Raw genomic sequence first — 63,316 nt, forward strand, 5'->3', positions numbered from 1 at the left:
AAGTTGCTTAACTCATTTGGACTACCAATTTTTCATCCATAGAAAGGGAGTCACACAATAGCATCTTTGTCAACACTGTCAAAGGGATGCTCTCTTATGAATTGGCAGGTTGTACCCTGAAAAGAGCAGCTGGAGTGAGAGGAGCTGAAGCCAAACCCATACTCCACGCACCGCACAACACACCCTGCCGTGGCTGCTCACATCCAGAGCAAGGAGTGTCTTTTTCTAATCTGTTCAAAGGTCCTCTATGGGCTAACAGGGGCCTTGAGCTGCTGTAAGGATTAAATGAGATAGAACAAGAGTGCCACTTGCCCTTGTTCATAATAGGAGGAAGCTTTCAAAATATGCCCCAAATCCAATTATTTTTTCTCATCATTGTATTGCTCCCAAGAGCCAACTGCTCAATTTTCAGGAGTATTTCTAGCCTGTTATCAAACTGGTGCTCTTTTGAAAGTGGTCACAGCAATAGCACTGCTGGAGATCTACCCAAGGGATACAGAAGTGCTGATGCATAGGAGCACATGTACCCCAGTGTTCATAGCAGCACTGTCAATAATAGCCAAGTCATGGAAAGAGCCTAAATGTCCATCACCTGATGAGTGGATCAAGAAGATGTGGTATATCTATACAATGGAATACTACATGGCAATGAGAAAGAATGACATATGGCCATTTGTAGCAAAGTGAATGGACCTAGAGGGAGTCATGCTAAGCAAAATAAGTCAGGCAGAGAAGGACAGAAACCATATGTTTGCACTCATAGGTCTAACAGGAAAACAGGAGTAACCTAATGGAGGACCTGGGGGAGGGGAAGAGGGAATGAGAGTTGGGGAGAGAGAGGGACCCAAAACTTGAGAGACTATTGAATGCTGAAAATGAACTGAGGGTTGAAGGGGGAGGGGGGAAAAGAAGTGGTGGTGATGGTGGAGGGCACTTATGGGGAAGAGCACTGGGTGTTGTATGGAAACCAATTTGACAATAAACTATTAAAAAAAAAAAACATAAAGCCACCTGTATTGTTTGCTTGCTTCAAAATCTACTCCAATAGCTTCCCATTACACCAACTATAAAATCGGCCAACCTCAGTCCTTCTGACCCTATGTAATCTGGAAGGTACTAACGCCTACCTGGGAGACTTCAGCTCCTCCCCTTAATTAGTTTCTCCCACCTGGGCCTTCTCACAGTCTCTGGACAAGGCAAACTCTGTGCCTTTTGGGTTTGCACTTCTTCCTTCAGCCTGGAACATTCTTCCCCTGACATTCTTGTAGAGCTTACTTTCTTACTTCTCAATGGTCTCCACTTAAATATTGCCTCCCTGGAGAGACCCTCCCTGACCACAGCGCAGCTATTCTTCTTCATAGAACTTATCACCATCTGATACACATGTATTTGTTTCTTTGCAACAGCTTTTACTCACAGATAGTTCACACACCATACAATTCACCCATTTAAAGTGTACGATGCAGCTCTACAGAGTTGTGCAAGCCATTACCACGAATTTAGAATATTTTCCTCACCTCCAAAGAAAATTCTTTAGCTATCACCTCCAAAGCCTTTCCCAAATACCCCCCTATTTCCCACTAGCTCACAGCATCTACTAACCCACTTCGCTTCTTTATATTTGCCTATTGTAAACATTTCCCATGAATGGAATTATAGAATACATAGTCTTTTGTGACTGGTTTCCCTCCCTTAGCTTAATATATTCAAAATTCATCTGCTGGAGCACGTGTTGGGACTCCAGTCCTTTCTGTGGCCAAATAAGATTCCATCACAAGGATTATATCACACTCTGTTTATCCATTGACCGCCTGATGGAAAATTGGGTTGTTTCTAGCTTTGAGTCCTTATAAATAATGTGCTATCATCATTCACATACAAAATTTTTTGTGGCCATGTTCTCACTTCTTTCAGGTATGTCTCTAGCAGTGGGATTGCTGGGCCATCGGGTATGTAACTCTGTGTTTATCTTTCTGAGGAACTGCCAGACTGTTTTCCAAAGTGGCTGCACCATTTTACATTCCCATCAGCAGGGTGTGAGTGTTTTGATCTCTTTATACCCTCACCAACAATCAGCAATTTTTTAAAGTTTTCTATTTATTTATTTTGAGAGAGAGAGAGAAAGAGAGCATGTGTGTACATGAACAGGGGATGGGGCAGAAAGAGAGGAAGAGAGAGAGAATCCCAAGCAGGCTCCACACTGGAAACACAGAGCCCCAAGCAGGGCTTGAACTCACAAATCGTGAGGTCATGACCTGAGCCAAAACCAACAGGCAGATGCTTAACCAACTGAGCCACCCAGGTGCTTCAACAGTTGTTAATTTCTAAGGTTTTTGTTTGTGTGCTTACTTCTGTGTTTTTAATTATAGTCATCCCGGTAAGTATGAAGTGGTATCTCATTGTGGTTTTGATATGCATTCCCTGGTGGGGGAAGAATGTTGACCATCTTATGTGCTTATTGTCCACTTGTGCAGCATATTTTGAGAAATTCCTATTCAGATCCTTTGCCCATTCTTTATATATTCTTTACTTATTCTAGATACAAGTCTCTAATCAGATATATGATTTGCAATATTTACTCCCATCTTGTGAGTTTTTTAAAGCAAATAGATTTTATTTTAGAACAGGGTTACAAAAAATTTTAAGTTGTCTTTTCACCTTTTTTTGGTAGTGTAATTTGAAGCACAAAAGTTTTTATTTTGATAATTCAAATTAATCTGGTTTGCTGTTGTTGCTTGTGCTTTTGGTGTTATAATTGAGACCCCATTGCCAGATCCAAGGTCCCAAAGATTAAGACTATGTTTTCTCCTAAGAGTTTATAGCTTTGACTCTTGCACTTTCGTCTTTGATCCATTTTGAGTTAACATTTGCATATGATGTGAAGTTAGGGTCCAATCATGGATCTCCAGTTGTCCCATTTTATGTATTTCTGCTGAAAAATGTATTGGGATGTCTGGGTGGTTCAGTCGGTTAAGCGTCTGACTCTTAGTCTCAGCTCAGGTCATATCTTGCAGTTGGTAAGTTCAAGCCCCATGTCAAGCTCTGTGCTGATGGTGCAGAGCCTGTTTGGGATTCAGTCTCTCCTTCTCTCTGCCCCTCCTGTGCTTGTTTGCTCTCTCTCTCTCTCTCTCTCTCTCTCTCTCTCTCTCACACACACACACACACACACACACACATACACACTAAATAAATAAACATTAAAAAAATTATGTCTCTTTTTTCCTGCTTAGGCTCTCAGCTCCATGAGGACAAGATTCTTTTCTGTTTTGTTCACTGGTAAACCTAAAGGTGAACCCAGCACTTAAAACCTTGCCTGGCATATTGTGGGCACTCAAGATTTGTCAAACAAATGAATAATGAGTAACTCAATAAATGCTATTTATTATCATTATTTCACACTTTCACCCCTATGACCTTCAGCCCACAGGGCTCAAAATTCCTAATATAAAACAGTCTCTCACAGATCCTACTGTTACTCTTATTCCTGGGATTTGGTCCTTCTTGGTTATAACCCTGATCCTCCAGCCAACCCAAGGGTAATCTTGGCCCCTCTATCTACTGTCTACAAACTTCTTAGCACCTTCTCTTCCACTCGGCCTCCTCCCAACCTCCTCTTCTCTCTCCCTAATTATCCCAGCATCTCACTTTCAGGGACCACCATCTTGCTCAGTGCACAGGTCACTCACCTTAGTGACCCGTAGTGTTTGCCTACTTTTGCCTTTCACAAAGCGCTCTTGAGGTTGCCTTATAGACCTCCAAGAGACCCCTTTGAGGCAGATCAAGCACTATCCCTATCTTTAAAGTGAGAACCTGAGCCCTGAACAGATTACGTGGGTAGCCTGCCAGGCTCACACCTCGTTAATGGTGGCACTGTGACTGGAACCCATATCTTCTGTCTCCAAATGGGCACAAGATCCACAAGAACACCCTCAGAATTTTGTTTGCATAAGGGCAACTCTATAACACTGTCTGGAATGCCTTCCCAAATTTTCAGTCAGTTCCTAGGTAAAACTAAGCACTTTTTACAGCTTCAGTTAACTTTGTGTGTGTGTGTGTGTGTGTGTGTGTGTGTGTGTGTGTGTGTGTGTGTGGTCTACAAGTAACTCACTTTATTTTTTTAATAGTTTATTGTCAGATTGGTTTCCATATAACACCCAGTGCTCTTCCCCACCAGTTTCCTCCTCCATTACCACCATTTCCCTTTCCCCCTCCCCGCTCAACCTTGGTTCGTTTTCAGTATTCAATAGTCTCTCAGGTTTTGCGTCCCTCTCTCTCCCCAACTCTCTTTCCCCCTTCCCCTCCTCACGGTCCTCCATTAGGTTTGTCCTGTTCTCCTGTTCCACCTATGAGTGAAAACATATGGTATCTGTCCTTCTCTGCCTGACTTATTTTGCTTAGCATGACACGTGCAAGGTCCATCTACTTTGCTACAAATGGCCAGATTTCCTTCTTTCTCATTGCCATGTAATACTCCATTGTATATATATATACCACATCTTCTTGATCCATTCATCAGGTGATGAACATTTAAGCTCTTTCCATGATTTGGCTAATGTTGACAGAGCTGCTATGAACACTGGGGTACGTGTGCCCCTATGCATCACCACTTCTGTATCCGTTGGATAAATCCCTAGCAGTACTATTGCTGGGTCATAAGGGAGTTCTACTGATAGTTTTTTGAGGAACCTCCCCACTGTTTTCCAGAGTGGCTGCACCAGTTTACATTCCCACCAACAGTGTAGGAGGGTGCCCGTCTCTCTACATCCTCGCCAGCATCCATAGTCTCCTGATTGGTTCATTTTAGCCACTCTGACTGGTGTGAGGTGGTATCTCAGTGTGGTTTTGATTTGCATTTCCCTGATGATGAGTGATGCTGAGCATCGTTTCATGTGCCTGTAGGCCATCTGGATGTCCTCTTTGGAGAATTGTCTTTTTATGTCTTCTTCCCATTTCTTCACTGGATTATTCATTTTTCAGGTATGGAGTTTAGTGAGTTCCTTGTAGATTTTGGATACTAGCCCTATATCTGATATGTCATTTGCAACTATATTTTCCCATTCTGTTGGTTGCCTATTAGTTTTCTTGATTGTTTCCTTTGCAGTGCAGAAGCTTTTTATCTTGATCAGGTCCCAAGAGTTCAGTTTTGCTTTCATTTCCATTGCCTTTGAGGGTGTGTCAAGTAGGAAATTGCTGCGGTGGAGGTCTAGGAGGCTGTTTCCTGCTTTCTCCTCTAGGATTGTGATGGTTTCATGTCTCACATTCAGGCCCTTTATCCACTTTGAGTTTATTTTTGTGTATGGTAGAAGAAAGTGGTCTAATTTCATTCTTCTACATGTTGCTGTCCAGTTCTCCCAGCACCACCTGCTAAAGAGGCAGTCTTTTTTTCCATTGGATACCCTTTCCTGCTTTGTCAAAAATTAATTGGCCATACATTTGTGGGCCCAGTTCTGGGTTCTCTATTCTATTCCATTTGTCTATGTGTCTGTTTTTGTGCCAATGCCATACTGTCTTGATGATGACAGCTTTGTAGCAGAGGCTAAAGTCTGGGACTGTGATGCCTCCCATTTTGGTTTTCTTCTTCAATATGACTTTGGCTATTCAGGGTCTTTTGTGGTTCCATACAAATTTGAGGATAGCTTGTTCTAGCTTTGAGAAGAACGCTGGTACAATTTTGATGGGGATTGCATTGAATGTGTAGATTGCTTTGGGTAGTAATGACATTTTCACAATGTTTATTTTTCCGATCCATGAACATAGAATGTTTTTCCATTTCTTGGTGTCTGCTTCAATTCCTTTCATAAGTTTTCTATAGTTTTCATCATATAGGTCTTTTACATCCTTGGTTAGGTTTACTCCTAGGTATTTTATGGTTTTTTGTGCAATTGTGAATGGGATCAGTTTCTTGATTTCTCTTTCTGCTGCTTCATTATTGGTGTATAGGAATGCAACTGATTTCTGTACATTGATTTTGTACCCTGAAACTTTACTGAATTCATTGATCAGTTCTAGAAGGCTTTTGGTGGAGTTGATGGGGTTTTCCATGTAGAGTATCATGTCATCTGCGAAAAGTAAAAGTTTGACTTTTTCTTTGCCAATCCTGATGCCTTTTATTTCCTTTTGTTGTCTGATTGCTGATGCTAGCACTTCCAGCACTATGTTAAACAACAGTGCTGAGAGTGGACACCCCTGTCGTGTTCCTGATCTCAGAGGGAAAGCTCTCAGTTTTTCCCCATTGAGGATGATATTAGCTGTGGGCTTTTCACAAATTACTTTTATAATGTTTAAGTAAGTTCCTTCTATTCCAACTTTCTCAAGGGTTTTATTAAGAAAGGGTGCTGTATTTTGTCAAATGCTTTTTCTGCATCTATTGACAGGATCATATGGTTTTTTATCTTTTGATAAATGAATTCTATGTGCCAGATGCTGTGCTATTTTACATACATTATTCTTTTAAACCTGACCCTTCCCTGTAAGTCAGAGAAGTTGATGAACTTCCCCAAGTTCACCAAGCTAACAAATGGTAGAGCTGGAATTCAAGCCCAGATTTTCAACAGCCACACCCTGCAATCCCCTTTTATAAGGAAATCAACCACAAAGGAAAGCAAAACTAGTTAAAGGAAGGGCAGCCATAGAGTTCTCTTTCACCCTGATGGAAGACAGCTATACATTGGCCCTTATTCCTCTTTTTTCTGAAAGGGAGACCCTGAGAGCTCTAGGATTGGAATCCTGAGTCCCGGTTCTCTACACTTCCTGCTGGGCTCCTTCTCAAACTCCTCTTCCAGCTTCTTTCTAGCTCTTGAGCTGAGCTTTCCCCTCCCCTCATCTTGTCCTCCCTTATACCCTAAGACCAGGCCTCTCTTCCTTTTCATGCTTCTCTGAAGCAGAAGAAGCCTGCAGCCCTCCCTCTCCCAAGCAGAGCAAGAATAGCTCATGGCTGGACAAAAAGTCTGAGTTCTGAGCCACAATCATTATTTCCCTTTAACTTGTCATGTCTTTTCTTTCAAATGACCCCTATTCATCACTCTCTGCAGCCTGCCCCTCAGCCCTCACACATATGGTTCAGCATCTTTCTTCTAATGACCCATTCTTGGACATTTTCAGAGAGAGACTTGCTTTCCAGGCCGCCATTAGAGCCCCCTCGCAGCCGGGCCCCAGCCTTCAGATCACAGAGTTCATTACCGAGCCTACTGCAGCTCTCAACAATTGGACGCTTAATGGAGATGTATCTGTCTCCCGGGATGGCTCTAAAAGCAGCACACATCAGTAAATAGTTTCTTCTTCTGTTTTCTCCAAGGCAGAGCTTGAACTGGTGAAAAGGAGAAGGAATAATCTTCTTATTATGTCTTTAAAAAAAATCCTTGTTCTAATAAAAATCATCAGCCCTCAAATATGCAGGAAGGGAGGTGGAATTTCTTATAATCCTAATGAAGTTCCCGTCATCAGATGGCAGGAGTGGGGGGAATGGATCTGAAAGGCATAAAGGCCTTACGTTTGAAGTCAACAAAGTCTTACTTCATTACAGAACATTTACATCAGCGTTCCCTCTACTCTCTGTTCCATTGATTTGCATACTTAGTTGCACAAGTGTTTGAATTAGTCTGGACCTTTCTCTCAGGCCAAATTCCATTTAATTCTCCTTTAGATGACCTATATTGCCTTATTTATTTCTCTAAATTATCTTGCCTGATTTAATCCTTTCTCCCCACTCATCATTCCTGATTCAGCCCCCATTATAATCCTCTATGAGGGGAATTGGTGTGCATCAGTTGGTGTTGGTGGGCAGGGGACAGTTAATTGGAAAAGAGGCAGCAAAGGCAGAAGAGAATGGCCAGGGACACTGCTTCTGTCAGAGCCAGGAAGCAGCTTTGTTCTGTCAGACAAAGAGCTCTTTCCTAAGGGTGCCAGGGCTAATGGACTATTTTCTGTTTAAGTAATTTTTACTGATTCTAATGGACTATTTCTTACTGAATATTGTTTCCTGATACACTCTAAAAGAAACCACAAAGGAGAACTGCTCTCACAACCCACAACTTCCATTTGCTTTCTGAAGCATCTGTTCTCCCAGGCACCCCTTACAGGGCACAAAAAAACCTGCATTCCATATTTACCATATACATGGCACTGCTCTCAGCACCAGCATTTACTTATCTAACTTAATTCTGGAAACAATGGTATCATTATAGTCTATATAGTTAGATAGGCTGACCAGGTATTCAGTAAACCAAAGCAATTGGCTTTTGCCCCGGGCATACAGCTGGACTACATTTCCCAGCGTCCCCTGCAGTTAATTAGGTGCAGCCCTGTGACTGGGTTCTGCCCAATGGTATGTGAGCAAAACGGATGTGGTCACTTTCTGGCCTGGACCATAAAACTGCACAAACCTTAACATTCTCTCTCCTTTCACTATCTTTTTGGCCAAAATGCAAGGAGTCTAAGGACTGCATGGTGGAGGGGTTGAGGAAGCCATAAGATGGAGGGATCCTGAGTCCCTGAATCACATGTTAGAGAAGAGCTGTGCAGAAGAGCCCCATGAGCAGGAACAGCAATGTTGGACTGTGGTATGAGTAAGACATAAGCTTGTATTGTGTTAAATTACTAAACTTGTGGTTACAGCAGCTAACCAGCCAAACTAATACCTCCCCCATTTTCTACATTATGGAATTGAGATGCAATGAAACTATGTGACTTCCCCAAAGCCAAATACCTATTAAATGGCAGAGCTGAGATAGTGAAATTTTCTGACTAAAACCAGTGCTTTTGCCACTATACTACAGCTGCTACATAATTGCTTCTGCTACTACTGTAAGAACCTGAGTCTGAACCTAGCAGACGCCATGACAGGCTTTAAGTTTCCCCTCTAAACTAAGTCTAAAGGTCAGTCTCTCCAGAACTATTAGGCGGTTACACATTGCCCGAGGCAGGAGAGACCACCCTTGTAATACCCTTAAGGGCAGGCCTAGGAATAGAAGCTATAGGTAAAGGCTAGTTACACCCTACTGAGGGTCCTGGGTCTACTCTAATTGGTTAACACTCTAAATATTGTAATTGGATAAAAAACCTGTTGTCAATCATATTGTACAATAATGGTTGGATCACTATACCTGTGTCACAATTTCCTGTAACTCCCCCTTCCCAAACTCATAAAAGCCCCTACCCACCTTTGTTCGGGGCTCACAGTACGGATCCACTGCGTTGGAAAAGTCTGTGAGTCCGAGTTCGAACCAGTAATAAAGCCCTTTGCCTTTGCAGGCGTGCTTCGGTCTCCCTGGCGGTTTCTGGTTTTGGGGTGATATAGAAATCTTGGGCATTACACTACCTTCATAGAAGCAACAAATCTGCTGAGGCAAACAATCATTTTCTACAAATGCATTCACCATTCATTGATGCTGTCCTAATTAGGACCTTCATACAGATGGCTCTGGGGAAAAGCCCGAACACCTGGAGGTATTCAGGGCAGGGTCCTGGGCATAATATGGGAAGAGATGCTGCAAAGTCACATTTGAGAACCTCAAAGCAGCCTTAGCCAACAGGAGGCCAGCAGGAGGCCTCCCTAGCCTGACCACAAGGATAGAAAATGGCTACATTAAATTTACATTAGAAAAAGGAAGACCATGATGGCTCCTGGAAGGAACGACGCCTTAAATTTGGAAGGTCATTATGTGTAGCCAGCACATCAGCCCACTGTCATTCCTCTGTTTTAAATTCTTCGGTCTCTTCCCAGTGGCTAAAGCATGAAGTGCGTACATCTCCTTATCTGCATGCGAAGCCCACCATGATCTGCCAAAGCTTATCTATTCAGCCTCAACTCTCTTCCTTAAGGACAGCACCGGAAGAATGTGGGGAAAGTACCTTCTACTCCATAACTTAAATTATGTGCTCCCAGAGAACACCATAATGCCCAGGTCTTTGCAAATGTTCTTCCTCCATATGGACCCCCATCTCCAATCCCAGCTCCCTTAAAGCTCAGGTCAGGTATCCTCTCTTTCTCCAGTCTGGCTTAGTGTCCCTCCTCTGTTTCTCCCATGGTCCCCTTTGCACACCTACATTATAATGTTTGTCAGATTGCACTGTAGTTGTTCCTTCTTGCCCCCCACCTTTGACTATGTATTGTGCACCTTTGTTTTTCCAGCATCTAGCAAAACATTAATGGAACATTATAAGAGCTCAAAAACTGCTAGGTAAGTAAGTGAGTGGGTAGATTATTGGTCCTGAAGTTCTAATAATAATAATAATAATAATAATAATAATAATAATAATGTCATTTGGCACATAGTAAACAGAGTAATGGTCCCCCAAAGGTATCCTTATCCTAATCCCTGTGATCTGTGATTATGTTACATTACATGGCAAAATGGCATTGGGGTTGCTAATCAACAGACCTTAAGATAGAGAGATGATCTTGGATTGGCCAGATGGGCCCAACATAATCACAAGAGTCTTAAAAGACAGAAAAGGGAAGAACAATCGATGTCAAAGGGATGCAACGTGAGCATAGTTTAACCAGCCATAGCTGACTCTAAGGAGGAAAGAGGGCTACAAGTCAAGGAATGCAAGGCAGCCCCTCAAAGCTAGAAAACATAAAAACAGAAACAAAATAAACCAAATGAACCAATTAAGTACAAATTTGCTCTAGAATTTCCAGAAAGAATCACAGACCTGATGACATCTTGATTTTAACCCAGTGAGACCCTCTGAGTCAGACTTTTGATCTCCAGAACTGTTAAGATATTATATTTATGTCATTTCAAGCCACCATTTATGGTAATTTTTTCCATGAATTGGAGAAAACAAATAGAGCTAACTTTTTTTAATGTTTTATTTTTATTTTTGAGAAAGAGAGAGAGAGCATGTGCATGGAAGGGGCAGAGAGAGAGAGAAAGAAACAGAGGATTCAAAGTAGGCTCCTCACTGTCAAGGCAGAGCCTGATGTGGGGCTCTAACTCACGAACAATGAGATCATAATGGGAGACAAAGTTGGATGCCCAATCAACTGAGCCACCCAGGTGCCCCTGAATATAGGTGCTTTTCAAATGGCACACAAAAAATCTCCAACAGGAAAAACTGTTATGCAGTTATGCACATTAATTGAACATCTCTATGCAAAGAATGAAGTCCTAGAGGGATATAGAGCTGAACCAGAATAAATCCTGACCTTGGGATCTATCCTTCCAGGAAATATGAAGGTGGAGAGGCGTAGAAGAGGTCACAATCTGCCATTAAAAGACTAGAAGGTGTTGAAAGAGGGCGGTGTGTGTGTGTGTGTGTGTGTGTGTGTGTGTGTGTGTGTGTGTGTGTGGAGCTGAAAGTAGAAAGGAATCTGACCCTGTAGTTGAGCAGGTCTCCCCTTTGCCAAACAAGCATAAGGGACTGCACTCAAAGAGGCTGCTTGCCACACTCCAGAAGGGACCTTGGAAAGCAGCCATACAGTGTGGGCTCCAGATCAGGCTCTGAGAACCCAGAGCTCCTTACATATGGAGAAGAGTTGTCTTTGGTGACAAACCAATGTAAGAAAAGGGGACGAGAACTACAGAATGCCAGGCCCAGACATCACTGTTGTCCAGTTTAACAGATGAAATAACCAAGGCTCCAGGAAAGGATACTGCCTTCATTCTGAGGTCTTCTCTGACTGACCCTTGCCAGGCAGGTTTAATCCTCCCTTCACAGCTGTATTCCCTGAGCCCTGGCGTCAGGTCTCTGTGGTAATCATCATTATAAATGTCACGGTTAGAGTGCATGTTGCTGCCTGGTCCCGTTGCACTAGTTCCTGAAGGCAGGGACTAAAGCTTACCCAATTTTTTTCACTCCCCTTAACTGACAAAAACATGGCCATTGAAAAACAAGTGTTTGTTGAATGAATTAATGTAAGATCCTGGCAGGGGAAATCAGGTAATAGAGACTTTCCAAGTCAAGGTGCCAGATGAGCAAGTTTACTTTAATAAATATATCTTACTTTTATAATCTAATAGGAAGTTGTGTTTTAAGAAAAATGATTCAAATCTATATTTTCTGTGTATTTCAAAGCCTGTAATTTCTATTCTCTGGGAAACCCAAGTTGGGACCCTCACTCACTCACTTAGCAGTGGTGTGACTGCAGATGGTAAATTAACCTCTGGGGCCTTAGTTTCCTCACATAGGAAGTATGAATAATAACACCCTTTTGTCAGATTGTTTGGAGTATGATAGATAGTATTTGCACAGCTCCATTGCCCAGCGCATAGCAGATGCTCAGTAAATGGTGACTGTAATGAGCATCCTCCTAGAAGCATCAACCCTTATGCTACACAACAGTTCCAGCCGCCCTACGGGCTCCCTCCTGCTACACCTGGGAGAACAGTATTCCTCCATCTGCCCTCTTCCTTCTTGGAGCAGCAGCCCCCCCCCACTGGGCTGGCAAGCTGAGGGAGTGCTCTGCTCCACACAAAATCTGCTCCTAAAGGAGACTCAGTGACACCATTGCTCTAGAGTTCTCTCATAAAGCCTGTGCTAGAAACTTTGTCAGAGGTTGAATATCAGTTCAGTTGATGACTTCTCTAAATCCATGCAAAATGCTGGATTTCTGTGTTCTTCAGAAAATTAAAAATAGAACTACCCCACAACCCAGTAATAGCACTACTAGGAATTTATCCAAAGGATACAGCAGTGTTGATTTATAGGGCACATGTACCCCAATGTTTATAGCAGCACGATCAACAACAACCAAATTATGGAAAGAGACCAAATGTCCATTGACTGATGAATGGATAAAGAAGATGTGAGAGAGATATAGATATAGATATAAATATACACAATGGAATACTACTTGGCAATAAGAAAGAATGAACTCTTGCTATCTGCAGCAACGTGGATGGAACTGGAGGGTATTATGCTAAGTGAAATAAGCCAGTCAGAGAAGGACAGATATCATATGTTTTCACTCATATGTGGAACTTGAGAAACTTAACAGAAGACCATGGGGGGAAAAATAGTTACAAACAGAGAGGGAGGGAGGCAAACCATAAAAGACTCTTAAATTCAGAGAACAAACTGAGGATTGATTGGCGGGGCAGGAGAAAGGGGAAAATGGATGATGGGCATCGAGGAAGACACTTGTCGGGATGAGCACTGGGTGTTGTGTGTAAGTGATGACTCATGGGAATCTACCCCCAAATTCAAGAGCACATAGTATATACTGTATGTTAGCCAACTTGGCAATAAATTGTATTTTAAAAAATCAAACTAAACTATATATCAGGAATGGTCTTAATTTTATAAGTATATAAACATGTTTACACCTTTAGATTCAAAGAAAACAGATGAGAAGGAAATAAAGAGAAATTTATAATTGAAATTTATGCATACTATTATTTATTTATTTATTTATTTATTTAGGTCTTTGTGTACTCTGGAAAATTTTCCAGAATACATTTGTTTCTCTGTGTATTCCTTAGGGAGAAGACGGCAGGGAGGACATTTCTGTTGGCCCCTGTGTCCGTTGTAGGCCAAGCTCTCTCCCGGGGCTCGCCCTCATCTCCTCTTTGTCCTTTCATTTCATCCAGGCAAGTTCATTGTTGGCTCCCTTTGCTCCTAGTTTTCTATTCACCCGTAATCTTGCCCTTGAGATAGTCTCAGGCTTCTCCACCATGAGGACTCTTCTTCTTCACTCACCTCCGCAAATCCCAAACTTGTCAAGAAGTCTCCTAAGTGTGAGGTATGAACTGAGAACCTTCTCCACACAATTTGCCCACACCTCTTAGCCCATCCCTGATCCCTGTGCCCCTGCTTCCCTTTCTGCATCATTCAACTTGATTTGACCAAGTGTCAGATCAGCAGAAATGAACGTTGGGACTGAAGGACAGGAAAATGGATGAAAACCATAAAATTTAGAAGAGGCATGTCTGTTTTCATACCCATGGTATGCCTAGGTCATACATATAGCAGCTACAAAGTCTCAAAAAGAAACAAAGAAAGGGATTCAAGTGGATCTTTCTTTCTCTTTTCTCTCTTTTCTGACCCCTGCAGTAGGAGGCAAGAGAATGTGTATCTGAAAGAGAAGAAACAAGGTGTCCCTTCTGTGAGGGCACTCCCTCTCCAAAGAAAAACACCGTATTACAAGGTGCCCTCCAGATGGGAGAGAGGAAACACCCAGTCTCAAGGTAAGCTGAACCCTGTCCCCAGAGCCGTCCCTGCAAGGAGCTTATTTACCTTGGCTTTTCTATTCTCTGACTCATGGTTGTACTTAAACTCTCTCCTCTCTGGCTATGTGTCTTTTAATACACTGTTGTTGTTGTTGTTGTTGTTGTTGTTGTTGTTGTTCTTATTTAAATCTCAACTGTGGCTTTAGAAATGACCTGTACCCTCAGTCTGGAGACCCATTTATAATCACAAACATCAGGGGTGTGATGACAGAATCAAAGATATTACCTATTAAAATAACATTGTAGGAGAACGCCTGATTCACTGTAAAGTTTTCTTTTTTAAAAACTTGGGATATTTGTCTCTCTTTTTGTTGCTATTTCAGGGGAAATAACTGCCAAATGGAGTTTTTCCATATTTGACTTGAAGGGGGGCGGGGAGTGGGGGTAGAAGTTGATCCTCGCTATAAGATTGGTGCCAACAGTTGGCCTGGAATAAGTGTTCACAGCCAGATTTTCAAATTCCAGTAACCAGGAGCCTATAATGAAAAGACTCCTATAAATCTCTCTCTCTCTCTCTCTCTCTCTCTCTCTCTCTCTCTCTCTCTCTCTCACTGGGGCTTTTATCCAAGAAGAGCAAGAACCTTTGATCTTGTCTGGAGCCCAAAGGATCTAAGGATGGAGTGAAGACAGACAAGGGTCTGGCAAAGTTTCAACTGGGTGCACTTATTCAAAGCATGTCTGGGATGAAATCTCTCCACTACTGGATTTGCCAGACCACTCCAGCCTAGGGCCAGGCAAGTAGGATTTCAGAAGGGTTGCCTGTTTATTTTACCACCTTGTGTTCAGGGAGTGACCAGCCAACTGGTCTATTTGCCCAAAGAGAATCAACCCGACCACAGCCACCCTCCCCCAGGCACTTTGGCTACTCCCTTAAAGAACCTCCCCTCCTTGCTGTTGGGTGGAACTGGTCCTGACTGCTTTTATTTTTACAAACCCCTCTGTCCGTAAACAGGATATTTGGAAAAGCTCAAGAGAACAGGGGTCTGCCGAGTTGGCCCTTGATTCTCACTTGGAGGGCAGTGTTGGGCAACATCGGTGGAACTGCTTTTGCCTGGATGTTGCCCAGAATAGCTAAATCCTCTCTGCCACCCACAACCCTCTCACTCCTTCTCTTTTTCTCTCCCTCAGAGAACTTGGCTACAGGGAGTTCACATTGGTAGGGATGAGGTAGAAGAGATGCCTTTACTTTTTAAGGGTGTTTCTTATGAAGTTATTAAGAAATATTCCTGCTCCCAAAGGGCTCAAGGAAGAAAAGTGAGTCCAATAGGTGGGAACTTTATTCCCTTTACAGAGCTCTTTCTTTTCTTTTAACATTTTTACTTATTATTAAGAGACAGAGAGAGACAGAGCATGAGCATGGGAGGGGCAGAGAGAGGGAGAGACACAGAATCTGAAGCAGGCTCCTGACTCTGTCAGCACAGAGCCCAACACAGGGCTCAAACTCACAAACCGCAAGATCATGACCTGAGCCTAAATTGGACACCTAACTGACTGACCCACTCAGGCACCCCAACAGAGCTCCCTTTAAGACCTTAAGCAGGGTCTTTAGGGCAGGACCCTAAAGAAAAATCCTCCATAGAAAACAGCCTGCCCATGATTAAAAGTCCAGGAGGCAAAGTATTTATGAGTGAAAACCCTTACTTTGCCCTTCTGACTGAATGAAAAGATACACAAGATCAAGTTAACCCACTGATCAACTAGCTCCACTGGAGCTGAGTTAATTCTAGGTGCAAAGGTCTTAACATCTGAGGATGGGTAGAGGCAAGGAAAACTGCAGGCAGAGAGAGAAAGCCAAAGCCTTCTGGTAGGGAAGTGAATAAGAACAGCAACAAACAGAGATAGAGGCCTTTTCTCAGGGCCGTCTCACAGCCTCACTGCCTGGCCAGTTCCCAGGCTTAGCTATCAGTGGCTCTACTTGCCATTGCCAGAGTTCCCTGAGAGCTACCCAGCACCAGGCAGCCTCCTGCCCCAGCTACTGGAGACAAGTATAGTCCTCTGCCAACCCCACTCCTTCCACCAGCCTGCAGGATCTGCTGCCCTGCTGACCCCATCCTAAGACATGCAGGGACCACTGCTGGTACCCACACTGCCCCACCTCCAGCCACAACTCTCCTGCAGCATCCTTCATCACCCAAGCTGGCTTTGCAGTCACCACCCTTGTTGCCCTTGAATCAGTGCTTTTCTGCCCCCTTAATCTATGTCCCCTGTTCCCCAAGCCTTGCTGGGCAATTCAGGAGTGAAGTGTGCCACCCAGCCATAGCTGAGATCTTACAGCCAACCACAGCACTTGTGCGCACAGACATGAGAAGAAAAGACTCCTGGGAAACTGATTTTGTGGAAGGCATCTAAAAACACTTGGCAAATTTTCAATAACATGGATGAACCTGGAAGACGTTATTCTAAGGGAAATAAGCCAGACACGAAAAGACAAATGTGATCTCACTTATACGTGGAACCTAAAAATAGACTCATGGAAGCAGAGAGTAGAATGGTCAGGGAGGGGGAAATGGAAAGATGGTGGTCAATGGATATAAAGTGTTAGTTATGCAAGATGAATAAGTTCTGGGACAATATAGCATAGTGCCTATAACTAACAAGACTATGTTATATATTTAAAAATCTTCCCAGGTGGTATACTTAACCAAATAGTAGTAGTAGTAGTAGTAGTAGTAGTAGTAGTAGTAGTAGTAGTAGTAGTAATATGAACAATAATTAAAAGGGTAAGAGGAAACTTTGGAAAGTAATGAAGATGTCTATAGCTTGATAGCAATAATGATTTCATGGGGGCATACTTATCCCCAAACTCATTGAGTTGCACATCTTAAATATGTTTAGCTTTTTACATGTCAATCATACCTTAATGAAGTGGTTTAAAAAATTGGCAAAAAAATAAAACTGCAAAATTTTTGTTTTAAAAAACCCTTTGATTGATTGTTTAATGGAGAATCCAGAGCAATAAATTGAGGGAGACCACCAAGTAGGTTTCAGCAAAGTGAGGGAAGTATTCTCAATAATTTCTCAACAGACATTACTTAGAGGATTCAGGGAAAAAAAGCAGAACTATCAGGAAGTTTCAGAAATTCCTCAAAGGGTAAGCTATTCTGTATTTCTAAAATTAATTATACTTGTTGCTTGCTATTATGGATATCTGAAAGTTGTTTAATAAATAAGAGATATTAAGTTTAGTAATATTTACCAAAACTATAGGTTATACTAGCAGGTATTCAACCACTAGAAAATTTTTCCACTGGGCACAAGACTTTTTAAAAAACTTTGTGGGGCACCCGGGTGGCTCTGTCAGTAGAGCATCCAGCTTTGGCTCAGGTTACAATCTGTGGTTCATGAGTTTGAGCCCCACATCAGGCTCACTGCTGTCAGCCAGTCAAGGAAGAGCCCACTTTGCATCTTCTGTCCCACTCTCTCTGCCCGCCCCTACTTGCGCACTCTCCCAAAAATAAATAAATATTTTTTAAAAACTTTGCCCTTCAATTTGCTATGAAGAAACTTATCCTTAACTTTTTCATCATAAAATCCTACCTGTCTTAATGTTTTGGTCCTTTATTTAAAATTTTTTTAATGTTTATTTATTGTGAGGAAGAGAAAGCACAAGTGGGGGAGGGGCAGAGAGAGACACACATACAGAATCCTAAGCAGGCGCCAGGCTCCCAGCTGCCAGCACAGAGCGCAGTGCGGGGCTTGAACTCACAAACCACAAGATCATGACCTGAGCCAAAGTCACATGCCCAACTGACTGAGCCACCCAGGCGCCCCAATGTTTTGGTTCTTGATATGGATTTGGTCACTGAAAAAATTTTTATCAAGCTGTACACTTATGACTTATACATTTCTAAAAGTTCACTTTAAAATTTTTCGGCTGATTTAATTCTGTACTAAATTATCAGTGTCTTGTCTGCCTAATGCCTAAAGGAAGCCTAATTATTCCCAGAATCATACCCAAGTAGCTACATAAGACTAAAAGGAAAAGGTGACTCTCAAGGAAGGAACCAGTTTACACATCCTTCAAAGGTGAGCCCACAACACAACATACACACATCACATCCTACCTCCTCTCCCACCATGGTGACCACTCCCACCAACCATCAAGACCTTGCCAAAATTGTCATCCCTAGACATATCTTCCCAATTCATCAATTAGGCCAAAGGATTTGTCCAGCAGACAGCAGTAAGGACGTGTGGTTTTAAGTTTTTGCCTACAATTCCTTCTTTGTGTCCCAGTAAGTGATGCCCTTCTGTTTCAAGCCTCAATTCCTCCATAATTTTCAGGGAAAACAAAAGGAAAAGGGCATCAAGTCTATTAAGTGTTATAGGCTACTAAAAAACTCAAATGGACTTGAGCTTTTCTACCATTCTCTATGCACTATGCAGAGCTGGGATTAGTAGAGGCACATTCTCTCCTGCCATCAGCCTCTGGAATCTCTTTGGTATGGGAGATTGGGTAATCCAAATGAAACTGCTGTGGGGGATTATGGAGGAATTTTTAAGACTACCTGTCTATTTGCTGTGTCTTTCGAGACAGCTCAGGAAAGGGGAACAGCAGTGGCAATGCACCTTCAGAGAATTGGTGTCACCTGAACTGTCATGCTGCCAGCCTGATGATGACCCAGCCTCTCCTGTGGAACAGCCCCCAGGCTGTCTGGGGAGTCTCCAAGCAGATGGGCTGGGGGAGGATGTGTGGGGCAGATGGCAATAGTAGTTGTTAGGAATGAAAACTAAACAGTGTTGGCAGAAGTCAATGATAGACTTCCACCCGCCTAGTTCTGTCCCCACATAGCAGCCAGATGATGGTGCTTATTTCAAGGAGTTTCCAAGAATGGCATTTGATCTATATCATGAATTTCCAAAGGATGCTGGGGGACAGTTTCCTCATCCCTCTGCAGCCTTCACATCTTGACATGTGCATGGACCTCATCTCCCCACATTCTGTGTGTTGCAGGCCAAAGTCACAATAAGTACACATTTTCCACTTCTCCCTGACCGCCCCCCGTCCCCTCTTTGAGCAGCATTAGTAGAAGCCATTCCAGTGGCAAGAACTGGTATTCTGAATCCAGGATCACTGAGGACCCCTGGATGTTAGTTTGACCCCCAGTTTCGCACAGTATACTGTATTGTCCACACTGTGTGGTGCAGGTCTGAGGCACAGCACATCGATCCCTGAAGTGTCTTTCTTCATCTCCAGACATCGCTTGGTGGCTTTGTTCACAACAGCCCTTCCCTGGATAGAAGAGACAGAGTCAAGGTGTTGAAATGCCCTCATCTCCTCTCCTCTTACCCTTCCTGCTCACTGGCATGCTTAAAGCATCCCTCAGTCCTCTGCAAGTCCTCCAGAGGAGAAATGAAGCAAAAGGTAGCATAAGACCACCCAGTGCTTTCTCTACTAGCACCAAGGCAGACTAATCACAGATGTAGAAGTAAGCAAGGCTACACTGGGTCCCTGTTATTATCCACCTCTTCTGAGGTTGAAGCATCAGGGTCATGTAACTGGCAAGATATGACATATCTTCGAGAGCCAGGGCCCTTCTCTACTTGACCTTCCTTTCCACATTTTCACCCCTGAGCCCATAAAACCCATTAGGATTCTCCATCCTCAGTGAGGCTCCATGGCCAGACAAGCAGAAAGTACATTCAAAAATCTTAGCCTGTTTTCTCCACCACTGTGGGGAAAGTTCCTACCCAATCTGTCCTTGGGGCTTCACCAAGGGTTATTACTGGAAATGTTGTAGGCTTAAGAGTCAAAGAATCTGGAAAATCTCTACTCCACCACATAAACAGAAGGCCTCAAGCAAATTACCTAGCCTAAGTTGCAATTTCCTCATCTATAAAATGGGTTTATAGTTAATATTAGAGTTAAAACTGATATTAATTGAATTAAATTAATTGGTTAATATTTATTTTATTTTTATTACATTTATTTATTTTTGAGAGACAGAGAGAGAGAGAGCGTGAACAGGGAAGGGGAAGAGAGAGAAAGAGACACAGAATCTGAAGCAGGCTCCAGGCTCTGAGCTAATAGTCAGCAGCAGAGCTCAACCCCAATGAACCATGAGATCATGACCTGAGCTGAAGTCAGACACTCAACCGACTGAGACACCCGGGCACCCCAATTGGTTAATATTTATTGAGCATCCTGTACCTGACGTGAAAGATGTGCAGTAAATGTTAGTACATCTCTGCCTCTTCCCATTCCAATGGGGGAAGGGAAGGAAGAGTCATTCTTTTCTTGCCCCTATGTGCCACCTCCGGCCCCCTGGACTCTTCCTCCTTATGTCTATGGCTCAACAACTGATATCATGCCATCTGTCCTGATCTTGTACTCTTCTTCCAGCCCTCCCACTCTCCACACACCTCTTCACCTCTTTGTAGGAATCACTCACAGAATCTATTTCAGTGCCTTGATGAAGTTGTTTCTCCTTTATCCACCCTGCCCTCTGCTGTCATCCCCAGTTAACAGCCTCCATTTGAATGTCTAGTGGGATTTCCACCTTGGTCTCACTGTCTCACTTTAGAACCTACCACCAAGCAGGGCTGCAGCAATATGTCCAAACCCTGTTCCTTCTCATCTTTTGCCATCAAAAACTGGTCCTGATGACCCTGCTCCCCTAAACTTGCTTGCCTTGGTCACACATCCCCAGGTGCACCTCCCCTGTGTGGGCAGTCATTCAGGCTCCCCTGATTCTTGAACTCCTCCTGTCACGTCCACTGCTCCTTTCCATTGAGCCCTGCTTACAGCCCACAGGATGCTCCTGGAGAGGTCCCCAACCAAGCAGGCCTGGCCCACAGATGAGCCTACAAGCGGTCTGGCTTACAACTTGGCTTACTCCTAAGGTGACTCTTCCAGACCTCCTCAGCACTCTTTAATCCCGGTCCCCAACCCATGATGCTCATTTTCACTAAATGCCTTTTTTTTTTTTTCACTTTGTGGAGAAGACCGCATTTCCGGTCAGTCTATCCCTTTCCCCAATGCCAAGAGTGTCCCTCAGGACACTGCTGCTGGGTGGTCTTGAAGGAGCTCTCATGCCTCTGTCTCTATAGCCAGCAGACCCTGTGCTCTGAGCCCAGCCATCCTGGCTGCCAGAGAAATACTCTTCTTGTTTAACACTGCTCTTGATTTCTCCCTCTGGACTGATTCCTTTTCTACTGACTTTAAATATACCCAAATGTCCCAGGTTTAGAGGGCAGAAAATAACCCTTTACTCTGCCATCATTTTAAACCAAAATTCAGTGTTTTTCTCCCTTTCAGAATCAAATTTCCCAAGCAATAAGACAATAACAAATGGTGGATAAGATTTTGTGTTTGAATCTGGACATTTAATCTGCTGTGTGACCTTGGTTATATTATTTGATTTTTTTGTGGTTTAGTTACTTCATAAGTAAAGTAGAGCTAATGATAATAGTCCTCTTATAAGATTTATGTTAAGTTAGTGACTGGTACATTGTATATACTTGAGAAATCTTGGCTATTATAATTTATTGTGATTTTTAGATAAAATCACTGATGTTTTTCTGTTTTCTCTCCACTTACATGTGACATATCCTTTGGAAGTATTCTTTACATCTTCTTTGGTCTCTTCTCTGGTTTCCTTTACATTGCGTTCATCTGGGTCTTATATATTTTTGGTTTGGTTTTTGTTTGGGAGGTGTTGCCTGCCAGTTTTGAAAGAATTTTTGTTTTTGCTTATTTTCCACTTTCAGAGAAGGAATATGTACCCTTTCTTTTTCATTTGGAAAACATATTTTAAAAATTAGAAGCACTCATAATAGGATAATGTATATGTAGTGTGTATATACTGCCTTTTAAATTTAATATCATGACTTAATACCACGTGCATTTTCTAATTTCATTAATTTTTTAATATACTTTTTGAGGATATAATTTACATGGCTATATAATATTCAGTTCAACAGATGAAAAAAACCATTCCCTACTGTTGGACATTTAATTTTTCCTAATATTTTGCTATGATAAGTATTAAGATATGTCCCATATTAATTTTGACCTACATTCTATGTTAGTCTTTAAAATATTGTCTTTCAAGAAAATGAGCACCTTAAAAGGGGGCATAATGAGTTTGGGGGTTCTGATTAATGTCAGGGCTCTTCCTATAGAGAACTAAACTGCTTTATGCAACCGTGCCCACTAACGTGACTGCATTCCCACAGATACCTCTTCCTTTTTATTTCTTGAACCCTGACTACCAGTGGCTTCCTATTGTAATATTTCAAGGTATCTATTCTCAGAGCCCCTCCTTGTGTAACTGGAAGGCATATGAATGAGGACCTTTAACCCAGTCTCCCTTATTTCAGCTGTGTCTCTACTCTTAACTCTCTGCTCCTCATCTCATAGTCCAGATGTCTCAAAAAGATCTTATCTCTTCAAATTGGGTCCCTTCTCAGTTACTGATGTCATCCCTTTTATGGTTTTCAGAGGTCATACCTCCTCTGGTTGACTCAAAACATGAATCATGAAATTAGAAGGAAACAAAAGGATTATCTAGTCTTATCTTGCTCTTAATTCTGAATAATATCTTTCATAGCTTTTTAGTAGAATGAATGTGTATATTGTGCCTACAAACTAAATAGAACTCAAAAGGGCCCCAACATTCTATCAAGTATCATTTTCTTACCTGAAAGAACTGTGGTCCTGAGAGATAAAGTAGATAGAAAAGGCTTGGATAGAATGAATTGACTCGGGTAATACACCATGAGCTACATGATCACCTCCCTCCTCAACTTCTGGACTTCTTGAAACAATGACTGTAAAAGAGGCCTAAGCTTGTACATCGGGGTGGTGGGCACAATTCCCTTACATGTCCTGCAGCTCCAGACTCACACCCAGCCAGGATCTATATTCTATTAGCATGTTTGATTCTCATCTATATTCTACTGCAGCCAGCTGAGAAAGTGATCTCCAAAAATTCTCTTGGAAAGGCAACCCTCAAAATTTTCATGATGTCATAATTGTTTCTTTAGCATAAGTAGTATGTTTAATTCCCCATAGATTTGGGTCAAGTAGAGATGTTGAAGAATCAAACACATAGTATTTCTTAAAGACTCTATATATAGTTACTATTTCTAAATACCTGCTGTATTTAAGAAAAATTGTCTTACAGATCAATGTTGTGATACCAATTTAAAAATGTGTAATTGAATTGTGAATTCAATTGTGAAATTTTACCAAATTACAAATACTTTTGAAACATTTAATAAAATTTAATAATCATTAAATTAATTTTAAAAAACTAATTAAAATTACTTGAATTAAAGTCAGATAATTGGCATTCTTAAGAAAGAAAATTTAATGTATTAAACTTAAGAATACAGTATGTAACATTTAAGGGAATTTATTAAATTGTAAAATCCCTTTTATTTATTTTTTAATGTTTTATTTATTTTTGATACAGAGAGAGAGACAGAGCATGAGAGGGGGAGGGGCAGAGAGAGAAGGAGATACAGAACTGGAAGCAGGCTCCAGGCTCTGAGCTTTTAGCACAGAGCCTGATGCGGGGCTACGAACCCACGAATGTGAGATCTGACCTGAGCCGAAGTCGGAGGCTTAGCCAACTGAGCCACCCAGGCACCCCTGTAAAATCCCTTTTAAAGTTGCTAAAGGTGATGGGTGTTGATTAGACTTATTGTGGTGATCACTTTGCAATATATATATATATATATATATATATATATATATATATATACACATATATATACACATATATAAATATATAAATTGTGTATATTATATTGTACACCTGAAACTAATAAAATGTCACATATTAATTAATTATTGCAAATACTTTTGTACTCATAAGTTTGAAAAAATGGACCAATTCCTCAAAAACCATGAACCATCACAACTCAATCCACATGAGAAAAGTGATCTGAATAGCCCTATACCATTAAATTTTTTCAGTTCAAGCTCCAGAAAGGTGACCTGCTGGGCTGCCACATCTCCTGTGCACACAGGCTTAGAAAGCTGGCAGGTCCGAGTGCAGGAAGTGTGCAAAGAGCAAGGTGTCCATGCTTGGGTGCTCCAAAGTGGAAACCGGGCTCACTGGACTTGGCTCCAGCCGTAGGAAATTGTACTGATAGTTTTGAGCACAGGTGGGAACTTGTGGGGTATGCATGAGGCCAAAAAAGTTAAGGATTTTTTAAACTCATGGTTTAAAAGCCCCTGGAAAAGAAACCTCCAGGCCCACTGGAGAATTATACCAAGCATTTCAAGAAGAATTAACACCAATTTAAGATAATCTCTTACAGAAAATCTTTTCCAGAAATGCCTCTTTCAGAAACTAGTCTATTCTGAAATTTTTGTTAACAGGACAAATTTTATCAATTAGAAAGAGGAAATACCTCCTCGTTCACTTTATGAAGACAGTATTACCTGGATACTAAAACCAAAGACAGTACCAAAGAGGGGAAAAAAATTGCAGATCATATCTTCTAAGAAACTCAGACACAAGTATCAACAACATACAAACAACACAAATCCAGAAAATTATGAGAAGAGGCGTACTCCATGAGTAAATGCGATTTACTCCTGACACACAGGTTGTTTCAACAATAGAAAATTAATCAGTGTAATCCATCATGTCAACAAGCTAAAGAAAAAAAAACCATGATCATATCAATTGACACAGGAAAATTATTTGACAAAATCCAACTCCCATTCCTAATAAAAAAAAAAAAACATTTCTTACCAAGTTAGAAATTTAGGTAAATTACCACAATTTGATAAGGAGCATCTACAAAAAATCTATAGCTAATGTATACGTAGTGATGAAAGGGTCAATGCTTTCCTCCTGCATTTGGGAACAAGGTAAGGATATCCATTCTCACCATTCTTGCTCAACATAGTACAGTAAAACCTTGGATTGCAAGTAACTTGTTCTGCCAACAGTGTTCCACAAGACAGACAAACATTTCTAATAAATTTCAACTTGATAAACAAGCAATGTCTTGCAATACAAGTAGTATGTGAGGCTGAATGTCACATGATCACAACTGAGTCCATGGTTCTTCTCTTTCTCTCTCTTTCTCACTGCAGGATCATGGGTGATTTTTTCCCATGCTTGGATGCTCAGTCGCAGACCATGGTGTTTGGCAGAAATCAGTGATTTTTCAGAATGTTGGAAGGTGCCCACAACTGGCACTAGTGTTATTTTTTGTCCCTTCAAAGCACCTGTGGACAGTTTTTGCTTTTCCATACAAGAGTAAGCTTAGGAATACTTTACTTCATTCTAGGTCAGGGTGCCTGCAGATATAGACCCTTTCTTCTGCTGCCTTATTGCCAGTTACATTAAATGCAGTTTATGACAAGAGTTTATTAATACTGTACTATAGTCAACATCCATGCAAGTGTATACAATGGCCCCCATGCAGAAAAAGATTCCATTGGGGTGCCTGGGTGGCTCAGTCCGTTAAGCGTCCGGTTTTGGCTCAGGTCATGATCTCACAGTTCGTGGGTTCGAGCCTGGGTCAGGCTCTGTGCTGACAGCTCAGAGCATGGAGCCTGCTTCAGATTCTGTGTATGTGTGTGTCTCTCTCTCTGACCCTCCCCTGCTCGTGCTGTCTTTCTATGTCTCAGGAAGGGGGAAAGAGAGCGGGGGAGAGTGAGGGACACAGACCAAGGGAGACTACTGAATACTGAAAACAAACCATGGACTGAAGGGGGAGGGGGAGGGGGTGATGGTCATGGTGGGGGGCACTTGTGGGGAGAAGCACTGGGTCTTATATGGAAACCAATTTGACAATAAACTATTAAAAAAAATTTTAAAACACAGACAAAAAATTTGAGAAAAAAAGAAAAATATTCCATTGAGCCAGTAGATAGCAGTGACTCCATTAGTGATGGTGAAAGTCGTCCTACACATAATTCTCCTCTTGTCTCCCTCACACCAGCCACGAAGGTTTTCAAAGGTAAGTACAGGCTAATTTATTTATTTTTCTTTATATTTTATATTTTCTTTATTGTTTTGTATTGTGTTACAGTATTGTGATCATTTTTATATAAATATTTTGGGTTTGTGGAATGCATCCTTTGAATTTCCATTATTTTTTATGGCAAAATTTGCTTTGATATACAAGTGTTTTGGATTACAAGCATGTTTCCAGAATAAATCTTGCTGACACTCCAAGGTTTTACTGCACTAGAAATTCTAGCTAATGTAATATGGCTATAAAAACCAATAAAAGTCAAGCATATTAGAAATGGGGGGGGGAATTATTGCTAAAACCTGCTAGGTTTCTAAATAAAATAATAAGATTTCTAAGCTGAATATAAAAGCTTGAATAAAAACTAGTTCTTTATAACTTAAATAAATTTAATTTTTAAACCAAAACAAATCTGTAATAATATTTTCTGCACACAAAAGATACTGTTAAGGACATCAAAAACTCACATTTAGCACTCCATCTATTGACAGAGTCTGCCTGTCAAACATGCTCTGCTTGGTGACTGCCATTGACAGAAAGCTTACCAGCCTGCTAGGTAGCCCATTATTCTGTAGGACAGCTTAAGCTGTCAGGCTGTTAGAAAGCCTTCCCCTTCCCTTACATTAAGCTGAACTCTGACTCATTGATCTATAATCACTGGTCTCAGTTCTGCCCTCCTATTGACACTAAATAAGTCCAATCACTCTTTTCTAATTCTCTAGGCTCACATCTCCAAACTAGTACCTCCAGATTGGCCAGTCTCATTTCCATTGCAATTATTTATTGAGTGCCTGCCATGTTCCAGGCACTGTGCTAGATGCCAGAGAGAAAACAACAGTCCCCAGGCTCTCCCCTCCAGCCCACAGTCTAGTGATGAAAAGAAGCAAGTGAGGATGCACTTAGAAGTGATCTTGAGATAATAAAATCTGTAGGAGGGACCCTGAGAGCACATAGAATATTCACTCATCCTCATCTTATGAAGTCACAGATGGTTTCTCAAAGAAACAAGGAACACTTTGTATTTGGCCCAGTGAAGAGGTAGGAGGAGAGGGAACAACAGGTACACAAAAGCCTAAGATGAGAAGGAGCATAGCCTTTCATAGAATCACATGTAGTTCCATTTAAAGCAGGAAGTATAGAGCAGGAAGATGACTTACCCTCCTCGTCCTTCTCACTGATATTGCCTAATTCAAAAAGACTTAATCTAGGATCCAAAAATCCTCTGAAATTGTAAGCAAAATTGTGCACATATGTGCATATGTGTGTTTTCCTGGGAAGAAGATTCTCAAGGGAATTTCTAGCTTTAAATTATCAATAAATGAGTTAGATTGATCCATATCTGTTGAAATGTAGTCCCTGAAATGAATACAGTATCAAAATGTCAGAGACACCATCACAGACAGAGCATTGACTCCCTTAATCAAGACATCACATCTCTGCCAATGTAGCCCATCACACAGTAAATTCATATGTAGGTTGTAGTCGGTCAAATCCCTTATGCCATTGTCTTGAGAATTCTGCCAGATTCTCTCCACCCCGTTCTTAGTCAATTGATTCTGAAGTTAAATCAGGGCTTTTACATTAGTCCCTATAAAAATTTTAGCCCAGTGCTCCAGATTCTCTGATTATCATTAATAATAAAACTAATCACAATGGCTAATATTTATTGAATACTTTCTATGTGCAGGCCCCATGCTAAGTTCTTTACACAATCTCATTTAATCTTACTAATAGGTTCCTAAAGTAGATATTGTGATCTACACTTTATAAATGAGGAAACCAAGTCTCAGAGAGGGTAAGAAACTTGCTAATGGTGACTGAACTAGGACCGAACCCAAACTCAACTCTTACTATGACAGATTCAAATATTGCTTCCTTTACCCATCCACCTTTGCCAACAGACTCAGCATTCCATGCCCAGTTCTGTTTCCAGTCTTTTCCCTATACACTTCCACAAAGCCAATCCTTCTAAAACACTATCAAATCAAATATGAACCTCTCGGACTAGATTTCAAGATGTTTATCTAAAAAAACAACAACATGTGACTTACCGGCTTAAATTCCCAATGTATGTGCAGTCAATTTTGGGCTGCTTTGGAACATGGCTCTAAAGTAGGCTTCACCCCATTGCCAGGGTCTGTCAGGCAGTGATCATCAGTATCTGCCTCTGCAATCAGTGGCCCCACATAGAACTCCCCAGTTAGGTGATAGTAGACATTCTAAAGAGAGCAAAGAAACTTGCTTGGATATAGTCAGTGGAGAGAGCCTTGACTTTATAGAGGGCATGAAGACTGCTCTTGAGTGATGACAATCACCATGGGGGAGCACTGCACTTTCTTAGATAACAAGGAGTCACGTCTGCTTCTTTCTTCCCAAATCCCAATTGTTCCTAGGAAGAAGACCAGGCATAAGAAGAGGGCACCAGCCCTGCCTGCTTCCATACAAGGGCTCCAACATAATCATGACTTGCATGGACAAGGGAGATTATCTTTCACAAACATACACACACACACACACACACACACACACACACACACACACATACCATACCCTTGGACTTCAGAAGCTGTCATCATAAACCCCAGTTATGAGCTAGGCTTGTCAAGAAACCTTTCCAGTTTTTAATCTGATACTGTCTTGCTCAGTGAGTTTGGACAAATAGTTTGTTTTTGTGTCTCAGTGTTTTCATTTGTCAAGTGGAAATGCTATCCATCCTGCATATCACCAAAAATTTCTTGTGAGGCCAACATGCAGTAACAAGAGCGATATGAATATTCTCAGGGCGAAAATTCCCCTGGCTGCACCTTCCACTTGAGGTCAGATCTCTTTTAGTCTATGGAGTAACTTCCATTTAGCCTCTCTCTTCTCTAGTCAGTTTCCTTCTTACAGAAGAAACCACAGGTAACATCACCTGCCTATCTTCCAGGGCATCCTGAGAGCAGTGGGAGGATGGTGGAGGCAGTGAGGAGACAGGAAAAGGAAGGGACTGGAGATTACTGTCAATGAAAATATTACCATTGAGAATCAATATGATAGAGTATAGACTTTGTGCCTATCCTCCCTATACCTGAAGTGGTACTGTCTACCTATGACCCTTTGAATGGACTTGGAAGTGTTTAGCGATAAGAACAGGTTTGGATTTCACCCTCACCCATTACCCAGGATGCTCAGCTCCTGCATTCCCATCATCTAACACCAAGTCCAAATCTGGCAAAGGTTGCCAGGGGCTGAGCCACAATAGACTCACCCCACCAGGGCAGGGGAGATTATGGAAAATACCTGTGTACTGTATTCACAACAGTAATACATTATGGGGGTGTTGGCTGAAACAAGTTCCTGATACAGACAGATATTTTCATCTAATGTGTTTTTCATTTGAAAGGGCAACACACACAAAAACACCATTGGAAAGAGGCAGAGAATGAAGGCCTTCAAGCCTCCCCAGGCCACGAATGTTTCCCACTACTCCAAGGGTGTCAGAAATTACCAGCCAAAAGGGGCAGGGATTTGGGATCTTGGAACCCATTTTCTATGCACTAGACAAACACTGGAATGAGGCGCTGCTGTGATGCCCCGTCCTGGGAACACCCACCCCACAGACTGTCACAGAACATACAGAGAAGGGGGGCCAGGCCAGACAGACATCCTGGTTGGCTGAGAAACTGAAAGGGTCAGATCTAAGGCTGCAGTTTGCAAAGTAAGAAACCAGAGACAGAGACATGGTAAAAAGATGGGATCTGGGGAGCAAGAGATGAAAGGAAACTCAGAGAGCCCAAGGGCAAAATACCAAGAAAGAAGTTAGGAGTAACAATCCATCCTGGGCAGGATTGATTTTGGAAACACTCTTCTGGGCATTCATGCAATTTGGTCTTATTGTCTCTTATACTCAGATATTTAACATCTGAAATGCAGTTTCATAATACATACTCTTTCATAGCCCACAATGTTGTGAATTGGCTTCAGGCTTGGATAAACATATTTCAGATACCAGTCAAAAGTTTTACATTTCAGTTTTTTCCGGAGTGCCATTCTGAAAGAAATGTCTCCAAAATCGATTCCAGGGTTTTATAAATAAAACATGGAGTGTTTCTGTGCCTTGTAACATCCTTGACTCCATCAAAGGGTATGGATGACGCATGCAGGAATGGAATATTTTCCTGATAGCGTGTAAGGTAACCTTGATAATTATAGTTTTCCAGGGAAAGTGGGAAGAACTTGAACTTTTGTAATCTCTGCTGCTTTCAAAGGCACTTGCAAGGCCTGTATAGTGGGGTCACTCAGGTTTGTTTCTCATTATTAGCAAACTAATGCAAACTGTTCCTATCTGAGATAATGTTTATATCAGTAAGGCACAAAATACTCCTCATAATAGCCAGAAAAGGCCTTTGAAAGGAACATTGGGGTAGTGAGATGTAAAAGTTAAAGGATATTTTCCATGAGTGACATCTATGGGGAAACATAGTGGAAGAATGCTTGAGCCCAGAGCCACAGCTCCGGGTTAGAAGACAGCATTCCATGCCAGCCTCCAGTGGCTAACCTTAGCCAAAAAAGCCATTCTGATTTGGGTGCATCCATCCAGGTTACAGTTCCTACTCCCGCCATACCACAACCTACCTGCAATGACGAGTGAATTCTTAATGTCCATCCCTGCCCCACAAGGAATCCCCAAGTACAGATGATGCATGAAAAACATGGAATCTAGAAGATTCCTTGGTTTGAATCATGTCTCTGCTGCTTACTACTTTATTACCTTAAACAAGTTCCTTTCAACTCTCTGTGCTTTTGATCTCCATCGTAAAGGTGGAGTCATAAAAACAAAATCTACCCCATAGATATGTTGCAATGATTAATGACTGTCTGGAGCATAGTATTACTACATTAATGTTAAGTGTCATTATCATCACACTATTGAGACTTTATCATAATTTTTTGGGCACTTTCACTCTATCTTTCCCATCTCCTACCATTACCACCACCTCCTCCTCCTTTGTTCTTCCCTGCTTCTGTTCAATTCCATGACAAACCTGGAGAGGTATGTTCCAGGCCAAGTAGACCATGTATTTGTACTCATCCATTCAGATATCAGCCAATCGCAGAGCACTGCACTTCAAGGCAAGATGCAGATCCAAGGCATAGGGCTTGTGGTGTCTCTCTAGGTGAGCAATCTGGGAATAGGGCAAGATCTCAAATCTCCCTCCACACTGCCACACCTTTAAGAGAAGAAAAGAAAAGTCACCTGGGCAGGCTGGGCCCATGGTCAATAAGCGGCATAGTTTATAGACTCACAGAGACATATTTTGGGACCTTTTTTTCATATAAATTCAGTCCTGCCATTGCTATCTCTATGTTACCTCTCAACTAACCTACCTGAAACAATCTATTTTAAAAGTCTACCAAAATGCTTCTCTCCCGTTGTTCAGAGAGAGAAGTTGTCCAAAACTCCTACCTCCTTCAGGAAATCTTCCTGAAAAGAACAAAGGCGTGGCTGCCTCTGTTCCTGTATCCCCCAGAAAGTATCAAAGTCTTGAGAGGCACCACGCCCTGAGCCAATCTCACTGGATCTAACTTCTCATGACCCCCTCTGTCCTGCATGCTAGATATAAAGCAATGTGCTGGACAGAGTCTCAGAAGCTCCCATGATCCCTGCCTCCTAGTGTACACACCCTTCCCTAATCCTCTCTTTGTGTGTGGGTTTGTGATGTCCTTCTATCCAACAGAATATGATTTGTCAAGAATATGATTTGTCAGTATGAGGTGACAGTATGTACAAGACTGCCTATATGTTATTATGCTATGCAAGACTACAGTGTCCTTCTTGATAGGAGACATGATGTCTTTCTGGCTTTGAAGAAATAAGCCACCATATTGTGAGCCACCATAGTGGAGAAGGCCACAGGGCAAGAAACTAAGGGAGGCTTCCGACTGTCAGCAAAAGTTTTAATGCTTTCTCAGTCTGGAGGAACTAAGTGCTGCCAACAATCACATGAGCTTGGTAGATCTTTTCACAGTCAATCCTAGATACGAAATGAGAACCTAGCCAACACCTTGACCATAGCTTTACCGAGGACCCTAATAAGCCATGCATGGACTCCTAGTCCACAGAACCTGTGAGATGGTAAATGCACCTTGCTTTAAATTACCAAGTTTGTGATAATATTTTTACACAGCAATATATTAATTAAAATAATTCTTGACCAAGAGATACCATGACTTGGAATATAATTATAAATATTCTTCTTTGTCATCCAGATGGGTACAAACATACTTGTCAGGCCACATGGCCTAACATTTGATTTAAAGCCCAGAACTGGATCCACAAGTGCATGACCTATTAATCTTTGACAAAACAGGAAAGAGTATCCAATGGAAAAAAGGCAGCCTCTTTAGCAGGTGGTGCTGGGAGAGTTGGACAGCAACATGTAGAAGAATGAAAGTAGACCACTTTCTTACACCATACACAAAAATAAAGTCAAAAATGGGTAAAGGACCTGAATGTGATACAGGAAACCATCAAAACTCTAGAGGAGAAAGCAGAAAATAACCTCCTTGACCTCAATTACAGTAATTTTCTACTCAACACATCCCCAAAGGCAAGGGAATCAAAAACAAAAGTGAACTATTGGGACCTCATCAAGATAAAAAACTTCTGCACTGCAAAGGAAACAATCAAGAAAACTAATAGGCAACTGACAGAATGGGAAAAGATAGTGGCAAATGGCATATCAGATAAAGGGCTAGTATCCAAAATCTACAAGGAACTCACCAAACTCCATACCTGAAAAACGAATAATACAGTGAAGAAATGGACAGAAGACCTGAACAGACACTTCTCCAAAGAAGACATCCAGATGGCTTATAGGCATATTAAGCGATGCTCAGCATCACTCATCATCAGGGAAATACAAATCAAAATAGCACTGAGATACCACCTCACACTGGTCAGAGTGGCTAAAATGAACAAATCAAGAGACTGTAGATGCTGGCGAGGATGTGGAGAAACGGGCACCTTCCTGCACTGTTGGTGGGAATGTGAACTGGTACAACCGCTCTGGAAAACAGTGTCGATGTTCCTCAGAAAACTATCAATAGAACTCCCCTATGACCCAGCAATAGCACTGCTGGGGATCTACCCAAGGGATACAGAAGTGCTGATGCATAGGAGCACATGTACCCCAATGTTCATAGCAGCACTTTCAACAACAGACAAATTATGGAAAGAGCCTAAATGTCCATCACCTGATGAATGGATCAAGAAGATGTGGTATATATATACAGTGGAATACTACATGGAAATGAGAAAAAATGAAATCTGGCCATTTGTAGCAAAATGGATGGACGTAGAGGGAGTCAAGCTAAGTGAAATAAGTCTGGCAGAGGAGATACCATATGTTGTCATCATAGGTCTAACAGGAGAAACCTAATAGGAGACCAATGGGAAAGGGGGGGGGGCAAGAGTTGGGGAGAGGGAGTGAGGCAAATCATGAGAGACCTTTGAATGCTGAGAACAAACTGAGGGCTGAAGAGGGAGGGGGGAAGAAAAAGGGGAAGTGATGGTCATGGAGAGGGGCACGTGTGGGGAAGAGCACTGGGTGTTATATGAAAACCAACTTGGTAATAAACTATTAATAAAAAAGTTAATAAATAAATAAATAAGTAAACATTTAAAAAATTAATTAATTAATTAAAATATGGTCTTCATCTAGATAGATGATACAACTATCTAATGATATTAGATCGATATAATGGCTCCAGTGTCTTCCCTTCATGGTTTCTCAAGAAAGGTACAGTTTCAGGCAGTAGTTAGAAACTTACTGCATTCATGCCCAAGGGGACTTCTGAGATGATAGTGAGCAACTTGGCTCCTACTGGTTCAGGACCACCTGAAGGGTCAGTCTCCTTACCTGACTTTCCATTTTTTTCACCTTTTCTTCTACTTCTGAACCCACAGATTCTCCTCCTTCACCCCCCAAAACCCAGAATAGCACAGTGACCAAAAAAATCAGGCTTTGAAGTCTGAGTAACCAGTGTTCAAATCCTGACTCTATCACTGCACAGCTGGCAACTAGGGGCAAAACGCTTCCCTTCGCTGAGCCTCAGGTGGCTCATCCACAAAATGGCATAAAGCTGCCAGTAGGATTAAGTGGCATAACACAGATCCATAAATGGATATGATTTTTAACTTGAGACAGCTCTTTTCTTCCATTTTCCTCTTCCATTTCTCTTCATTAGTTTCCAGAATCATGTGGAGGCTACATCTGATTTGTTTTCAGATTTTATATTCTGAAGCCAAACATCTAAAATTTCAAATACAAATTTACTTCAATTTTTTTAGTTGATGATAGTTTCCAATCCACAGGAATTTAGGAGAGAGAAAATACTTTTGGCACAAGAAACCTTAAATTCAAGTGAAAAGATGAAAGTCATGAATGTTAGCTATTATCTTTGACCAACAGTTTTCAAATTTCACTCTTCCAACTTGTTCCCACTTGCCAAATGCTTCTCCATTCTCATTCCCTAAATCTATCTGTGTGTGTGTGTGTGTGTGTGTGTGTGTGTGTGTGTGTGTGTCTACCACACACAGAGACATGAAGCTTCTGCTTATAATAACAATGACTTGCTTTGTGGCACATACTACATTAATATTTTTCATGAATTTTCCTCTCCATACAGGTACTATCATTATTCCCAGTTAAGTAAGTAGCCCGCATTTGCCAGCAAGCAAATGACATAGCTGGATTCTGAACCTGGGGAATGAACATGTTAAGCTTTGGCAAGAGGTCAGGAATACATAAGATGCTTAATAAATGCTGGTTTTTCTTTCTTATGCATCAGCCCAAACAGCCTGTCTCCATTCATATGCGTCCATGTGCACCATCACTGCCATGCTTCTAGATGTCAGAATAAAACATTCCATGCAGCTCTGATGTACCCCAAAATCTGTCATTGGAAAAAGACAGGTCTTAACAAGTTCTGAAAGGTTTTAAAAGTTAAATAGCCACACACACAAACTAAGGAAACTGGATGTGGGTAGACTGTTTTATTCAAGAAAAGGAAAAGAATGGCCCTTCCCTGACCTTCTGTACATTTCCAGCAAAGTCTATCAAAAAATCACAAAACGTTAAAAGAAAGAAGATTTCTCATAGAAACTAAAATGGCAGAGTTCAACACAGGGTAGGGGGCTGAAAACAGAGAGGCAGCAAAAGGAGAGAGTAGAGAAAAACACGAAGAACTCACAAATGGTAAGAAGGGCTTGGGGTCCTAACTTTAGTAATTGGGGTTCCAGACAAATTCATGGAAAGCTATGGTAGTTATAATATAACTAGGGTCAGTTATAATGTAAGTAGGGTCATCTTAGGACTTTGCTAAGACCATACATAAAATAATTGTTTCTGCATTTATATTTTTGTGCTGGAGACTAATTGTATTCTAAATATCTATTCCCTCTACATCTATAGTTATAGAAAGAATAACTGCACACATAAGCAACTAGCTGAAATCTACATTTGATAGGCTCTTTTGCTCGCTAGTAGCCATATGATCAGCAGTGGCCCTTGGCATTTGAGGGGAAGTGACATACAACTTTTGGGTAGTGCCCTTAAAAAGAAGGCATACTCTGTCTTTCCCCTTTTCTATTCCTATTGACCAGAATACAGGTGTGGTGCTGAGTGTGACAGAAACACAAGGTGGAAAAATCTTGGTCTCCATCACCCCGAAGCTGCCATCTCAATCCTGAACTGCTTTTGGAAACTGTTATTGGAAAAAGGAATACATTTATATCTTGTTTAAACCTGTTATTTTAGCCCCTCTCACAGAGGCCAAACAAGAATTCTAATTAGTATCTTTATAAATCATTTAAAATTGTTTATCACATCTTAATGGTGCCATTATCCTTACATGGTAGGTGAAGGAAGGATGCTTCTCCTCTTGCATAAATGGAAAAATTTGTCAAGACCATTATACAAAAAATAGTTTTCACTGCCAAACAATGACTGTTGGCTTAACATATAACCCAGATATGTACTCAAAGTATATTTGTTAACACATAAATATAGGGTCCTTGTTAGGACTTAATTGGGTTATAACATGTAGTTCTAAGGTCATCAGTTCCAGTGAAAAGAAACTGAAAGAAGTAGATCTGAGCAAGCTTTAGAAAATACTATATGTTTCCAAAAAAATTTTTAAAGCACCATTTTATAGAATCTCAGTCCACAATGAATTAGCAAAGCCAGGATTTTTTACAATCCCATCCTGACATCCTTATTATTAGTTTTTTTATCATTAATGATTTATGAGCATAAGCCACATGTCACTCACCATGCTAGGTGCTTAATGTAGTAGGTATGGCATACAGAGCATGTATACTGCCTGAGAACACAAACTTTCAGGTGGCAGAGTAGGATTTGGACTTAAGTCTATCTCCAATACTCATGTAATTTACACTAACTTATGCTGCTTTTTGTAAGAGTTAAGCCTTTGTCTGGAAGATGAAAGAAAGATATAAGAACCATCACAAACCCAAGGCGCAAGGTCTTTTAACAAAGGCCTGTAGATGACACAGGAGAAGCAAAAAGGATACTCTAAAGGGAATGTTTTATGCATGAAATCTGTTCCAAACTGATTGTGATAAGTTGAATTTATTGTCCCCAGTTCTTCATACCTCTCTTCATGGCTTCATTGTAGACAGACTTCACTGTAGACAGACACCCTGGACCTTGGAATTGGCCATGTGACTTACTTTAACCAATGGAATAGAGCATAAAAATAATGTGCTAGTTCTAAACCCAGGTCTTAAGAGACATCACATGTTTCCACTTGCCTTCTGTTGCATAAGAAGAATTTTACCAAGGTAGCTGCTGTCCCATTGGCCTGAGCCTCAGGATAAACATGTGTGGAACAGAGCCACCCCACACAAGCCCAGCTGGACCCAGGGATGTGTGAAAATCAATTATTGTTGTTTTAAGTTTCTGAGTTTGGGACAATTTGTAACACAACATTTTTGTGGCAGGAGCTAACTAATACACTGATGTAATATGAACCTGCACTTGAATCTTCTCCAGTTGTCTTAGTTTGCACGCTACATTTATACAGCACAAAAATTCAGACTGTTCGTTTGACCTGAGAAATCATGACAAGCTGTCAGAGGAACAGAAGAGGCATTGTCACTGAAGTATGAAGCCAGTGTTGCTCCAGACACACAAGAAGTTAATGAGGAGTAGAACTGGTTTGGGAATTTCATGCTGTTCAAGCCATCACTAGCTGTTTGTCCTAAAGCAGACTATATCTCAGAATGAATATATGTCATGATATCAGCTGCCCCGGCTGTCCATACAGGAGCATGTTGCCCACACACCTGTAGCACTGGATCCTTCTGCCTATTTCAAATTCCCTTTGATTAATCTGGTAGATAGCTGTCTGACTTAAAGTTGGTTTACCTTAAGAGATGCTTAGAAACTCCTCAGAGTCTTCCATCCATATTTCCCAAATTATATAGACCTATATCAGAAAGCTCTTCTCCAGAAGTTTTACTGCCTATCCCTAGTGATCCAGAAACATGAGAATATGTCTATTTCTTGAGCCAGTGACATTCAGCCTTGTTACAGAATTCCAGAGATCCTACCAACCCTCCAATTATTTTCCCTCTTGCTTTGTCTCATAATAAGGAAATATACCTACCTTCAAGCTAAGTTCCACATTCTCTTTTCCATATACCAACATCCCACCATCCAGAGTTCCAATTTCTCCCAAGAAGATCCTGTTGGCAGCCAGGATGCCCATGATGTAAGGACTCCTGTAGAACACACTGCAAGAGAATTGTTGACCTCTTGAGAAGGAGTGGTCAGGATGAAGGTGGGTAAGGGGGCAGATAGCCAATTTGGCTTTCAAAACTGTACTCAAGCCTCTTCGTATCTTGAAGGCTTTTCCTAAACCTCTGGCTGGACTTAGTGTATGTAGCCTTCCCTTGTCTCCATGCTGCTATAGCCATATCAAATTATATTGACATTACATCTTTTGGGGGGGCTTCTTGTGGCTCAGTTAGTTAAGTATCAGGCTCTTGGTTTCAGCTCAGGTTATGATCTCACAGTTTGTGAGTTTAAGTTCCATGTCAGGCTCTGTGCTTAAAGTGTGAAACCTGCTTTGGATTCTCTCTCTCCCTCTCTCTCTGCCCCTCCCACTCACTCACGCTCTCTCTTTCTTTCTCAAAATAAATAATTTTTTTTAAAAAGAGAAATTGCATCTTTTTCATCTTCATATCCCTACTTCATAGCCTGATAAATGCTTAAAATGCCTTAAACGGTATTTAAAACATTACATACTGTGCTTTATTGTGTTTGAAAGCCCTTAAATAGTCTAAAGGGTCCATAATTTCTTATGTAGGATCAGATTTTTCTCTCTATCCTCTGTCCTTCACCCCATCTGCTCCACTCCTCCCACACACTCTCATCAGTACCACCAAAGAGAAACAAAACAAACACCATCCATTTCTGATTTCCCAGGTGTCAATCAAGTTCCCTAAGCACCAGACTTACTTCACTGGAGCAGTGACATCATGCAGATTAATCCAGTCCTTTGGCAGAAGATCATAATGGCACCATAGTTCCCAAACCCATCATCTGCCAGTGCATACTTCTCCAATTTGAAGCTGTCAAAATGAATGTTGTCAAACATAGGAGACACAATCATGGTGCAGTCTTCCTGAATCTGAGCCAAAATGGGCTCTGCCCTGAAAGAAGAGTGTGCAACAAATCCAGATTGGATATCAAAGCAAATAGCAGAAGGAAGCAAACAAAAGTTCTCCAAGCACCTTGCCCTGACATTGAGCACCTTTTTCATTTAGGTTGAGCTGCACAGTGAGTAGGACTTTCCAGAGTGCAGTCTCTGTAGTTTTCAGGATAGTGGAGGCTGCTAGCAGCTGGCTCATGTCAAGAGCACATTAGGGGGCTCCTGGGTGGCTCAGTTGAGCATCTTACTTTTAATTTTGGCTTAAGTCATGATCCCACAGTCATGGATGAAGCCCCTCATTGGGATTCTATCTCTCTTTCCCTCTGCTCCTCCCCTACTTGTTCTCTTTCTCTCTCTCTCTCCCAAAAATTGGAATTAGTACCCAAATACCACTCCCAAGTAACTGTGAACAGGACCATTGGTATTCTACTTAAATTTACATTATCTCTTTGGGTCTTCTTTTTTCCAAAATGATGTCTCTTTACTATCTGATTCTCCAAAGAACATAACTTTCGTTGCATCATGTAATTTCAAGGCTGGGAAAAACCTTAGGAATTATCAAAACATAATTTCTTCATTTTGCAGTTAAGGACATAGATGTATAGTTGGGTAATGTGACTTATTCAAAGTCACAGTTACTTAGCAAAATCAGGGTCAGGATCCAGTTGTCAACACTCGAAGCCTATTGTTTTTTTTGTTTGTTTGTTTGTTTGTTTTGTTTTTCTCTCTAGCACTAAGAGATCTTTGGATTTTTTCTTTGTTCAAGGTCTGGTACTGTCTTTCCCTCTTTCCACAATATCCTATCTTGTATGTAGTACATCTTCCCTCCCCTTTCCCAGAAAAAGAAAACTCCTGGAGTCTTACCATCCAACATTAACTTCAACATGAGCATCCAAGATGACAATCACATCAGCTGTAGCCACTTTCCTGCCAGTGTTACATACTTGAGCAAGACCCTTTGTCTTTGTATGCCTAATTTTTTTCAGGCGTCCTGGATACCTCTGGTTGTAAAGCTTGATCTTCTTATCCAAGTATGCCTTTAGTTCTCCTGGAACCAAATGGATACCTATAGAAATCCTGAGTGCCTTAATCAATGTGGTGTAAAAATTTCATTCTATTATATAGTAGTAGTTGAACTACCTGCAGTTTAGGATAAACAATTCTACCATCTTAACTGATAAGTAGTGTTTCTCCTGCACCTACCTCTCCTCTCTCTTCCATCCTCACTCTTAATGCTCCATTCCTAATCCCCCTTCCCTTGAAGTTAAACTACAATAGAATAATCATACTACTTAATATGTAATAAGGATTGTTATACATGTTTTATGCATATTGGAAAAATTTTACAAGAATAAGGAGACAGACCTAACCTGAATAAGGTAGAAGTGCTGATAAACATTGTGGAGACAGCCTGGAATGTTTTCCCCACAGCTAAATTTTCAAGATTTTCTGAGGAATCCATAAACAACTGAAGTCATTTTGTCTTGTTTTATATATTTCAACTTGGCTTACTCAACGGCCAATTTTGGACAGAATGCCCAGACTAATGGCTTTTCCAGCTTTTAGATAATTAATTTATCCCCCAAATTATGCAAACAAGATTCACTATTCCTAGATCATTTACATTTTTTCCCCTCTATCTCTCCTTTCTTTTTTATAAAGCCTGGCTATAAATTTGTTCTTTGACTCAGCCTACCAGCTGATTTCTTCATATGTATGAGAACAACTTGCATGCAACTCACTAAGCAGTGTTGAAGTATATAACCAAATGACTCTGAGTTTCCATTGATAACATTATTTCATTTTCAAATTAACCTATGAGGTAGGTACTTCAGTATCCTCACTTTATAGATAAAGAAATGAGGCACAGAGAGATTAAGAAACCTGTCCAAGTTACACATCTAATAAGTGGCACACCTAGATGTGAGTCCATGGTATGTGTAATCATCATGCCATGCTGCTTCAAGAACTATGTGTGAACTCGGTTGGGTTTATAATGATTTCCTTCCATTCCTCTCTTCCCAGGACCAAGAGACAAGATTCTTGCTGGTTCCTCTTTCAGAAGAAGAATAGATCTGTGTGCACTGGAGTGGCCAGGATCTGGAATCAACACCTACATGACTGTGACACAAAAAATTTCCCCCCAAATTTCCTAATTGAGCTCCAGGATGACTGACTCAGTAGTTGAAAGTGTTAAAGAGAGCCAGTGGATCTGAAGGCTGTTTGTTCCTTCTGAGATACACCAAGCTAGAAAGTCCCTACACTTACCAAGTCACTCACTACCTTTAGGAAGCAACCAGAAGGGGTTGCTTCTGCTCTTGAAAGGCTTGTGGCAAAGTGGGGGAGGGGAGAAGGAGGTTCTGTCACTTGACAGGGTGAAGATGACATAATCTGTAGAAGATAAAATCATGAATTCTGCCTATTTTTTTTAGCAATGTCTTCAAGAAAAACTCAAAGTAAATGGAAAATCTGGAAATCTTGGTGGAAGTGTATAATCATTTAAAGGAGCAAGATCAGGGGCGCCTGGGTGGCTCAGTCGGTTAGGCCTCCGACTTCAGCTCAGGTCAGATCTCACGTTCGTGGGTTCAAGTCCCATGTCAGGCTCTGTGCTGACCGCTAGCTCAGAGCCTGGAGCCTGCTTCCAGAAGTTCTGTGTCTCCTTCTCTCTCTGCCCCTCCCCCTCTCATGCTCTGTCTCTCTCTGTATCAAAAATAAATAAAACATTAAAAAAAATTTTAAAGGAGCAAGAGCAGGATTACCATAACTTCTGAGGTAACTTTTTCTAAAAGTCACTCACCAAAAACTATAAAGAATAATCAGTGTGTTGTTAACAGAGTTATTAGTTGTAAACATAGTTTGTTAGTTGTTAGTTGTAAACATAGTTGTTAACAGCATAGTTGGGAATTACATTACTTCCAAATTAACCAGGATAAAGAAGAAAAAAAAAGATGAGGATTAAGTATGAGTTCTTAAATAAAGTGTGTAAATCAAAATGAGAGGGGGGGGAAGAAAAGAGAGGTTGCCATAGATCCTAGATATCTAGTCTATAATTCAGCCTCTATCACTATATAATTTTGTGTCAATTCACATTTGGGGATCTCTGTTTCCTCCATTTAGAAACTATGGATAATGCTGAGGGCCTTCCAATTCCAAAATTCTTTGAGTTGTAGATTCGAAGTCATCCTCTCAGAAATAATGCCTATAGTCCAGCACACGAATTAAAGATCCCTTGATGGATCTTCTGAAGTAAAGTTGTGCTCACTTCTCAGCCTTGCTCTCCCACTGGTCCCCTTTGCCCCCAAACCCTTTGTTCCAGGATGCTCAGCTCAGGGTGCTTCTGGCTTCTGCAGATTTGCTCACACCATTCTTTTCATCAGTCTCTATCCCCCAACCCCCACACATACACCGAATCATTGTTTTCTTTGCTTTTCTTTTTTTAATTTTATTTTTCTGTTTTTTATTTATTTTTGAGAGACAGAGAGAGACAGCACAAGCAGGGGAGGATCAGAGAGAGAGGGAGACACAGAATCTGAAACAGGTTCTAGGCTCTGAGCTAACTGTCAGCACAGAGCCCAATGCAGGGCTCGAACCCACGAACTGTGAGATCATGACCTGAGCCGAAGCCAGACACTTAATCAACTAAGCCATTCAGGTGCCCCTCTTTGCTTTTCTAAATTCTACCAAGCTTTCAAGTCCCAACTCAATTCTTTCTTCAGGAAGCCTCCCTAGATCATCCCAGCCTTTTCTCTGGGTGTTCTTACACTCACTGACAGCTCGCTCAGTTTAACACATGGTTCTTCAGACATTGAGATGTCTTTTTATGGGTATGTCTTGCCTCATCAATTAACATGGGAACTTCTTAAAATCACGAACATTCTCTTCCCTGCATGGTGCCTTGTTTTGGGAACAAACTCAACAAGTAGTTGTTGGTTATAAAATTTGCCTAAAGTTTGAGAGAAAATACAGAATCCTACCTATATTATTATAATTTCTAAAAAGTTGGATTAGCTCTGTTGACACTTGAAACACTTGACCTGATGCAAATGAAACTTTATATCTAGGGGGAGAAAGAAGGGGCACACCTCTAAACACCAGGTAATGGCATTTCAACAGTACTGCAAATGATACTGAGGTAAACAAGGAATAATAACACTAGCTAATATTTATTGGGAGCAAGTCTTTTGTTGAGGACTCTTCATTATTTAATCCCCAGAATGGTTCTATCAGGTTTTCCATGCTACAGATGAAAAAATGGAAATATGAAGTAGTTGAGTGACTCGGCCCCCAAAGTTAAATAATCGTAAGTTTCTCTTGTGGTATGTATCATAGACTTCCATTTATTTTCCTAAACTTAACATAACACAGATGTTTTAGTTCTCTTCGATGTAAGACCAATCTACCTGATGTTTTCATGGTTAATGAGAGAGACACTAATTCCTATCCTAGAGCCATCAGTCAAAGAATGATTAAAAGTCCCCTCTTCTGTGTCCACTAAAACATAATCACTATGGAAAACATAATGGATTACTGACCCAAGTGAGAGAAATGTGTTTTATGATAGGGGCATGGTTTGAAATAATCTAGAGTTTGCTTGACTTCTGTTTATGTGTCTACCCTACATTTGTAATCTTGTATCTTTTGAATTAATTGTTCCACAAGAAGAAATCTTGAATTAACTCAGTTACTCTTAATGGAATGTGGGATTGAAGAACAATTGATTTTTCCCCCTCAGAAAAAGACACCTTCATGGTTTTTCATCTCAGCCCTTGTATTTGCCCCACAAAAAAGTTGAGTCTCAGAGAGGTAAGACAACTTGCTTCAGGTCATCTCAAGAGCCAGGGAGTGGAGCCAGGGTGTCTTCAGATGTCTAGGACAGAGGTCTTTCTAATCAAGTTCTTGTTTTTTGCTTAAATACCACATATGCAACTTGGTATCAGTTTGATTTTCAGTGGAATTTTGCTTAGGAACTGTACCTTCATATTTTTTGTGAAGTTATATTGAAATGACAGAAAAGGAAGGTAATAAAAAGAAATATTTTTAGGGTCTTAAATCCAAAAGGGAAGGCTTAGAGGTCACTTGTCTCTTCTTCTTGGGTCAAATTGACCCTAACTTTGAAGCATCAGTAAATACCTCTCCGGTACTTAAAGATCCCCCAAAGAAGGTATATATTCTGCCTCCAATGGACAACCACTTCACAGTCGTTAGAAATGTTTCCTTATTGCTAGCCCAAATCTCTGCTTTTGTGGCTTTGTTATAGTTCCTTCCAATTGGCATCCAAAATTTTAAAAACTAAGAGATAACACTTGCTGAGAGGTTACTCAGTTATTATGGGCTATATATTATTCATAATCTATGTACTTTATCAGTGAACATTGTGACTAGAGACTGGGTTCTGGACTCTGAAATTTATGAACGAATCTCAATTCTGTCACCTACCAGCTGTATGATGTTGAGCAGATTCCTTAACCAACTATGCCTTAGTTTTTTCAATCTGTAAATTGGGCAAAAAAAAAAAAAGGTTCTTCTCCATAGTTATTGTAATGATTAAAACAGTTACCAGACATGAGGTGCTTGGAACAATGTTAGCTTCCATAATTATCTCATGTAATTCTCATTACAGTCTATGAGATAGTTATTATTACCAACATTTATGTTTTGCAGATAAGAAAATTGGAGCATGGAGAAGTTGAGACATCCATGGACATAGACCTTAGAAGAGAAGAAATGGGATTCTGAAATCCCAGAAATTGAGGGCTCAAGTCCACTATTGCTACTTTTCCATGTGTCCTCCCCGGGTGAACTAGACAGAGATGGGGAGGGGGCATGCTGTGAGCAAGAGACATTGCCACTGTGAAGCATCTCAGCATCCAAGGCTTCCTTTTCTCTGGGCTTAATTACCTGGGAAGATTGCTCTTCCTCATAGGTAACAGTTCTGAATCCCTTCTTGGTATCTGAGGTCTAACTTTGGATTACACCTCATTCCCCCAGGTCCCCATCATGGTGCATTGGAAGTCATTGGAGTCACTCAGTCTTGAGCCTAACTCAGCTCCACCACTAACTATGCAATTTGGGCACACTTTGTAGTCTATCTCTCTGTGTCTCAATTTCCTCATCTGTGTAATCAAGATGATGATCCTCTACTTTGACTTTGGAAGATTAATGTTTCCAGCACATGGGCATTCCATAAATGATCCCTTTCTTTTTCCTATCTGAGGAGCACAAAGTGTCCTAAACTCTAACCTAAAACCCTTTTCAACATAGCACGTTCAATAAATTATGATTCTTTGATCAAGTAGCTCACCATTTGAGCTAAAATCATCCACCAAGATGATCTCCTTTAACAATTGAGAGGTGGTGCAGTTGATGATGCCAGTAATACCTTCATTCATAAATATGAGAATGACACCCAGGGATGGGAGTTGTGTAGGATATGTCTTCTACAGACACCTGTAAGAAACCATTTTAAATAACCACATTACTTTTTAAAAATTACTTAAACATTACTATCCAATCTACCCCTTCACTGCATATGATGTTTAATATATCAATCAGCTCACAATCCCCAACCTCATTAAGAAGGAGACCTCTCTGGTGATTATCACAGAGGCAAGATTTTATATTTGTTTATCCAAAATTTTCCTGTTTTCAGGATAAAATCTATGTCTTTTCTATTAATCCTCAAAAGATGTATCTGCTTAAATATCCAATGTTCCCCAAAAAGAATCCTTATTCCTCCCCCATCTCCAAATTACCTTCCTTGTCAGAGGCCTTCCTTCTGTCATTGCAACCACCTTTTCCCCATGTTCTCAGACCATGAGTCATTTTTGACACAAACCTCTGCTTCACTGCTATAAAGAGGCATGGAACTGTTCAAAGATTATTCTTTACACATTTTTTAACATAATAGTTTACATTTATTAAATGCTTACCATTGCTAGGTACTAGCTTACTCTTTATTTTTAACATCTTTATTGAGGTCTACTTTGTATATGATAAAACACAGCTATTTAAAAGTATAAAAGGATGCCTGAGTGGCTCAGGAGGTTAGCGTCCGACTATGGCTCAGGTCATGATCTCATGGTCTGTGGGTTTGAGACCTGCATCAGGCTCTATTCTGACAGCTCAGAGCCTGGAGCATGCTTCAGATTCTGTGTTTCCCTCTCTCTGCCCTTCCTCCACTCACACTCTGTCTCTCTCTCACCAAAATAAACATTAAAAAATTTTTTTTAAGTGTAAGCATGGTTTTTTTATAACATTCACAGGGTTGAGCAACCATTACTATGGTCAAATTTTAGAATATTCTCATCACACTAAAAACAAACCCCATACCCCTTCACCATTTTCCATTTCCCCCCAGTCCATTCAATCCCCACTTTCTTTAGCCAAAGGCAACCATTAATCTACTTTCTATGTCCATAGAATTGTCCATGCTGGGCTTTTCATATAAATAGAAACATACAATATGTGTTTTTATCATTAGATTCTTTCAATTATCATAATGTTTTCAAGGTTCATCCATCCATGTTATAATGTATCAAAACTTCATTCCTTTTTATTTTCAAATAATATCCCATTGTATGGGTATGCCACATGTTTATCCATTTATCAGTTATTGGACATTTAAAATGTTTTCCATTTTGGGTGGTTACTAGTGCCACTGTGAACATTCTTGAACAAGTTTTGTGTTGGCATGTTTTTATTTCACACCTAAGAGTGTGATTTCTCTGTCATAAAACAATTCTGTTTAACAATTTGATTAACCACCATAGTGTTTTCTGAAGTGGCTGTACCATTTTACATTACCACCAGTAATAAAGGAGGTCCTAATGTACATCCAAGGCAACCCTTGTCATCACCTGTTATTCTGATGATAGCCATCCCTGTGGGTGTGAAGAATTATCTAATTGTAATTTTGATTTCCATCTCCCTACTTGCTAATGATGTTCAGCATCTTTGCATGTACTTGTTAGCGATGGGTATATCTTTTTGGAACAATGTCTAAGTCCTTTTTTTTAATATTGAGTTATAAGAGTTATTTATGTATTCTAGATTCAAGTACTTTATCAGATTTATGGTTTGCAAATATTTTCTCCCACACTATGAGCTGCTTTTCACCTTCTTCATATTATTTGCAGCAAAATGTTTTCAGTTTTGATGAAGTCCAACTTTTCAATCTTTTATCACATGTTTTTGGTTTCATGTCTAAAAACAATTGATTAACCCATGATCTCTAAGATTTATTCCTGTATTTTCTTTTAAGAGTTTACTTTTATCTCTTACATTTACACCTATGGGAATTTGAGTTATATTTATGTTACAGTGTGATACAGGGCCTCTACCGTCTGTTTGCATATAAATAACCTGTTGTCCCAGCACCATCTGTTGAAGAGATAATTCTTTCCCCTATTCACTTGCCTTCATACATGTAAAGAAGAAAAACTCTCCTGTGTATCTACTCTCTACTCACAGCACTACTTATAAAGAAAACTTCAAAGACCAATATGTGGGTTTTATTCCCACATCAAATAATTCTGTGACACCAGCTTGGGGTCCTATAATTTAATTCAATTTTGACACTACCTATCTGAAGTTAATGTCAGATCAGACAGGTTGAGATTTGACATCCACAAGACTGCCCTTACACACACACACACACACACACACACACACACACACACACACAGAGCTTACTTTGAAGGTCAGTGACAAGTTTAGGTTTGTTTGTTTTTAATATAATTTATTGTCAAGCTAGCTAACATACTTTGTATACAATGTGCTCTTGGTTTCGAGGGTAGATTCCCATGATTCATCACATACAAACAACACCCAATGCTCATCCCAACAAGTACCCACTTCAATGCCCATCACCCATTTTCCTCCTCCCCTCTCCCCTCCCCAACGCTGTTTGTTCTCTGTACTTAAAAGCCTCTAATGGGTTTGCCTTTCTCTTTGTTTGAAACAACTATTTTTTCCAGAAACTATTTTTCCTGTTCTCTTCCCCCATGGTCTTCTGTTAAGTTTCTCAAGTTCTACATATGAGTGAAAACACGATATCCATCTTTCTCTGACTAACTTATTTCACTTAGCAAAATATGCTCCAGTTCGATCCATATTGTTGCAAATGGCAGGACTTCATTCTTTCTCATTGCCAAGTAGTATTTCATTGTATATATAAACCACATCTTCTTTACCCATTCATCAGTTGATGGACATTTGGGCTTTTTCTATGTTTGGCTATTGTTGAAAGTGCTGTTGTTAAGGGCGCCTGGGTGGCTCAGTCGGTTAAGCCTCCGACTTCAGCTCAGGTCATGATCTCACATTCATGGGTGCGAGCCCCGCATCGGGCTCTGTGCTGACAGCTCGGAGCCTGGAGCCTGCCTCAATTCTGTGTCTCCCTCTCTCTATGCCCCTCCCTGATCATGCTCTGTCTCTCTCTGTCTCAAAAATAAATTTTAAAAACATTAAAAAAAAAAAGAAAGTGATGCTGTAAACATTGGGGTAAAAGTGCTCCTATGAATCAGTATTCTAGTATCCTTTGGATAAATTCCTAGCAGTGATGTTGCTGGGTCGTAGGGTAGTTCTATTCTTAATTTTTTGAAGAACTTCCACACTGTTTTCCAGAGCAGCTGCACCAGTTTGCGTTCCCACCAACAGTGTTAGAGTGTTCCCATTTCTCCACATCATAACCGACATCTGTTGTTTCCTGAGTTGTTAATTTTAGCCACTCTGACTGGTGTGAGGTAATATCTCAGTGTGGTTTTAATTTGTATTTCCCTGATGATAAGTGATATTGAGCATCTTTTCATGTGTCTGTTGGCCATCTAAATGTCTTATTTGGAAAAGTGTCTGTTGATGTCTTCTGCCCATTTCTCTACCAGATTATTTGTTTGGGGGTGTTAAGTTTGGTAAATCTTTATACATTTTGGATACTAGTCTTTTATCCAATATGTCATTTGCAAACATCTTCTTCCATTCTGTCAGCTGCCTTTTAGTTTTGTTGATTGTTTCCTTTGCAGTGCAGAAGCTTTTTATCTTGATGAGGTCCCAATAGTTCATTTTTGCTTTTATTTCCCTTGGCTTTGGAGACATGTTGAGTAAGAAGTTGTTGTAGCTGAGGTCAAAGACGTTGTTGCCTGTCTTCTCCTCTAGGGTTTTGATGGTTTCCTGTCTCACATTTAGGTCTTTCATTTATTTTGAGTTTATTTTTGTGTATGGTGTAATAAAATGGCCCATTTTCATAAGTTTAGCTTGTTATCTGCACTTCTGACCCATGGCTATAGACCAGATGTTTTCAAGAATGCTTCTTTGGCTTAGGTTAATTTGCTAGAGCAGCTCACAAAACTCAGGAAACCAGTTTACTTACTAAATTACCAGTTTATTACAAAGCCTATAAAGAGATTTGTGAAGAGATATATACATGGGGCAAGGTTCTGAAGGGTCTGGAGCACAGAAGCTTCCATCCCAGTGGAGTCTGGGGCATAGAACACCCATGGCATATGGACAAATTTTTGTTCACCAACCCAGAAACTCTGAATCCTATAGTTTAGGGATTTCTATGAAAGATTCATTACATAAGCATGAGTGATAAGACCTTTGCCCATTACTGGTCAAGTCTATCTCCATCCTTTCTCCTCTCTCAGGAGGGACAAGAGGAGCTGAGTATCCCAACTCTATAATCATAGGGTTCATTACCCTGGCAACCAGCACATATTCTTAGAGGCTTTCTAAGAGTCACCTCATTAACTTAGGGCTGAAAGGAGCTTGTTAAAGATACCAAAAACACTTTTATGTCTCTTCTCACTTAGGAAATTACAAGGATTTTAGGCACTCTGTGTCAGAAACAGGGGTGAAGACCAAATATATATTTCTTATTATAAATCACAGTATCATGGCACCCGTGTCAAGAATCAACTGACCGTAAATGTCAGAGTTTATTTCTGGGTATCAATTCTATTCCATATATCTATCCCTAACCAGTTACATTTTGTCTTGATTATTATCGTTTTGTAGCAATTTTTGAAATTGAGAAAAAGTTAGTCTTGTAACTTTATTCTTTTTCAAGGTGTTTTGACTTCTCGGGATCATTTCTGTTTTCAGTTGAATTTTGGGATCAGCTTCGCAATTTCTACCCAAAATCCAGCTGGTATTTTGATAAGGGATTGTAGATCAATCTGGAGACTATTGCCATTTTAACAAAATTAAATCTTCCAACTATGAATATGGATGTTTTCTGTTTACTTAAATCTTTAATTTCATAACTAGGGTTTTATAGTTTTCCATTTACAAGCTTGTATATCTTTGTTAAATTTATTCCCAAGTATTTTTTTGGTGCTAGGTGACATTGTTTTCTTAATTTTATTTCTGAATTGTTTATTACTGATCTGTAGAAACATGATTAAATTTGTATATTGACCTTGTATCCTGCAACCTTACTTTATTAGTTCTAATAGGTTATGTTTGTGATTGTCTCTGTTTTTTGTTTGTCTTTAGTTCTAATAGTTTTTAATGGATTTTTAGGATTTCCTATATATAAGATCATGTCATCTGAGAGTAAAAATAATTTTACTTCTTCCATCCCAAGATGGATGCCTTTTATTTCTTTTTCTTGCTTGACTAAAATATTTAATACAAGTGTTGAGGTCAGATATACTTGTTTTCTTTCATCATATGGGAAAGCTTTCAGTCTTTTATCATTAGGAATGATATGGGCGTTTTGTAGATATGTAAATATGGGTTTTTTTACTAGATTGAGAAAGTCCCTATCCACTCCTTGCTTGTTTAGTGTTTTTAATCATGAAATCATGTTGGATTATCTCAAATGCTTTTTTCTGTGTCTATTGAGATGATAGTATGGCTTTTGTCCTTTATTCTATTAAGATGATGTATCACATTGATTGACTTTCAGAATTTGAACCAAGTTTATATTGTTAGCTTAAGTGCCACTTGGTTCTGTGGCACATAATCTTGTTTTATTCTCTTAGATTCAGTTTGCTAATATTTTGTTGAAAAATTTTACATCTATATTTATAAGGGATGCTGCTCTGCAGTTTTCTTTTCTTTTCTTTTGGTGTTTTTATCTGGCTTTGGTATCAGGGTAATACTGACCTCATATAAGGAGTTGTGAATTGTCCCCTTCTCTTCTATTGTTAGGAAGAATTTAACAAGGATTGGAGCTAATTCTTATTTAAATTTTGGTAAAATTCTCCAGTGAAGGTATATGGACCTGAGTAGTTTTTTGGTTACTAATTCAATTTCTTGTTAAAGATCTACTCCGATTTTTTATTTCTCCTTGAGCCAGTTTTGGTAGTTTGTGTGTTTCTAAGAATTTGTTCATTTCTTCTAGTTTCTAGTTTGTCTAGTTTCTTGGGAGACCATTGTTATAGTACTTCTTAATGATCTTTTATTTCTATAAGGTCAATAATGATGTTCCTCTTCCAATCCTGATGTAGTCTCTTTCTTGGTCAGGTTAGCTAAAGTTTTATCAATTTTTTTGATCTTTCAAAGCACAACTTTCTGTTGGCTTTCTTTATTGTCTTTATGTTTTTAATTCATGTATTTCTACTCTAAAATTTAAATGATTTTCATGGATTTCTCCAGTCATCTAGTTATTTTATTAGGGAGAAGAAATGCTATACTCAACATTCTGCCATCCTGGAAGGAAGACTCAATCCATATATTTCTTAAAAATGTAAAGTAATTTTTAAAAAATGTAAAGTAATTTCCAACGTAAAAAAATCCAGACTTTTGGACTCTCTGATAATTCAAATATTTGTCTCACGGCAACCATCGTCCCTGCGGATGTCACTCCTCTGACCAGAGTCAGAGTTGCTATAGTTACTCACAGCATATGTTCCCGTTTACCACAGCCCTCATATAGTAGATCTATATAGACATTTTGAGTTGCAGCCCCTGAGGGTACAAGAAAATTTTTAGCAGAGGCTGCAGTACAAATGAATGCACAGGGGCAAAAAAGAGTATATATTGTTTGAAGAACTGAACTACTCAGCATTAGTGACAGAAGATAAGGCTGGACATGTAAGTTAGTTAACATACATTGTAGTATTGGTTTCTAGAGTAGAACCCAGTGATTCACTACTTATATATAACACCCAGTGCTCATCCCAACAAATGCCTCCTTAGTGCCTATCACCCATATAGCCCATCCCCCCACCCACCTCGATTCTAGCAACCCTCAATTTGTTCACTGTATATGAGAGTCTCTTATGGTTTTCCTCCTACTGTTATTTATCTTATTTTTTCTTCCTTTGCCCTATGTTCATCCACTTTTGTTTCTTAAATTCCACATGAGCAAAATCATATATTTGTCTTTCCCTGACAGACTTATTTCACTCAGCATAATACACTTTAATTCCATCCATGTTGTTGCAAATGGCAATATTTCAGTCTTTTTGACCACTGAGTAATATCCCGTTGTATATATGCACCACATCTTCTTTATCAGTTCATCAGTCAACGGATATTTGGGCTCTTTCCATAATTTGGCTATTGTTGTTGGTGCTGTTTTTAACATTGGGGTGTATGTGCCCCTTTGGATCAGCATTTTTGTATCTTTTGGATAAATACCTAGTAGTGCAATTGCTGGGTCATAGGGTAGCTCTATTTTCACTTTTTGAAGAACCTCCATACTGTTTTCCAGAGTGGCTGCACTAGTCGGTGTTCCCACCAACAGTGCAAGAGGGTACACTTTCTCTAAATCCTTGCCAACATTTGTTGTTTCCTGAGTTGTTAATTTTAGCCATTTTGATAGATGTAAGATGATATCTCATTGTCGTTTTGATTTGTATTTCTCTGATGATGAGTGATGTTGACCAATTTTTCATGTATCTGCTAGCTGTCTGGACGTCTTCCTTGGAAAAGTGTCTATTCTTGTCCTCTGCCCATTTCTTCACTGGATCATTTTTTGGGGGAGTATTTGTAAGAGTCATCTTAAGGTGGCGACCGAGTGGCCATTTCTCTGGGGGCTGGAGGAGAACACACACAGACGACCCCTGCCCCTCACCTGCAGACCTGGGATGTCCTGCCCCATTTGGAAACAGCCAATCATGAAGCTCCAGCTTCCCATCACCCTGACAGAGGAGGCAACCTATTCCATCCTGCCACGTCCCTGAAATGCCCTTATTTGATAATCTGCCCTCTCAAGATCAAACCCAGAACCCTCTCACCCATAAAACCCCCCGCCCATCGCCTATCAGGCGCGACTTCCCTGACTCCCCACTCCCAGGGCCATGGGGCCTCGCCCAGGAATCGCAGATCCCAATAAAGTCTTTCTTGGCTCCATAACTTGGTCTCTTTCTTTTCTCCCATCTCTGCCTCCATCTATTAAATCTTACAGTATTGAGTTTGGTAAATTATTTTAGATTTTGGATACTAACTGTTTATCCAATACATCATTTGCAAATATCTTCTCCCATTCCATTAGTTACTTTTTAGTTCTGTTGATTGTTCCCTTCACTTTGCAGAAATCTTTTATCTTCCCAATGGTTCAGTTTTGCTTTTGTTTCCCTTCCCTCCAAAGACATGTCTAGTAAGAAGTTGCTGTGGCTAAGGTCAAAGAGGTTGCTGCTTGTTTTCTCTTCCAAGGTTTTGATGGTTTCCTGTCTCACATTTAGGTCTTTCATATAAATTTAGTTGAAAGTAAGCATAAGTAATTAAGTTAGATTAAAACTTGACTAAAACTTTGTTCAGCTTCTCTTTCCTCTAATCCTCACAATCCAACTATCTTCAGATTTTCTTTCTTCTACTCAGTCTCCCTTGCTTCCTTTTGAATACTTTCTTGGTTATATTTAAATGCTTTAACAACACTTTTCTTATCCACACCCACATTCTCTTACCCACTTCATATCAAGAGAAACAAGAAATGTGGCTCCTGCAGTTCCAAAAAGAATCTTTCCTTTCTCCTTGCTCCTTAGCACCTGACCTGAAATGTTTAGACCAGCTCTGTTCAATAGAATTTTCAGTGATGATGGGGGCACCTGGGTGACTCAGTCAGTTAAATGTCCAACTCCTGATATCTGCTCAGGTCATGATCTCACGGTTTGTGGGTTTGAGCCCCATGTCCAGCTCAGTACCAACAGCCTGGAGTCTGCATGGTATTCTTTCTCTCTCTCTTTGTCTCTCTTACCACCCCCTGCCTTCCTCAATCATGTTCACTCATGCTTTCTCTTTCCTTCTCTCTCAAAATAAATAAAAAAAATTTTTAAATTTTTCAGCAATGATGGAAATGTTCTAAACCTGTGTTGTCCATTATGCTAGCCACTAGTTATGTATGGTTATTGAGCACTTAAAATGTCACTGGGAAACAAAAACTAATTTTTTATTTAATTGAATTTTAATTAATTTAAATTTAAATATCTGCATGTGACTAGTGGCTATCATATTGGCCAGTGCAGCAGAAGATACTAAAAAATATTTATTCATTGGATGACAGCTACAGGAACTGATCTTTGGCAACTCCTTCCATTATACAACCACAATCTCTCCATTACCCCTAACAGCAGGAAGACACAATAGGAGAAAGTAATAAGGTAGTTTCCAGGTGTTAGACTTGAAAGACAAACTTGTATATATCACAACTTTACCTAAACCATCATTGTGGACAGCAAACTGATACTCACACATTGAAACAAGGTTGTAAACAATTGCAAAATATATTCTTACATTGAGATTTCCTAAGGCAAGTTATGCTGGCAGCAAGGCTGGCCTCCTGGGTGTGCATCCTATGCAGTCACACAGGTCCCCACACTTAGTGAGTTAACTTGGCATAATATTTTGCTAACACCATCTTGAAATTCTTAGTTTTTGAACAAAAGGCCCACATTTTTATTTTGCACTGGGCCTCGCAAATATTGTAGTTGGTCCTGGCCACAGCATTTTGGTAAACTCCTTATTAGAATTAGCTACTGAAGCTATACCTTTCCATGCATTTAACTTTTTGTTGGTATTTAACATCTACCTAATAGGGTGTCTGATTGTCTCAGTCAGTTAAGCCCCTGACTTCAGTTCAAGTCATGATCTTGCAGTTCATGAGTTCAAGCCCCACATCAGACTCTGCTGTCAATGTGGAGCCTGCTTCTGATCCTGTGTCGCTCCCCCACTTGCACGCCTTCTCTCTCTCTCTCTCTCTCTCTCTCTCTCTCTCTCTCTCTCTCTCTCTCTCTCTCTTTCTCTCAAAAGATAAATAAACTTTAAAAAATAGCCTACATAAATGCAATAAAGTAACTGGCTGATTCTCCAATTCCACACAACACTCTCCTGAGTGGATTTTTCCAGTCTCTGAGAGGTAAAGAGAAGACATGGAGACAGAAGAGCTGCCATCTTTCTGGTTTCAGATAGTTATCTAGAAAACTGGGGAAACAGTGATTACAATCACTTTGGAATCTCACTTAACAAGATGTTGTACTAAATGGCATAGAAGGTCTATTCTTATCTTATGATTCTATATAATAATACCTCTAATTCACTAAATTATTTCTCTCAAAGAAAGTTAATGGAGTAGTCTTCCTATAGTTTTAGACCATAATGTTTTCCAGAATGCTTTAGTTCTGAAATCCATAGATGTCTGAGCCACAAGGATTTTATATCAACAGCAGGCAGGAAGAATACTCATTTGGTTTATAAGTGTTAGATGTGACTTAGATGTTATTCAAGTATATGTAAATGCTTGATTCATAAATATTTTGTATCCAGTCAGTGAAGCGTCTGACTCTTGATTTTGGCTCAGGTCATGATCTCATGGTTGGTGAGTTCCAGCCCCACATTGGGCTTTGGAGCCTGCTTGGGAGTCTCTCTCTCCCGCTCTCTCCCTGAAACTCCCTACTCATGTCTATTCTCTCCCTCCCTCTTTCTCTCTCTCTTTCTCAAAATAAATAAATAAACAAACTTAGAAAAAAGTTTAAAATTCATGTGGAAATTCAATGTTCCAATAGCTAAAATAATCTTGAACAAGAAGAAAATTGAAAGACTCATACTACTTGATTTCAAAACTTATTGCAAAAGGTTCAGTTGTTAAGTCAGTGAGTTACTGGCAGAAGTTTAGACCGATAAGTGAATTAAATAAGATTGATATCTAGAAATAAATTCTTACATTTATGGCCAATTGATTTGGACAAGGGTGCCAAAACAATCCAATGTGAAAAAGGTAGCCTTGAATAAAGGGTGCTAGAACAGTTATATAGTCATATGCAAAAAATAAATAAATAAATAAATAAAGTTAGACTCTTATGTCACACCATGTCCAAAAATTAATTTTAAATGGACCAAAGGCTGAAATGTAATATTAACACTACAAAACTTTTAGGAGGGGGGAGGCGTAAATCTTCATGATTTTGAAGTAAGTAATAGTTTCTTAGATATGACATCCAAAGGACAAGCAACAAAAGGAAAAAATAGACAAATTGTACATAATCAAATTAATAACTTTTGTGTAACAAAGAAAACCATGAAGAAAGTGAAAAGACAGTTCACATGGGAGAAAACATTTATAAATCAAATGATAGGAACTTGCATGTAAAATAAATAAAGAGCACTTGAAGCTCAATAATAAAAAGATAAATCAATTTTAAAAAGGAGAAAGTATCAATAGACATTTCTCCAAAGAAGATATACAAATAGCCAATACACACAGGAAAAGATATGCAGCATATTAGACATCAAGAAAATTTTAATGAAAACCACAATGGTATATACCACTTCACACCACTAGGATGTCTATTATTAGAAGACAAATAACAACAAATGTTGGTGAGGCTGTGGAAAGATCGGGACTCTCATATACTACTAGAAGGAATGTAAAATGATACAGTCACTTTGGAAAACAGTCTGGCAGTTCCTTGAAATGTTAAATATAGTTATCATATAACCCAGAAATCCTACTCCTGGGTATAACCAAGAAAACTGAAGACATATGTGCCCACAAAAACTTATACATGAATGTTCAGAGCAGTATTATTCATAATAGTCAAAAAGTATAAATAACCCAAATGTCCAATAACTGGTGAAGAGAGAAACAAAATGTGGTATATCTGTAGAAAAGAATATTATTTGACAATACAAGGAATGAAGTATTGATACATACTATAATGTGAGTGGAACTTGAAACCAGTATTCTAAGTGAAAAAAAGCCAATCATAAAAGACACATAGATTATATTATTCCACTTATATGAAATATCAAGAATAAATAAACCCATAGGGGCAGAAAGTAGATTAATGGTTGCCTAGAGATGAGGAATTATGGGCAAACAGGGAAGGGTTGTTAATGGGTATGGAATTTTTTTGAAATGATGAAAATGTTTCAAAGCTTATTATGGTAATGGTGCACCACTCTGTGAATATACTAAAAGCCACTAAATTGTGCTTTAAATTATGAATTGTATATGAATTATATCTCAACAAAGCTATTATTTTCAAAGCTTATGAAGGAGGGTGGGAGAAGCAAAAAGAAAAAGCAGTGGGAAGAGAAACTGATGGAGAAAGAGAAGGAAGCCTCTTTACTTTTTTAAAAAATATTTTAACATTTATTCATTTTTGAGAGATAGAGAGACACAGCATGGGTGGGGGAGGGGTAAAGAGAGAGGGAGACACAGAATCCAAAGCAGGATCCAGGGTCTGGGCTGTCAGCCCAGAACCTGATGCGGGGCTTGAACCCATGAACCACGAAATCATGACCTGAGTTGAAGTCCAATGCTTAGCCAACTGAGCTACCCAGGAGCCCCTAGTCTCTTTAAATTAGAATTAATAACACAGAGGAATCCACACAGACAATTTGAGGGAAACACCAGGGGAGGAAGTAGAGCTGTAAACTTGGGTGTTACTTGCATAAGTCCTTCCAAGTCCATTGTCTCAGTTTCCTCATTAGTCCAATAATGGGTTAAACTTATCATTAGATTTCTCAAGGATCTATGTTTCTCTGATATCCCTGCCTATCTCCAAGGGGCATAAATATTTGGTCTAGTCGGTCATCCTCTCTGAACTTCTATTATAAAATGGATTAAAAACAAGAACTCTGCTCAGTCAGCCTGCCAGAACTTTTATGCCCTGAACTCCTTCCCCATCAATTTTCCACTCCTCAACTCTCTTTTGACCCTTGACTTTTGGTGCTTCCAAAGCTAACCCCCAAATTAAACCAAGATCCTTCAGCAACTCAACGTTTGTCCATCCTACCTGGAATCTCACATGTCTGGGATAGTGCAATTAAGGGGCAACTGGTTACTGAGGTAAATGTTGTAATGAAACTTCCAGAAAAGGTTCTCGACCTTTTTCTGCTGGACCTCAGAAAGACCCTCACCCCATTGTCTGAAAAGCTTTGAGTCTGGGAAGAGTTTCTCTTTGGGTTTGTACTTCTTGGTTTCACTTACTTTGACTTCCAATCCCTTTTGAACAGGATGTTCTTCATATTTCACCCTCTCCCCACTGTGCTGTCCACATTTTCTTGTTGCTTCATACCCAATTTCAGACTTTCTTCTGCAAATGAAGGGCAGGGGAGAAAATATTTCAGGTGATCCTTAGTTACATGGGCATTATTTTCCATCCAAATTTTCTTGAAATGTTTTCCTCTTCCCTGTCCTCTCCGCCCAGAGATTCTGATTTAGTAGGCCTGGGGTAGAGCCTGGGAATCTGAACTGTTAACAATTGCTCCAGATAAATCTAATGATCACATTAATTTGAGAAACACTGCCCTTACACAAAAAAAGATGAACAGTAATGGACCCAGGTAAAGGACACTTTTATGCAGAAGAGCCCTTCTAGGATCCATGCCATCAATAGCAATTATTTTGGAAGATGGCCTACAAATTTCAAAGCATTTTTCCATCCATTATTTATGTCAACTTTAGGATAACCCTTTAAGATTTCTGCTTGGAGAGTTTCACCATATGTACCTTGAACTCCCTCTAGCTCGGTTCTGTGAACTCCACAAAGGAAATAGCAGTGGAGTAGGGGTCGGGGGGAGGGAAGAACCTATTTAATATGAGTGCTTTGGCCTGCCAATCCTCTCAAAGACTTAATGCCCGTAAATTAGTGATGAAGATATAATTAGTCCATCTAATTGGGACACTTTCAGAGTAAATGGGGTGATACTAGAAATTATGCAACACACGTTACCAGGAAACCAAGTGTAAACCAGGACTATTCTAGGCAAACCATGACTTATCACCATCTTACCCAAAGGAAGCAAGAGAATCTATTAGCATCTCACAGAGCCAGTTTAGCCGAGTATGATTTTGATATTAAATCTATCTTCTCCTCAGTGTCATCCAAACCAGTGGCTTTGTCTCCAGATAAAAGGCCCATGGTACAGCTCCATCTTGGAGCCTGAGCACATGACCATTCAGCTAGGAATATCATCAACATAAGGAAAACAATTTCACTTGAATATGACATTTATCCCCAGCTAGGTTCACCTCTTCTTGCCCTGGCTCTGCTGCCATTATTTCTCTTTCAGTGAGTACTTTCTGCATCATAGAATTACAGGTGGGATCCAGCAAGTTCCTCTGACCTGTCCCCCAAATATTGCCTGCTCCTATCCTCTGTCCCCTCCTGTCTCTGGTTATCTCATTTATCCCCAAGGCCTTGCCTTTCACCTCAAGGCCACTATCACTCCCTAACACACAGTCTGTAGTTCTAAGGTCAGACATCCTGATTTTGAATCTCATCTTTGCCATCTACCAATTGCATGGCCTCAGCAAAACATCTTAACTTATGCTGCCCCATTTGTAGAATGGGAACAATCACAGCACGTACTGCATAGATTTGAGGAGAATTAAATGAGTTTGTACATATAAAGCAGTTAAAACTGTACCTGTCACTCAGTACATACTTGGTCGATATTGGCCCTCCTCCTCCTCATTTTCATCTCAACTGGCTATTGGAGATATTTCTCATTTTGCTGTTTTCCAAGTTTCCCAAATTCTTTAACAACTGAACTCATCAACTCCCCCCTAAATCTCCGGAGGCTACTTCCTTATTTCTACAAATGGTACCAACCACTGTTCTCCCACCTACCCAATGCCCAAAATTTAGGTTTCCTTTGACTGTTAGCTCACCTCCCTCCAGTTGCCTATGTGTAGAGAGTATGCCAATTCAGGGTAGAATTCATCTTTTTCTTTTCATTCCACTGCAGATTGATTCCCTATTGACTCTCATCTGGACAATCAAGTCACCAAAGTCTTACTGAGCATCTCTTCTGGCTAGTTGCTAAGGTGAGTACAAATGCGACAAGATTCTATCCAACAACTTACCACATAGATGTTAAAAGTTCAGGCTCCTTAGCCAGGCAGCCCTAACCTTTCCTACCTGTGTTACCCTGGCCATTGTATTTCTCTTCTCAGTGCCTTAGATTTACCAAGTACCTCAGAGGGTTTCTGTGATAACTAAGTGGATTAATATATGTAAAGTGCTAAGGACAGGGCCTAGCATGCAGTAAAATTTGGTTGTGTTTTCTGTTTCCTCTTCTGGGGGAGGGGTGGGGAGAAATGGTGAAGAAGATTGAGAAAACTGGAAAGCTTTTAAAGTTTTATTGATAAGAAATGGGAGTGAGACCTGGTTTTTGAAACATAGAAGCACCATGGGGCCACAGAGGGCCAATTGGGGCAAGTGACCATGAATTCATAATGACTCAGTTATGAAAATTTTTCCAGCAGTGCCAAGCATTTGGGTGAAGGCATGGAGAAGATGAGCAATTGATTTCACATGATGTTAGAGGTTCTTAGGAAGATACAACAGAGCAAGTGTGCAACAGAGTTGTGGATGTTGGCAAAAGAAGACTTGGAAAAACGGTACTATTAAAGAGAAAAATTGGATGGATATGCTGCAATCATGAGGTTTCAATCAGGAATGGACAGCATGAGTTTGTCATTTCCAACATGAGCAATTCTAGCAGATGACAAAGTCCAGAATGCACCATAGGAATGTGAGGTGGGATATAGGTAAAGAACTTTACAGATGGGAAGGGCAAAGTATTGAATGAGTCATCCACCTGACACTGCATCACCCAAGGGATAGCAGTACTGGGGGCAGAGATAAAGACTCTGAAACAGGAGGCATTACAAAGTCTGCAATGAGTGAGAAAACTTGTCAGGGAGGTCAACCAGAGAAATGTTAGCAGAGGTAAGAAGGCAACCAGGTTTTTGTAGTAAGGTAAAGAGCTACTGTGACAGTCTTCTTACTCTCCTTAGTCAGACCAAACCTAGAACCAATTAATATTTCCCAAGCCCAATATGGACTATGACACTCTTCAGCATTAAAACCCAAAATTATAATCAAGGCAGTCCACTGTAAGGACCCACTTAGTTTCCACTAATCCCCCCCCTAAACCCACACTAAATTCCAACCAGACTGATAGGATCACCGTCTAGCCCATCTAGTACCTTCATGAAAATTAGAAGAAAGTTTTTGGATGTTTGCAGCCCAGGGGCACCAGTTGGATGAGGGGACTGTCCTACTGTGTGAATCTCCTCTGGCTAGGTGCAGCCCCATGCCACAGCACATGTCTTGGTGAGAAGAACATGGGCTGGATTTCAGCTAAATATATGGCCCCTACAAGGGAAGAAGGGAAGTCCTTGAAACTTAGAGGACATTTGGAAGGTCATGTAAAACTGGCCCAAAGGGAAGGAGAAACAACCAGGGGAGTGCTTAAGGCAAAAAGAGGATGGCCAAAGCAAACTCATAAGAATAATTTTTAAAAGGCTCATGTGAGTACCAAGCATATTTGGTCTGGTGGAAAATAAAAATGAGAGAAAAGATTGTATAGTTTTCCAAATTGAAAAGTATTTTTAGTCAAACTTTTTTGTACTAAGTATATGAGAGTCATAGGGTGGTCTTGGGTTCTCTGTGTCTTTGAATCCCCCTAATGTTCCTCTTGGGGAATATCTGATTTTTCTCTTTTATCACTGCTGTCAGTGGAAATTGTTTAGACCTGAACACCCTAGAATCAATTTGAGAATGTAAGCTGAGAGTCCAACAAGATGAACACAGTGTCACTAGACCATCCCCATGACATACTGAAACTTTCCAAGACCCAAGGGGAGAACACTCAATGGTGTCTCTCTGGTGGGACTTTTAAGTACCCTTATGGAGTTCCAGAAAATTGGTTTAGAGTCTTAAACCCCTCCCACAATTATGATTATGTGTTTGCTTTTGTTATTAATGGTTTACATCATTTGCATAGGCATCTTTATTGGCTTATGATTTTTGTCAAATCTCCTTGGAGGCAATGAGCAACCAGAATGACTGGTAAATTGATCAGGCTTTCAATTTCAGGAATCCCTTTAGGAAAAAAGTGCATTCTCCTCTAGGGTTTTTATGGTTTCCTGTCTCACATTCAAGTCCTTTATCCATTTTGAGTTTATTTTTGTGAATGGTGTAAGAAAGTGGTCTAATTTCATTCTTCTACATGTTGCTATCCAGCTCTTCCACTACCACCTGTTGAAGAGGCTGTCTTTTTTCCACTGGATACTCTTTCCTGTTTTGTCAAAGATTAATAGGTCATACACAGGTGGGTCCAGTTTTGGGCTCTCTATTCTATCCCATTGGTCCATGTGTCTATTTTTGTGCCAATACCATACTGTCTTGATGATGACAGCTTTGTAGTCGAGGCTAAGGTCTGGGATTGTGATGCTTCCCATTTTGGTTTTCTTCTTCAATATTACCTTGGCTATTTGGGGTTTTTAGTGGCCTCATACAAATTTTAAGATAATTTGTTCTAGCTTTGAAAAGAATGCTCGTGCAACTTTGATGGGGATTGCATTGAATGTGTAAATTGCTTTGGGTAATAACAACATTTTAACAATGCTTATTCTTCCGATCCATGAGCACGGAATGTTTTTCCATTTCTTTGTGTCTTCTTCAATTTCCTTCATACGTATTCTATAGTTTTCAGCATACAGGTATTTTACATCTTTGGAGAAAGCAGGAAATAGCCTCCTTGACCTCAGTCACAGCAATTTCCTCCTCAACACATCCCCAAAGGCAAGGGAATCAAAAACAAAAATGAACTATTGGGAACTCATCAAGATAAAAAGCTTTTGCAATGCAAAGGAAACAATAAAAAAAAAACTAATAGGCAACCGACAGAATGGGAAAAGATAGTTGCAAATGACATATCAGATAAAGGGCTAGTATCCAAAATCTGCAAGGAACTCACCAAACTCCACACCCAAAAAACAAATAACCCAGTGAAGAAATGGGCAGAAGACATAAACAGACACTTCTCCAAAGAGGACATCCAGATGGCCTACAGGCACATGAAATGATACTCAACATCACTCATCATCAGAGAAATACAAATCAAAACCACACTGAGATACCACCTCACACCAGTCAGAGTGTCTAAAATGAACGAATCAGGAGACTATAGATGCTGGCGAGGATGTAGAGAGACGGGCACCCTCCTACACTGTTGGTGGGAATGTAAACTGGTACAGCCACTCTGGAAAACAGTGTGGAGGTTTTTCAAAAAAC

General features: G+C 40.2%; 1 protein-coding gene and 1 long non-coding RNA gene across 2 annotated transcripts; one reads left to right on the plus strand and one right to left on the minus strand.

The window, feature by feature from the left end:
• Positions 1-19,265: 19,265 nt before the first annotated feature.
• Positions 19,266-58,388, minus strand: GALNT8 (polypeptide N-acetylgalactosaminyltransferase 8). The gene is given in 13 exon segments (XM_029955562.1): positions 19,266-19,314; positions 19,316-19,407; positions 28,172-28,339; positions 29,400-29,496; positions 30,049-30,209; positions 31,145-31,330; positions 37,794-37,908; positions 38,648-38,723; positions 38,726-38,841; positions 39,705-39,888; positions 45,142-45,287; positions 58,022-58,266; positions 58,269-58,388. Coding segments are annotated over 13 exon segments (1,755 nt in total).
• Positions 58,389-59,003: 615 nt separating this feature from the next.
• On the plus strand, positions 59,004-60,655 carry LOC115303865. Its single transcript, XR_003914276.1, has 3 exons — positions 59,004-59,071; positions 59,979-60,057; positions 60,496-60,655. It is a non-coding gene; the product is annotated as an uncharacterized LOC115303865 (long non-coding RNA).
• The last annotated feature ends 2,661 nt before the right edge of the window (positions 60,656-63,316 follow it).

This window comes from Suricata suricatta, chromosome 10 (genome assembly GCF_006229205.1).
Source record: "Suricata suricatta isolate VVHF042 chromosome 10, meerkat_22Aug2017_6uvM2_HiC, whole genome shotgun sequence".
Taxonomy (NCBI): Eukaryota; Metazoa; Chordata; class Mammalia; order Carnivora; family Herpestidae; genus Suricata; species Suricata suricatta.